Here is a 70,540-nt window from a genome sequence, read left to right as displayed (position 1 = left end):
CACAGTAGGCCAAGGGCAGCTCACTCTTAGGTGGCCCCAAGAATAACGGGGACAGTTTACATTTACTGAGATTGTAACAGCCCAAGGGGTTCACCTTGCCTGCTGCCTGGACAGAGCCGATTCTTCAAGACAGGGGAATTGCAATAGAGAAACAGTAATTCACGCAGAGCTGGCTGTGCGGGAGACCAGAGTTTTATTATTACTCAAATCAGTCTCCCCAAGCATTGGGGAGCAGAGTTTTGAAGGGTAACTTGGTGGGTGGGGGGAAGACAGTGTGCCAGGAGTGCTGATTGGTCAGAGATGAAATCACAGGGAGTGGAAGCTGTCTTCTTGTGCTGAGTCAGTTCCTGGGTGGGGGCCACAAGATCAGATGAGCCAGTTTATTGATCTGGGTGGTGCCAGCTGATCCGTCAAGTGCAGGGCCTGTGAAACATCTCAAGCACTGATCTTAGAGCAGGTTAGAGAGGGTCAGAATCTTGTATCCTCCAGCTGCATGGCTCCTAAACCATAATTCCTTATCTTGTGGCTAATGTTAGTCCTGCCAAAGCAATCTAGTCCCCAGGCAAGAAGGAGATCTGCTTTGGGAAAGGTCTGTTACCATCTTTGTTTAAACAATAAACTATAAACTAAATTTCTCCCAAAGATAGTTCAATCTATGCTTAGGAATGAACAAGAACAGCTTGGAGGTTAGAAGCAAAATGGAGTCAGTTAAGTTAGATCTCTTTCACTGTCTCAGTCATAATTTTGCAAAGGCGGTTTCAAGATCTCTCAGTAAATGACAGACCTGAGACTTAAACTCAGGTCTCTACCATGCAGCCCTTCTGACATAATTGCTGACTTTGAGGAGCCCCAAAGGTAGAGCTCATATTTTGGTGAAAAAATGGCACATGGTACTGCAGAGTCAGCCCTGGGCACATACAAGGAGCACCAAATGGGGGTGAAGGAGTGGTGTGCAGTTCAGAGGAAAGAGGGCTTCCTCCCAAATGACCAGGGCTGCCTTTGCAGAGGTGGTGGCATCTGAGCTCATCACTCCAAAGGTTCAGGATGGCTTCTTTCCTTGCCTAGGGGATGGGCAGTGACAGTGAATAATAATGATGGTGGTGGTGAAGTTAGTAAAGCACTTTTACTCAGATCTCTTTGATTTTACAGAACCTTGTGGGCTGAATGTTATCTCCACTTTAGGCAAGATAAAATCAAGGCACAGAGAAGTTAGTCACCCAGCAGGAAAGCCTGGGCTTCAGGGTTCAAGTCCCTCCCTTCCAAGTCCCCGCTCTCTGCTCTCTGCTTTAACTAGGCCGAGGGAGAAGCTTCCTATTCCAAAGCATCTCTTCACCAGTGCTTCACAACATGTGGACTATTTCGTTGTTTTAAAGAGCTGATTTCTGGGTCCCATCTCAGACCTACTGCGTCTCTGGGAGATGGGGCCCTGAAATCTGCATTTTAACAACTGTCCCCGTGATTCTTGTAGTCACCTAAGAGTGAGCTGCCCTCGGCCTACTGGGATCCTGAAGGACGCCGTGAGCAGCGGAGGCCCAGGAATCAGCACCGCCTTTCTTAGCTCTGGCCATGGGACCACCTCAGTTTTCTGCCTGTGAAGTGGGCAGAGTCGAGACTCCGAGGGTGCCGCGCCCCGGCTGCCGCCCCGCCAGCACAGGCGAGCGCCACACCTGCGTCTCTCCCAGGCTCCCTCCCTTCTCCGTCCCGCCCGCCCGGGTGGAAGGAAACAGCTGGGGGCTCTTCTTTTCCAGGCTGCGGTCGCCTCCTCTTCCGTTGCGGACGGGCCGAGGTTGGGGGCTCGGGGCCGCTTTCCGCACGCGCCGACCCCCGCCGGGGACCGCAGGGGACCCGAGTGCGCAGCGCTTCCCGCCCGCCGGGCAGCCTACCCCACCCCGCCTGCCCCACCGGCAGCCCATAAATATTCCCGAGGCCCGGAGGGGGCAGAAAACGCCTTTCCAGCGCGTCTTCTGGCCCCGGCCCACCTTTCCACGCGCGGAACCCTGCGAGGAGAGGCCTGGACACCCGTCAGTACCGCGCCCCCAAACCCTCGCCCTGCGCAGCCTGAGGGCGCAAGCGTGGGCCTTGTGGGGCGGGCATGGGCAGGGCAGGCAGACACAGACCCAGGGTGGGAGCTGGGGGAGGGTGCCCCACTCAATCTGGGGCTCAGGGAAGGCGTCCTGGAGGCATTTCAGCTAAGCTCTGAAAGATGAATAGATATGATGGACAGAGGGAACAGAATATGCAAAGACCAACAGGGGGCAGTTGGAGAAATTCCAAATACTGTGTGTTGTTGAAACACTGAATTCAAGGTGTAGTGGCTCAAGATGGGGCTGGAGAGAGTGGGGAGAGCCAGTCCAGAGCAGGTCCTTGGAAAACCATGCTGGAGGATGGGCGACTCTGAGGGATGGTAAGCAGGACCCTGACTGGCCAGTAATTTGCTTTCCGGGAAGGCCACTCTGGCTGGTGTGGGAGGGGGACTGCGGGAGTGGCAGGGAATGGGTGAGGAGGCTGTAGGCAGAAGTCACAGTGCCTGCACCCAGGTGACACGAGAGGGAATGTCTCCCTCTTGCCAACTCTCCTCCTTCCTCATTAGTCCAGCTTGGACCCTCTTCCAAGGCCTCTGTCAGTGCCCCACTCACCACCTCCAGGAAGTCTTCCCTGCTCCCTCAGGGTCTCAGAACGCCAAAGCCTGTATCTGGTTATTTGCTCCCTTGTCTTTGGAATTAATTTGTGTGTGTCAGCCTTCAAGGGAGCCGAGCATGGTGATCAAGGCCACCCGAGAGCCCCAGTTCTACTGCAGACATGTGACCTGGGAAAGTCTTTCATTCACTCTGAGCCTCACTTTCTTCCTCTGTAAAATGGGGAGAATGATCCCTCCATTGAAGGATTCTATATGCCTGGCATATGATGTATGCTCAGTGAGTGAGCTTTTTCTCCATTAGAGTTGGTCAGCCTGGAAACCAGACAAGGGCCCTTTGAGTGTCTCCTGAAACTTCTCTAGGGCTTTTAGATAGAAGTAACAGGGGATAGCAGCAATTTTAAGGCCAAGGATTGGAATACCGGAGTCCCTGTGTAACTTCAGGCAAGTCAGGGCCCCACTCTGGATAACAAATGGGCAGGCAGGAGGACCCCTACAGTCCCCACTGCTGCTCTTTTAGGCATTCCCTTTCTGGCGGAGTTCCTTGGGTTTCCTTGGGAGGCAGAGGCACCTGGAAGACCAACCCAGAGCTGAAGATCTAAGATGACATATTGGCAGGGTCCTGGCTTGGAGCAGCTGCAGCAGGTATCCAGGCATGGGAGCAGGCATCTTGGGCACAACAGGATCAGATGCAGGTGAGCAAAGCTGTGGGATTTGGGTAGGTCCCAGATGAAGGAGCCATGAGTGGTGTCAGCACACCCTTCTCTTTGCCCAGATGAAAGTCCAGTGAGCCACCCATGGTTATGCGGCAAGCTCATGGCAAGGCATTTTGGCTGACAGGAAGAGCAGGAACAAAGTGGTCAAGACTCCCATGTTCAACACAGGTGACCTAAGTCTGTAATGAGGTAAAGCACGGGAAAACATCTAGTCCAATGGCGCATAGTAGATGCTTAATAAATGCAAATGTATTGAACACCAGACCTTATGCTGAGAAGCAATGGGTCACACACAGTCTCTTCCCTTGAGCTCAGAGCCTGGGGAGGGCAAGAGATGGGTACAGAAACATTCCTGGCCTATGCAGGGATAAAGGACAGTGCAGGAACTATGGGGACCCAGAGGAAGATGGGATTGAACTTTTACCAAGAGCAGGCTCTGTGCTCAGTAGTGAACTAGGGGAGAAAGGTATATTAAGGAAGGCTTCATGGAGGAGGTGACTTTGCACTGGTACTTTTTGTTTTGTTTTGTTTGAGATGGAGTCTTGCTCTGTTGCCCAGGCTGGAGTGCAGTGGCACCATATCAGCTCACTGCAGTCTCCACCTCCCAGTTTAAGCGATTCTTCTGCCTCAACCTCGGAGTAGCTGGGACTACAGGCGTGTGCCACCACGCCTGGCTAATTTTTGTTGTTTTAGCAGAGACAGGGTTTCACCATGTTGACCAGGCTGGTCTCGAACTCCTGGCCTCAAGTGATCCACCCGCCTCGGCCTCCCAAAGTGCTGGAATTACAGGTGTGAGCCACCACGCCCGGCCTGCACTGGTTTTTAAGCCAAGAAGGCAGAGAAAGTTATTTCAAGCAGAGGCAAGAATATATATCGGGGGCCAGGCGCGGTGGCTCACGCCTGTTACCCCAGCACTTTGGGAGGCCGAGGTGGGTGGCTCACGAGGTTAGGAGTTCGAGACCAGCCTGACCAACGTGGTGAAACCTTGTCTCTACTAAAAATACAAAAATTAGCCGGGAATGGTGGGGTGTGCCTGTAATCCTAGCTACTCGGGAGGCTGAGGCAGAATTGCTTGAACCTGGGAGGTGGAGGTTGCAGTGAGCTGAGATCACATCTTTGCACTTCAGCCTGGGCGACAGAGCAAGACTCCATTTCAAAAAAAAAAAAAAAAAAAAAAAAAAATATATATATATATATATATATAGCTCCGTGCAAAAGTAATTGCGGTTTTTGCCGTTGAATGTAAAGGCAAAAATCGCAATTTTGCACCAACCTAATACAAAGCCACAAGACTGGGGAAAGTATGGAATGTTTAAGGAGCTGGTGAGTATTTTGCTGTATACGAAATGGGGCATCAGAGGTCAGCAGAGGCCCGGATGGGAAGAGCCTTGAATGCCAGCTAAGGAGCAAGTATGGACTCCAAGGGCAGTGAGGAACCATGAAAGGTTTCTGAGCAAGAGAATGATGTGGTCAGAATCCATTACAGAAGGAAGCATCTTGCATTCATCGAGCCATCTGGAGAGACCTGGGGGTGGCGGGGAGGGAACTGGGCCTGTGGGCCCAGGTAGGAACTCTTAGCTGTGCTTCAGTCCACTGGGATTTATTTAGGTCAGAGCCGGGCTCCTGGGACTGGTGGCCTCTTCCCACATGGACAGTAGGTGGCGCTGCAGCTCTGTGTATGCAGCCTCCAGGGCGCCACTACCTGCCCTCACCTAAGTGGGTCAGACCCCTTGTCCCGCTTGGCCCTGGGGCCCATCTCCAGAGATGAGGCTTAGAGGGGTAGGGTGGGGATGGGCTTTGCTCCTCCTCCTCCAGAAGCAGGGAAGGCCACTTGCTTTACAGAGCCACAGGATGTGTGAGTAGAGAGGGCCTCCAGGGATTTTCTGGCCCATGTCCTATTTCACATGTAGGTAAACTGAGGCCCCCAAGGGGGAGGGGCTTGCCTGAGTCACTGAATGGGTTAGTAGCTCAGGGGTGGTTCCAGTGCCTGATGTGGGAGGTCATCCCATCCCTTCCCCCTCCTAAACCCTCCCGTTTGCCTCCTCTTGCCCTCCCCATTAACCCCTCTCCTCTCGGTTCCCGCCATCTACCCGGCCTGGACCACTGTCCCAGCCTCCTCACAGAGGGCTGTGTTGTCTCTTCCATGCCTGCCTGTACCTTTTCCCACCCCATCCATCCCCCACCCAGCCCAGGGATTTTCCCTCACACACAGATCCAACCATCACCCCCCGGTTAAACCCTTCCCTGCCCCCATCATCCCTAAATGCTGCTTAACTGATGCGGATCTGCTCTGGGCTCCCAGGCCCCTGCTCACCCTGGCCCTCATGACTTGTCCGTGCCGATCCTACTGTCTCACTCTTACTCACCTTCCATGACTCAGTGGGGTCCTCCAAGGTATGGGGGCTTAGGTGCCCCTTCTGGGCTGCCACAGCTGTGACCACACTATGTGACTGAGGGTCCCTGCGCCCATCTTCTTTGCTGAATCACCCAGAGCGCCTCCAGGGTGGGGACTCTGGCACCTGATTCACATTGCTCCCCGTGGCATGGGGCTTGGCCCCCATGGGAGCTTTGTGCTGTCCTTTTGGATGAATGACTGAATGACAGGTGCACTCTGAGAGGATCCTTACCAGATCATGGTACACCGCAATGGGCCAGGCACTGTGCTGGTACTTCCATGCACAGCCTCGCAATCCTAACAACAGCTTGGTGGGGTCACACTGGAATTACTAACTCTGTTTTGCAGAAGAGAGTGAAGCACAGAAAGGAGAGGTGATTTGCCTAAAGTCACACAGCAAGTGAGTGAATAGAAACCAGGCTCACCAGGCTGCCTGGCATAGCAAGGCCTCAGACAGCTAAAGGGATGGGCTCAGCATGGTGAGACTGCTCCCAGGAGCTACAGGGCAGCAGGGGCCAAATCTCCCAGAGTCTGAGCAAAGCTAATGTGGAGCTATCATGAGGCCACTCAGGTGCCTGGGCCCTCAAGAAGTCAGGTTCCCTCCCTGTTTTAGAGCATGGGAAGTCTCCAGTTGTTCCAAGTCAGGCAGGGACCTGGGCACACTTGAGTACCAGAAGCACTTCTGTGGCTGCTGTGAGGTAGAGACCAGCAGCTGGAGGCCAGCCAAGAGGCCGACCCAGTGATCCAGGGAGAGGCAAGGCCCAGTGGGGCAAGCAGCACATGGTCTGGGATCAGGCCCGGCCAAAATATTAATACCGAGGCCTTTCAAGGGGCCCTGTCGTCAGTAGGCTGGGTGTCTGGAAGCAAGAAGTAAGCAGTGATGGGCTGCCCATGAAGATAGGTGGGGCAGAATGTGGTAATGAGCTGGGTGCAGTGGCTCATGCCTGTAATCCCAGCACTTTGGGAGGCTGAGGTGGGCGGATGACTTAAGCCCAGGAGTTGGAGACCAGCCTGGCCAACATGGCAAAACCCCATCTCTACTAAAAATACAAAATTTACCTGGGAGCAGTGGCATGCACCTGTAGTCCCAGTTACTGAGGTGAGAGGATTGCTTGAGCCTGGCGGGTCGAGGCTGCAGTGAGCCGAGACTGCACCACTACACTCCACCTTGGGTGACAGAGTAAGACTCTGCCTCAGAAAAAAACAAAACAAAACAAAAAAACCATGGTAACAAACTGCAAATATTTGTTGCAGAAAAACCCAGGAGCATGGAAGGGCAAAAGCAGAGGCCAGCAGAGTGGGCTCAGGCTTCTAGGTCACTGTACCGATGATGGGAGTGTCCTCAACTTGCTGCATGACCTTGATCTTATCCCTGTTCCTCTCTAGGCACCAATAAAGGAAATTTTAGCCTGAAGTCCCCCAAGGGGCCTCTGTATCTGGGTGCCCAGTCTTGATGCTACATAGAAGTCAAAGGTAGAAGGGCCTTTGGTGTCTCAGGCTCAGAGAGGGTTGGGCCTGCCCACATCCCACAATGAACACAGGCCCAGAACCAAGAACTCCTGAAAAGTCTGACTTGGTTACGGCACAAAGCACACTCCCTCCTGTTCTTCCAAGGCAAGTGTTCAGATCCTTTAGGGAGCCCTTTGGTGGTCATTTGGTGCAGCCTCTTTGGCTGGGCAGCTGCAGCTTCTTTTTTTTTTTGGAACAGAGTCTCGCTGTGTCTCCCAGACTGGAGTGCAGTGGTGCAATCTCGGCTCACTGCAATCTCCGCCTCCCAGGTTCAAGCAGTTCCCTGCCTCAGCCTCCCAAGCAGCTGGGATTACAGGCACCTGCCACCACGCCTGGCTAATTTTTGTATTTTCACCATCTTGGCCAGGCTGGTCTTCAACTCCTAACCTCGTGATCCACCAGCCGCAGCCTCCCAAAGTGCTGGGATCACAGGCTTGAGCCACTGCACCTGGCCCATCTTTTTTTTCTTTTGAGACAGAGTCTTGCTCTATCACCAGAGTGGAGTGCAGTGGCACTATCTTGGCTCACTGCAACTTTTGCCTCCTGGGTTCAAGTGATTCTCCTGCCTCAGCCTCCTGGGTGGCTGGGATTACAGGCACCCACCATCACACCCAACTAATTTTTGAATTTTTAGTAGAGACTGGGTTCACCATGTTCACCAGGCTGGTCTTAAACTCCTGACCTCAAGTGATCCACCCACCTCGGCCTCCCAAAGTGCTGGGATTATAGGCGTGAGCCACCATGCCCGGCCTACAGCTTCATCTTTATTCCCAGGAGGAAGCACTCAGGTTGCCTTCCGGGTGAGCGTGCTAAAGAACTTCCTTTAGTCTACCCTGTGCCCTAGCTGCAGCCATCCTTCTTGGGGGTGTGTTTGGGGCAGGACAGTGTGGGGAGTTGCTGGGGAGTGTCTGCTTGGTGGTGATGCCCAGTGCAGTCTGATGCCCACCTTGCCATCACCACCCCTGCCAGCATTACACCACTTGGTGAGGTCAGCCTCTTGCTGGGAGGCTACCTCTTACGGGTCCCTTGGGGTTGTGATCAGGGCTTCTCCTTGACTCAGCCAAGGGGTCCAGCCACTTCTGGAGGGTAAACCTTTCCCCTGGGTCATCAGTCTCAGAGCAGGGTGACTCTTCCAAGCACCACCCAGTTCTGAACAGCAGGGCCTCTGGCACTGGTCCTTAGCTGTGGGCTGCAGTGAGAGTCCCTGCTGGTTTCCTGGTGGGAAAAGTCAGATTGGCCCCTGGGATGGTGCCGCCAACTCATGCCAGGGGACATGAAGGGTAAAGCATCATCCCAGCTCGAGTGGGGAAGTCAGGCAAGTATTAGCATGCCCCAGAGCCTCTCCTGCTGCCTCCGGTCCTGCCTCATCCCTGAAACTCCCACTCCCTGCCCAGGGAGGTGTGGGGAGGGTGCTGCTCACGAGAGGAGATACACTTTTACTGAGCCCCTGCCTGGTGTAAAGGCCTCCTCCACCAGAGTCCTCATAGCCGCTCCGTGAGGTGTTACCATCCCCATCAACCAGCTGAGATCCTGAATTGCCAAGCCACTAAAAGTGGAATCAGCACTTGAATGTCTTTCAGAATCCAGTTTCTCACCTTTTCCTAAGCTGTCCTTATCCATGCATAGGGAAGCAATATTCACTCATTGTTTTTTTCTTAAAGTGACTCTAACTGGTAGGAATAACTAACACATAGGAGTGACTCAATCAATACTTCTTGTGAGCAAATGAACTAGTTCTTAGGACTGGGAGCTGCTGAGATGACCTGCCCTTCTTGGCATTCAGCACCGGCCCTGTTAGAAACCACACTGTGTGGAGAGAGCTGGTGATGCGAGGAGAGGCTCCGCTCGGGTACCTGTGGGCAGAGCATGCTTGTTCCCACCACCTTTGAGATGTAGGCGAAGCAAATCTGAGGAGCAGGAAGACAACTGGGGATTAGGGTGGGGCCTGAATTAGTTAGTGGAGGGTGTCCCTTCTTCGAGTTCCTGTCATCTCTCTGTACTCCCTGCCCTGCTGGGATGTAGCCCTGGAGCCCCTCTTCTCCTACAGACTCAGCCTCCTCCAGGAAGCTTCCTTGCACTGGAGCCTGGATTGGGCCCTGCTCTGGGCTCCCCAGCCCTTGTGAATTGTTGTGACACAAGTTCCACGTTGTCATCGACTAGTTATGTGGTTGTTTCCCCATCAGACCAGGAGTTCCTGAAGGCAGGGGGTTGTTTGATTCCTCTCTGAGTCTGCAGCTCCCATGACAGGGCCGGAAGGAAAGGTTGTTGAATGAATGAATGAATGAATGAATGAATGAGTAAAACAAGCAGTGCAAATATTCCTAGCCTGCAAGCCTTGGGCTTCAGTTCTGCCACCAGCTGGCAAAACCCCATTCGACTCTGGTTTCACATGCCCGGTCTGTACTCTGTGGCCATGGGACCCTTCAGCTGCCCCTGAGAAACAGGTAACGAGGGAGGGGCTAAGTGCCACTGGCAGATGCTCAGCTTGAAGCTGCCTCCCTGTGCTTGTCCCCTCAGCCTGAGCCCCGCCTACTGAGGGTGGAGGAAGGGCCCGTCAAATTGCATTCCCTTCATGCTGCGTCGCATTGCCTCATCTCAGAAACGCTCCATCTTAGCTCTCATCTCTCTGCCCCAAGCAAGCTAGCTTGGCCAGCAGACCTGCTGACATCAGCCAGGACTTGCTGGGGGCCAGGGTTGGGGGCCAGGCCCTGCAATCCGCCCACAGGATCAAAAAGCCTCTACAATGCTCTGCAGGTTTCCAAGCCTGTGCCACACCCAGCCCAGCCTCCCCACACCCCAGAGGGCTGGCCTCCCCATCATTATTCTGTTACTGAGGAAAGTGAGACCCATGGAGGGAGGGGCTGGAATGGCCCCGAGCGACCGGTGCCCCAGCTGGGAATCTGGACTCAAGTCTTAAACTCCAAACTGGTTTATTTTAATCCCTAGTGCTATCTCGAGATATGAATTTGAGCAAGTGGGTGATTTCCTCTGGGCCTCAGTTTCTTTATCTGTTTCAGGGGGATAGCTGTTGCCCAGTACTCCTGAAGGTGCCTGGAGAGGTGGAAGTGCTGCTAGGCACTATGGAAAAGGCACCAGCTGGGAGCCGGGCCCTGGCTCCGCTTCTGTCTGGCCTCAGCTCTCTGTCTGTAGAGTGAGGGGCCTGGCTGTCCCTTGTTCCTCCCCACTTCCTCTTCACTCTTGCTCCATCACCCTCACAGTGAAAGTGGTAGCAAGAGGAGCATTCCATGCACTGGTTATTTTTCAGGCCTGGGTTGCGCTATGGGCATCAAGAGAGGGCCCAGTCTCCACTCTTAGGGAACCCATGGATGTACAGGGGAGGACACATCTATTTTTCAGTTCATCCATCCACCATCAGTCATCTATCCATCCATCCATCTATCCATCCCCACATCCCTCCATCCCCCCATCCCCCCATTCTTCCATCCATCCCCCACCATCCATTCATTCGTCCATCCACACACCTATCCAGCCAGCTAAACATTTACCCAGCATGGTCTCCGTCCCAGGCCTAGGCTATGTGGGACTGCCAAGCAGACTCCCACGGGGTCCTCCCTTCAAAGACTCACAATCCACCTCCAAGCTGCCCTCACATCTCAGTCCTCAACCTGGGCACTTCTTCCCAGGTCCAGATCTTATATCTCACAGACGCCCTGACTTTGCCCTCTGGGTGTCCCATAGGTTTCTCCAACTAGAACACTTGATCTGTCCCCCACCCCACCCCCTACTTGCTTCTCTCTCAGGTTTCCCCAGGTCAGTAAATGACCCCATGATCCATCCAGGGCTTAAAATCTACACATCTTCCTAGATTCCTCTCTCCTCTCACTCACCCTTGACGCCCAAACAAGCAAGCAGTAAAAATCTGAGGATACTGCCTCCAAATAAGCTGCTGTTGCCAATTCTCCCATCTCCACCATCGTCACAGTTGTGGAAGCACAGTCACACTGGACCGTGACAGTCTCCTCTCACCCCTCCTCCGCAGTGGCAGCGAGATCTTTCCAAACGCAGACCCAATCCTGTCTCTCTCTGCTTAAAACTTTCAGGCTCCCATTGCCTCGAGGCTCAGGCTGTGTTCCATGGGGCAGTGTCCAGCTGTGCCCACCTCTCCGGCCTCGTCTTGTGACCTCCTGGGCTTTACACTCAGCCTTCTTTCAGCTCCTCAGACTCCTGCTTCAGAGCCTTTGCCTGTGCCTGGAAGAATATGTCCTTCTGCCCCTCCGTCCGCTCCTCACGGCGGGCACCGCTGGCCAGTGTCTTTCCTCCCATCAGCTCTCAGTTTGAACAGCACTTTCCTGGGGTTATTCTCACCTGAACCTGAGTCCAGTAGGTTCTCCTATGTCCCTTCTGACTGCCTTCCTTCCTCCCTTAAGACCATCCTTGGCCGGGCGCAGTTGCTCACGCCTGTAATCCCAGCACTTTGGGAGGCCGAGGCAGGCGGATCATGAGGTCAGGAGTTCGAGACCAGCCTGGCCAACATGGTGAAACCCCATCTCTACTAAAAATACAAAAATTAGCCGGGCATGGTGGTGGGCACCTGTGATCTCAGCTACTCGGTGGTGGTGGGCGCCTGCGATCTCAGCTATTCGGGAGGCTGAGGCAGGAGAATCGCTTGAACCTGGGAGGCGGAGGTTGCAGTGAGCCGAGATCGCACCACTGTACTCCAGCCTGGGCGACAGAGCAAGACCCTGACTCGAAAAGAAGAAAAAAGATCATCCTAACATCTCCATTTCCTGCCTGTTTTCTTTCTGTCCACATTTGTTAAGTGCGTACCATCTACCTGGCATGAAAATACAGTGATGAACAAAAATAAGCAGGGTCCTGGCCCTCAGGGAGCCTGGATCCCATTGAGGGAGGCTTATGTTGGCAGAGAAATGCCCAGGAAATAGAGACAAATTAGGACAAGTATTTGCCACTTCTCACATGGCGTTGATCACAGATTGGCTTCCCTGAGAGGCAGCCCCTGGCTGGCTGATGAGGGGTGTCCCTGGAATCATCCCTACTAAAAGGAGGGGAGGAAGCAGGAGGCTGTGATAGTCATATGAAGGCCTCAGCTGGCTCCCGGGGGAGCTCTGGACCTGAGACAAGACTCAGAGTTGCCCCAGTTTGAGGTGAGGGGCTGGGTCTCCCCTCCCTGCAAGCTGGTCAGTCATCAGCGGAGGCTGCCCCTAGAAGAGGGAGTGATCTTGGCCAAGGCAGCTTTCTTCAGCAGAGCTGATCTTGCTGAAGTGCTGACAGCTGGGGGCTGTCTTCCTGCACTCCCAGGACTTCATTTCTGAAGAGGGACCTGGAAGGCCTAGAATCGCACATGGGAGGCATGTGTCATCACCCATGCATGGCCTGTGGGGAAACTGAGGCTCACAGGAGTTACAGGCTTTCCTGTCGTCATACGGCTCACCCATCAGCCTTATAATTATCTCTCTGCTTCCAAACTTCTCCTCCTTTGGCACCTGCTTTCCTCCTGGGGAGCCATGGAGGCAGCTGAGCACTGGAGAGGCTGAGGGGTACTCCAGAGAATTCAATAATCCAGCACCATGGGGGTGGATTGGAGGAGCAGCAAGGGCTGGTTCCTCTGCCAGGTCTGGTACTTGGCCTCACCTGGTACATGGAGGAGCACTGCAAATGCTGCCTCTGCAAATGCCCCATACCATTGTGTATAGAGTGTGGGGGCTCTTGGGCCTCCCCGAATCAGAACTGTCCTCACGATTCGGCCTCTGGTGGCATCCCTGGCCCCTGTGCCCTTCAGGGGCACAGCCTGGGTACTGGCTGAGAGCCGGCAGGTGATGTAAGTGGTATGATTGAGGGGGAAGACAAGTGAGCAGAGCTGGGCCTGCCTTTCCCAGGACTGTGGGTTAGACAGGCTAAACAACAAAACAAAACAAAACTCTCAGCTCCCCAGCCCTCTGTTACTGTTTGCCAAGCGCTTCCCCAGGTGCTTTACTTACACTGCAGGTCATTCTCACAACTCTGTGAGGAGGGATAACTTTTTTTTTTTTTTTTTTTTGAGATGGAATCTCACTCTATTGCCCAGGCTAGAGTGTGCAGTGGCGTGATCTTGGCTCACTGCAACCTCCACCTCCCAGGTTCAAGCAATTCTCGTGCCTCAACCTCCCAAGTAGCTGGGATCACAGGCACCCGCCACCACGCCCAGCTAATTTTTGTACTTTTAATAGAGATGGGGCTTTGACATGTTGGCCAGGCTGGTCTCGAACTCCTGACCTCAGGTGATCCACCCACGTTGGCTTCCCAAGGTGCTGGGATTACAGGTGTGAGCCATCACACCTGGCAGGAGGGACAGTTTCTTAGCCCATTTTAAAGATGAGGACATGGAGGCTTGAAAAGCTCTAGTGACTTGCACAGTGATATCCAGCTGATAAGTGGTGATGGGAGGAACCCAGGAGGGAGAGAATTCAAGGTGGAGAATGGGAGTGAGGTCGGGGGAGAGTCCCTGACTGGAGATGTGAGCTGCCACCACTTTTCCAGGGCCCTGGCAGCCCTCAGGGAGGGTGGAGAGGATGCCTTTCAGCCCTGTTTCAGCCAGGCCATCTCTGGTGTTCACTTGGGGGTGTTTTGGAGATGGAGCAGGTTACAGCTGCTTCTGCCACAGCACCCTGGGTGAATCTTCCCTGACCTGCTCCGCCTGGATTTTGCTGAGCCCTGGGTGTTGAGGGAGGAGAGGGGAAGGAGGAGCAGAGCCACCCTCCACCTCCCAGCCACTGGGTTACAAATAATTGCACCATTAGCTACAGAACAAGGAAGGTTTCATCTTGGGTAGCGAAGCTGGGATGCTCACTTCACAGTGCACTGGGCAACTTGCATTCTACCCTGTCTGGCAACATGTGGGGAGTCTCCTTATAGGCGACAGGTGACAGGCGACATGCAGAAGGCAATGGTTTCTGACCAAGAAGCCTCTTCTTCCAGAGGTTGGGGTGTGTCAGGAGCCACTTGAGTATTCTCCTGGTTTAGTGTTTCTGGGGCTGAATTCAGATGCTATTTTGTCTTGTGTGCACCTAGTGGGTGCCAAGCCCCGCATAGGGGTGTTGTAAGTCCCTGAGCCAATCCAATTTGCACAGCGGCCCAGTGGGAGAGAGATTATCACTCCCATAGCTCTGATGGGGAGATTGAAGCCAGAGAAGTGAAAGGACTCACTCAGATTCACCAACTCCCAGCCCAGGATTCCTTCACTGTTTCCCAGCTATTTCCACAAATGATAGGACCCGTATCCTATGATCTCTGAACTGGGGAGTAAATAACAGTGGGGAGAAGCCTTTGGTTTCACTTTTATGCTTATTAGGGAGAAATTTTGGTTGGACCAACCAACCCTCACTTTCCCCATCCATTAAATGGGGATTAATTTTATATTTATATTTATTTTTTATTTGTTCATTTTTAAAAGGGTCTCGCTCTGTCACCCAGGCTGGAGTGCAGTGACATGATCATGGCTCACTGCAGCCTCAAACTCCTGGGCTCAAGTGATCCTCTTGCCTCAGCCTCCTGAGCTGGGACTACAGGCATGCAGCGTTGTGCCTAATTTTTTTTTTTTTTTTTTTTTTTAGACAGAGTCTTGCCCAGGCTGGAGTGCAGTGGCACGATCTTGGCTCATTGCAACCTCCGCCTCCTAAGTTCAAGCGATTCTCCTGCCTCAGCTTCCCGAGTAGCTGGGACTATAGGCACATGCCACCATGCCCGGCTAATTTTTTGTATTTTTAGTAGAGACAGAGTTTCACTGTGTTAGCCAGGATGGTCTCCATCTCCTGACCTCGTGATCCGCCCGCCTCAGCCTCCCAAAGTGCTGGGATTACAGGCATGAGCCACTGCACCCAGCCCCGTGCCTAATTTTTAAAAAGTTTTTGTAGAGATGGGGGTCTCACTGTGTTGCCCATTAACCTCCCCGGAGACTGGCCTGGGTGCTAAAGTCATTAAATGGGTGTTTGTTAATACTAGGAGCAGTGCTAATCGATGCTGTCTTTCATGATGCTGCATGGCTCAGATGGCAGGGGTTAACACAGGCCCAGGATCTGGAGCACAAAAGCCCTGCAAAAGTTGGCTGGTATTTCAGGAGGGGTAAAGGAATGGGCAGGCAGACCAGTAAATCCTCAGCCTCCCTAATCGTTTTAGGGCCTATGGCCCTTACCTGTTCCTGATGAGACCCCGGGCAGTGCCTGGGCCCCCTGTAGGTATGTGGTATGCACGCTTGCATTCATGCATGAGTGTCCTCTTCTGCCCCCAGAGCAGGGCCCCCTAGAGCCCCCAAGCCATGTCTCCCCTTCAGATTGGGCCTCAACCAGTGGGTTCATGGTGCCTGACTGCTTAATGAGCTTGGCATCAGGGTACAAATAATTGCACCATAAGTTATGCAAATCTAATCATAACAACACTGTGCTGGGCAACTTGCATTCTCTCAGCTCTCAGGAGCCCTAATCCTGGGACAGAACTTCCGTGGGAACCACACCGTCCCACACCCTCCTACTTCTCTGAAATTATAATGACAATGTGTACCTTGGCCTCAGCAATCACAGTTGCACAGAGGGCTCTCTGCTCCCATCCCACCCGCGTCTCACAATAGGAATGAGCAAACATTTATGGAGTGCTTACTGTATGCCAGGCATAGTTCAGATCACCTTATGCATATTAATGTATTCAGCCCTTCCAGTAGCATTATAAGATGGTCATTAATGGATTCTGTGTTTCATAGATGAGGAAACTGAGTCTTATAACTTGCCTAAGGTCATGTAGCTACTAAAGGGAGAAGCCAGAAAATTTTGCAAGAAGGGAAATTGAGGCGCAGAAAGGCGAAAAAAGACTTGTCCAAAATTTTAGAGTATTTGGGGGTTCACCCAAGTCTCCTTGGACCTCTTCAGCCATCCTCTAGGTCCGTGAGGGTCCGACCGTCACCCTGACATGTGGCTGTGTGTGTGTTGGGAGGTGGGGTGTGGGCTACAGCCTCCTTCTGGGAAAGTCAGGGGATGTAGCCAAGGCAAAGAGCTATTTTAAGGCCTCGCCTGCCCGCCCTGCTCCCCACACAACCCCTCTGCTGAGCCAGGCTGCAGTGGCCCAGGGCCTGGGCCAAGCGTGGAGAGGTTTGTTCCGTGAGCAGAGGGAAGTCTTGGCTCCAGGACACTTCACACCCAATGAATTACTTCAACGCTAGATTAGGCTTGCAGGCTTGGAGCAAAGTGATAATAGGGCCCAATTAAATTAATTTATATGGACTCTATGCTCCAGCCCCTCCCTTGGCCATGGGAGGGCCGGCCTGACCCACCCACCCTGGCCCCCAGGCCCAGGCTTAGCCCTTGGGGAGGTTAATGTGGAGGCTGCGCCCTACTGGTGGGAAAGCCAGTCCCCAGCAGCAAAGGGAAAGGCCAAGGCTGTTGTTTTGTTTTCAGTCTGATGTGCAGGTTGGGAGAAAATTACCTTAATTAAATAAAGACTTGAGGTAGCTGATTCCTGGTTCGAGGTGAGGTCTGGCAGGCCTGGCTAAGAACAAGTTTCCCAAGGTTCCAGGGAGGAAACTTGAGAAGATCATTTGGGGTGGCCTTGGCTCGTAGCCAGACCTCAGTGCCTCACTTTCCCCAGTGAGGGGACCCATGGCTTTCTGTTGAGTGGGCAGGTGCAGGGGAGAGCTGGGCACCTGGGCCACAGGTGACTCTGCTGCAGCTGGCCGTGAGGACATCCTCGAACCCTTCCCAGGCTCAGGATAAAGCCCACCTGCTTAATGAGGCTCACAAAGCCTCACTCACCTGGCTCTCCTGCTTCATCTCCTGGTTATCTTCCTTCCGCCTGACTCCCACCCTACATTCTAGAGAGACTCAATCCACCTGCAGCTCCCCAGCTGGGCACCGCCTTTGCCCATGCTGTTCCCCTGCCCGGGACCTCCTCTTCCTCACTTTCCCTAGACAGCACTCGATCCTCTCCCCACCTCTGCACTTAACACTCAGAATGTGGTGGTCTGTCTTGCCAGGAAATGACTAGGAGGGCAGAGGCAGATACCATCAGCACCAGGCCCCAGGGCCAGGCCAGGCCTGGCATGAAGGCGGCATCAGGGGAGGTGAGATAATTTGAGTGTTGCCGGCAGCTCTCCTGCTGTGACTCTGCCCCAGTCCCTAGCCCGGGCTGGGTCATCACTCACCTGCACAGGCCGCACTAGATGAAGAACCAGGTGCCTTGCTCGTGACTCAGCTGCTGGCCTGGGACAAGTTATTTCCTTTCTCTCAACCTCAGTTGCCCATTCTGCAAAAGGCAAGACATGGTGTCAGGGACCCAGGGCCCCTCCTGCATCTGATGCTCAGGGATTCTACAGTTTCTGGTGTGGAAGTCTTGCCCTACCGAGCAGAGGCCAGTGTGGATACTGACTTCTGAGGGCCCTGAAGATGAGGAAGACAAAGGAGGGCATCAGGGGTGGTCGCAGGCTGAGCACGGCAGCGGGGCTGGGCCCCAACCCACAACCATCCATCAGTCTCACTGTGCTGCCCACTTCTGCTGCTGCCCGGACACTCCACTTTGGGATCCTGGCTGCCATCTGTAGGACTGGCAGCTTCTGCCAGGCTCACATGGCTCTGGGCCCAGAGAGGCCCCCCAGGGGTTGGAGGTAAGGAGTTAACCTCTCTCCTCCACCTCATCCACCCCTGTTTTTTGATTCTTGATCCAGGACTTGAACTTCATCCTATGGAATATGGGAGCTTGTGCTAAGCAGGAAATGGCCTGATCAGATGGGGGCAGGCTATAAGCCTGTCCGGAGATGCCCCCAAGTGAGGCCCCTCGGGCAGACCCTTTACACCCAGGTCAGGCCCACCGCTTCCCTCAGCATGGATGGACCACTTTGTCTCACTCAGACTTTCCAACAAGTCATTGACTCTGTAGAGCAGTGGGGCCAGCCATGGAAAAACCTGCCTTCGCCACCTCTCCCCCTCCCTGAAGGATGCAGGGCTGTTTGGTGGTTGTAAATTTATGGTGGAAGCTAACGGCCGGCGCCTGCTACAGGCAGCCTTTGAACCTCAGCCTTCCACTCAGCACCCACCGAGGCCTTTCCTCCAGCCAGTGCAAGGAGGAGGCCCTTGGCTTGGAAAATAAAAGGCCTCTGTGGGGAGGCAGGAGCCTGAGTAACTCCTGCTGACCCCCAGCTCACCCCTCCAGGGCCCCAGAGGCAGGTCTTGCAAGCTCCACTACGGGGATGGCTGACCCGAGGTGGGACTTAGCGCCAGCTCAGGCCCTTAAGCCCCCACAGGCCTCCTCTTCATCTGATTGGCCTTTTTCTTTCTTTGGTAAGGACATTTAATAGGATGGGGATTTAGAGCTTGGGTTCCTGTCCTCCCAACTCTGCCTTCTCCAGGCCTCAGTTTCCTCTTTTGTAACAATAGAGGATTAGATATAGTCATCTTTCAGTTTTATTAGGGGTCTAACATTACAGTGCACTCCATGTTCCTTTCTGGGTTCCTCTTGTGTGCCAAGGCCATGTCAGGAGAGATGCCAGTGGTCAGCTGGGGGGTGTGTATGGGGTAGGGATGCGGGTGGTGGTGGAGACGGTGGGAGCAGGGAGGGGGCCTGAAGCAGCCCCTGTAGGCAGGAGGCAGGGAAGTCTTCCCCAAGTGGGTGAGAGTTGAGTTGAGGACTGGAATTTTTGATGCATTCGTGTATTGATTAGACAGAGTACCTGCTATGTGTCAGAAAACATAATAGGCACAGATGGGGGGGGGTGTGTGGGTGTGTGTGTGTGTAGCATAACTTGGAGTGGAGCCTGGTCACCTTCTCTGGCTCCACTTCAAAGTTATGCTCCCACATTGGTCACCACCACTCTCTAGGAATCTAGTCAATATGGAGTAGATTGAGAAAATCACCTCCCTGGATTTGGGTACAATATCTCTATTGATGTGGCCAAATAGATCAGTAGTTGTTTAGCAGCCTGTCTTTCACTCGGTTGCAGCAGGGAGACCCACCCACTTTGGCTAGGGGTGTGGGTGTGTGTGTGTGAAACAGTAGTGAAGAAAGTCATAACCCTAAGAATAGAAGTTTTTCTCTCCTGGATGTGGAGGGAGGACACTCCAGGCAAAAGGAGCTCATAGGCAAAGGCAGTGACTCATGAATGGATATCACGGGTTTGGAAAAGGACAAGAAGTTCCATGTGGCTGAAGCAGGAAAGAAGTGCACACTCTGATGTAAATGGCTTTGGAACCAGAGAGATACAAGATTGAGCCCCAGTTCTGGTATTATTAGCTGTGGGACTTTGAGTGAATTATTTGACTTGTCTGAGCCTCAGAATTTGTAGAAAATGGAGTATAAGTTTTACTTCTCAGGGCAGTGAAAATTAAATGAAAAAGGTTTGATAAAGCACCCAGCTTGGTATCTGGCAGAGATCAACACAGATGTAACAAGTGGGGGTACCACAAATAAGTGGAACTTTTATTTTTTTTGAGATGGAGTATTGCTCTGTCACCCAGACTGGAGTACAGTGGCATGATCTCAATTCACTGCAATCTCCACCTCCCGGGTTCAAGCAATTCTTCTGGCTCAGCCTCTCGAGTAGCTGGGACTACAGGTGCATGCCACCACGCCTGGCTAAGTTTTTGTATTTTAGTAGAGACAGAGTTTCACCGTGTTGCCCAGGCTGGTCTCAAACTCCTGAGATCAGGCAATCTGCCCGCCTTGGCCTCCCAAAGTGCTGGAATTACAGGCGTGAGGCACCGACTATAAGTGGAACTTTCTACCAGCCCAAATCTTCTTACTGGGAAGCAACTGCCAGGTGGAAGGAAGCTCCCTGCCACAGGAAGCACGTGAGCTGGATGAGGGTTTATCAACCAGGGAGACTATGCGGGGAGAGCTTGAACCAGCCGTCTCTGAGGTCTTCTAGAGAGGTTTGGAACTAGCATCCCTGTCCCCTGAGATTACCCCTCTCCTGGGCTGACCTGACCCAGCAACCTCAACATTCCCCACATGTTCTGGTTCCAGAACTCCCACCTCCCTGGTTACCTCCTCTAGCTCCACTCAAAGTTATGCTTCCACACTGGTCACCACCACTCTCTAGGAATCTAGTCAGTTTGGAGCAGATTGAGAAAATCACCTCCCTGGATTTGGGTACAATATCTCTATTGAGGTGGCCAAAGAGGTCAGTAGTTATCTGGCAGCCTGTCTCACTCGGCTGCAGCAGGGAGACCCGTCCACTTTGGCTAGATGCTCTCAGACATTTTAAGATTTGTAGAAGAAACACAGAACATTCCAGGGAAGCAATAAATCCTTGTGGGATGAATGAATGAAGTGTCTGATTTTTGGTTCATGCCGGCCCTGAGGAGGGAAATCTGGAGAATTAAAGGGCACAGAGCAATCTTCAAGGCTGGGGATGGTGTTACAGTTTTTCCTTGGGAGCTCAAAATACTTCCTGTCTTTCCATTCATCATTCCCCTCACCCTGCTGGTTGCCTTCTGCCTTCACAACACCACTCTTTTGGGGAAGGAACAGCAGGCTGATAGACTCCTGAAATCTCAGGTTGTCAGCACTGGGAGGGCCTCTACAGAGGGTCCAGTTCAACCTCCTCTGCAGAGAGATGGTGAAAGTGAGGCTGGAGTAGAGGGAGGCTGGAGTAGAGGGAGGCTGGCAAGGTGCCTCTACCCAGGGAGCCCCTATTGAAAGGTGGTGCAGGCAGATGGGGAGGACCACGTTACATGGTGTGAGTGCCGGTGGCCTCTACTTGTGGGGACAGCTGGCTCACCCTGTTTATAAGATCTCTAGGTTAGCCCCATCCAGCACCACCACCCAACAGCCCTGCAGAAACTCAACACTCTGGGCTCAGTGACCCTGGCAGAGTTCTCCTCCCCCAGGGTCCGCTGGAGAACCCTGGCAGGAGACTGTGGGAAAGCCCTCCATCCTAGGGTGCGATTTCAAGGCTGGCACAGGGACGGGCCTCCAGTTCAGGCTCCTCTTCTGGCTTTGCCCCTGCTCTCTGTGTGACTCTGGGCTTCAGTTTCCCCATTTGTGAAATGATGGCGCCCAGCTGGATTCTGAAGCCTCTGAGCTCTCATGCTGCTGTGTATCTGAATGTCTTAGCAGGGAGGAGTCTGCATTCGCCTTCAGCATTTCCTGCCTTGGCACACGCCAAGCCCCCTATCTAATTCTGGGGTCCCAGGCCTGCCCTCCGGGGAAAAATTGCTGTGATTTAAGGTTTCAGATTTCCTGAGCCATTAGTGTCATGATACTTTACACCTGGGCCCTGATGGCTTTTTCATTAGAAACGAATCTCCCCCAATCCCTGGTTTTATGTCCGTCTCTGGGAGCCTGTGGAGGTGCCCTGCTCCGCCTGATGCTTTGCGTAGCCCTGGTTTCTGCTCTTCTGTTTCCTCCCTTGAGTCCCCATCTCCCCTTGTTTTAGGAAGAGAAGGGTCTGGGATTCTTTATGGACTTCTTCTTTGTGTTAGGTCCTGAGGCCCCAAATTGCACACCACGGATGCTCAGCACCACACATTTTAATGTCTCTGTGTAGGATAGAAGAAAGGGATGGTCCCAAACCAGTTCTATTACTGGCACCCACCTTTAGCCCAAGCATGAAAGGAGGCAGAGACTGGAAGGAGAGGTCTGGTGTGCAAAGACTGTCCCCTTCCTGGCAAGTCCTGGATTTGTGGGGCAGAGGGACAGGTGTCTGATTTGCACTTGAAACACCATCTGGAGGCTGGAAGCTGGAGAAGAGGGGGCTGCAGGGGCAAACCCTCTCTGCCAGAGTTTGGCAGGCAAAAGCCAAGTTTCTTGTGGATCAAAGTAGACACTCTGGAATGGAGTGGGGCTCAAACCATGCAGCAAGGACCAATCCGAGGAGTCTGCTGCTTGCCAGGATCAGGGAATCCCAACAGAAAGCGTCTGTGTGGGGCTGAAGGGAAGACTGAAGACATCAGGTGGGCTTGAGGGCGGGGTTGGGGAAGTCTCAGCAGGAAGAGGAGGCGTGCCCAGGCCGATGAATTGTGGGTTGGAGGTTCTTAGCAAAAACGGGTCACTGAAGAGCCCACAGGACACAGGACACCCCAAAGAGAGAAGGCTGGCGTTTGCACATTGCCATCCTGAGAGGACTCCCCTATCCTGGATTCAGCAGTTCTAGGTAAGACCCTACTGGTGTTCCACACTGCCCTCCACTCCCCATTCTAGGCCTGACTGTGGGCAGAGGGCAGCCTAGAGGAGTGGAAGGAGGGAAGAGAGGAACCAACTAAGCCCCTCCCCACCCAGCAGTGGAATCAGGGAATGGGCCTGAGCTGGGGGAGGAGGAACTTTGAATTGGGCATGAGATTAAGCTCCTGGGATCAGACTGGGTGCACCTGTTACCAGCTGAAGATGAGCCTGTTCCTTAATACTGAACGCAGAGCAGGGAGATGCGGGTCCACCCTAGGTACTTTCTCTTTTTTTTTTTTTTTTTTTTTTGAGATGGAGTCTCACTCTGTCTCAGGCTGGAGTGCAGTGGCGCAATCTTGGCTCACTGCAACCTCCACCTCCTGGGTTCAAGCGATTCTCCTGCCTCAGCCTTCTGAGTAGCTGGGATTACAAGTGTGCGCCACCATGCCCAGCCAATTTTTGTATTTTTAGTAGAGGTGGGGTTTCACCATGTTGACCAAGCTGGTCTTGAACTCCTGACCTTGTGATCTGCCTACCTCGGCCTCTCGAAGTGCAGGGATTACAGGAGTGAGCCACCGTGCCTGGTCCCTAGGTCCTTTTCAAGGGGTGGGGAGGGAGATCCAAAAGGGCAGGTTTGAAAGATGGTAGTGAGGCCGGGCATGGTGGCTCACGCCTGTAATCCCAGTACGTTGGGAGGCCGAGGAGGGTGGATCACCTGAGGTCAGGAGTTCAAGACCAGCCTGGCCAACATGGTGAAACCCCATCTCCACTAAAAATACAAAAATTAGTCAGGCGTGGTGGCACGCGCCTATAGTCCCACCTATTCAGGAGGCTGAGGGAGGAGAATTGCTTGAACCCTGGAGGCAGAGGCTGCAGTGAGCTGAGATAGCGCCATTGCATTCCAACCTGGGGAACAAAGCGAGACTCCATCTCAAAAAAAAAAAAAAAGAAAGATGGTAGTGAAAAAGTTTTTTACTTGCATGCCACTGATTCGGCCTGTTCCATACACCAGTCACACACACACTATTTCGTTGCATCTCACAGCCACTGCTTTTATCATTTCCAAGTTACAGATGAAAAAAATGAAGGTTGAGAGAAATTCAATGACTTGCCCAGGGTTCCTTGACTCAGCATCGGAATCTATTCCAACGTCTGAGCAGAAATCCTTCTAGCCTAATGCTTCTTCTCAACCCCCGGAGGTTCTAATTCAGGAGCTCGGGAATGGAACCAAGGAATCTGCATTTTCACAAGTGTCTGGGAGACTCTGGCACAGGTAGGTGGTCCAGGGAGCATGTCCTGGGAAGCACCACCCTCACCTTGATGCCTTTACGGTGAGAATAACATTGTAGGTGACAGGGTCAGCTCCAGAGTGCCCAGGCCATGGGGGCATTGTACCGCCAGGGAAATCTCTGGACGTCAGCACACAGGGCCCTGGGGTCCCTTCCTTCAGTTCTGTGAGCTCCTAGGCTACTCACCTCTCCTTCGCCGCTCAGGCTCAGCCACCTCATCTGAAAACGGCAATGATAGTGGGCATGTATGCCGGGCGTGGTGGCTCACTCCTGTAATCCCAGCACTATGGGAGGCCGAGGCGGGCGGATCACCTGAGGTCAGGAGTTCGAGACCAGCCTGACCAATATGATGAAACCCAGTCTCTACTAAAAATACAAAAATTAACCAGGTGTGATGGCATGCACCTTTAATCCCAGCTATTCGGGAGGCTGAGACAGGAGAATTGCTTGAACCTGGGAGGTGGAGGTTACGGTGAGCCGAGATCGTGCCATTGCGCTCCAGCCTGGAAAACAAGAACAAAACTCCGTCACAAAAAAAAAAAAAAAAAAAAAAGAGATAGTGGGCTTGCAGCACTTGTGGAGCACAAATACACTTGGGCTTTGTGGATGTCCAGCCTGGAGGACACTCCTCTTGTCCCACGTTCTCTGTGCCTTCCAGGCCCCATTCATGTCTCATGAATGCATGCATAGCATGTGCCAAGAATGATCATTGTGGGGGCTCTACAACCAGACTTCACAAGTTTGAATTCCAGCTCTGCTACTCCTTAATTGACTTTGGGCAAGTTACTCTGGGCAAGTTACTTCTCTCTGTGCCTCAGCGTCCTCATCCGTAACATGGGATAATGCTGGCACCTATGTCACAGATAGTAGTGAAGATGAATTGGATTTGTTTCTGTAACTCAATTGTGTGTAATGTGCAATACATGGGGGGCTCACCCTCCGAAATGGCAGCTATTCCTATCGTTATCACGGACATTAGTAGTAGTAGTATTACCTGTGAGACTGAAGCACGCCAGCTCCTCAGGGAAGGGGGACTTGGAGGAAATGATCGGTCTACCTGGGCCAGATCAAAACTCAGGGGTTGCCAGGTATGGCTAGAGAACAACAGAGTAGATGTTTCCGTTGGAAGTTCCTTGACAATCAAGGAACAAGAAAGAATGAAGGGTCAGGAGTGGTGGCTCATGCCTGTAATCCCAGCAAGTTGAGAAGCCGAGGTGGGCGGATCACCTGAGGTCAGGAGTTCGAGACCAGCCTGACCAACATGGAGAAACCTCGTGTCTACTAAAAATACAAAATTAGCTGGGTATGGTAGCGCATGCCTGTAATCCCAACTACTCGGGAAGCTGAGGCAGGAGAATTGCTTGAACCTGGGAGGCAGAGGTTGCGGTTAGCGGAGATTGCACCATTGCACTCCAGCCTGGACAATAAGAGCGAAACTCCATCTAAAAAAGAAAAAAAAAAAAGAATGTAGCTGGGTTTGGCAAAGTCCCAGAGAGAACTGGGATATGGCGACAACAGGATGTGCCCATCTGTTGGGTCCATGGTTGGTACCATCTTACCTGGAGGGCAAAGCAGGGAGAAAATCATAGCACCTGTTGGGGACCTCTCTCGCTCAGTCCCCACAAGAGCCACATGCAGTAGAAATAGCTGCTCTGTATTTCAGCGCGCAGATGAGGTGATTGGGACTCACTTGCTTCAGGTCACAGGGCTGGTGGCAGAAGCAGGATTCAAGCTGGGGCTGACTCTAAACCTGTGCCTATAACCATGGCCCTCCTGGGAAGGGAAGCAGAGGGAGGCTGCAGTTCTCCAGCGGCCCCCGCCACACCTCTGTGAGACCCATGTGGGTGGGCAGCACGGCCAGCGCCCGGGCCCTGGCTGGATTGATATATTATTTCCTTGGAAAGCCAGAAGCTGCTGAGAATCACTGCAGGTAGAATCCCTCTCTGGGTCCTCTGATGGCCCCATCCATGGTGAGAGCCATTCCCTGCCTCTCTCCAGCTGCAAGGCAGCAGGGTAGGCAGAGGGAGTTATCTCGGCGGCCCAGTCCCATGGGTCTGGCAGTTTGTCCTTTGGTTTTGAGGCCCAGTGCTCTCCAGCGAGCTCAGGGTTCCCTGGGTCAGGGGATCCCGGGAGGTCTCAGGACCTGGAAACCATCTAGAGCAACTTTACGGGGCTGCTGGGTTCACAGGGCCCATAAAACACATTGAGTTGGAAGCCCTCAGAGTTTCCATGTCTCCCAGGGACAAAATGAGAGAAGCAGGAGCTGGGCACAGTGCTTTGTGGGGCAGCTCCCACGCTCAGGCCTGCCATGGGGTGGGGGTCGAGACTGGGGGCCTGAAAGCCAGCCAGGGAACAGGCACTTGCCAGGCGTCCTGCCAGTCCTCATAGCCCCTGAGTTGGGTGCAGAGGATCATTCCTTTCTAACTAACATTTTTTGGTTTGTTATGATTTTGTAAAATCACGCTGTGTTCTTATTCTACAGGACACGAACCAAGACTCAGAGAGGTGAAGAGACTGGAAGAACAAGGTAGCCCTGGGGACGAGAAAGAGGAGAAGAAAGAAATGACCCAGGACGGGCTGTTCTGGGGACCACCCCCATCCCCACTACAGGAGGAGGCTTTTGTACCTAAGAAATTGTATCCGTGACTGAGGATACAATTTATATCCCACCTGCACCCTTTATGTGAAAGGAATAAAGTGAACATGTTTTTAGGCTGCAACATGGGGGGAGATAGGAATGATTTTTGCATCAAAACAGCCTTGATTGCAGACAGGGCAGGGGAAGGCACCAAGGGGATCCACCTTCCACGCAGCCAAGCCATGAGCCGGTGGCAGGCTGGCCTTGGCCCATGGGGCCAGCGGGCAGTGGGAGCTGGTGTCTGGTGTGGAGGTCAGAGGCTGGCCCCCCTGGCCCAGCAGAGGGGTACCTGTCAGCTGGCTAGATCGCTGGCCTGCAAGCATGTCCCTTCTCCTAATGCAAGTCAGCTCTGGGCCAGGTGGCTTTGTGGGAAGAAGCTCAGACCAGAGACACCAGCTCCTCAGGAGGGAATCCCGGCTGCAACAGTCCTGACCAATAGCCCTCCAGGAAGTGATTTTCCCACCCCTGCCTTGATGGGGCGCGTGCTCCCTCCTCCCAGAGTAACCTCATGTGGGGCCCATCTGCCTGGGAGAGGATGCTTCCAGACACTGGTTCAAACGTCTGGCTTCCTGTGCCTCCTTTATGTTGATCCTCACTTTGCCCTCTGGGAGCCCGCTCATTCACTTGTTCATGTTTTCCTTCAGCAAATACTGTGAGTCCAGTGTGGGTGGAGCCTGTGTCTGCCACTCCCTCTGCCCAGGCAGCCCCTCTGTGACAGGAGCATTCTGTGTCCTCTGGAGGCTACCTCCACTCTTGGTCCATTCTTTCTCTGCTCCCACCTTCCTACCGCCTGGCTGCCCTCTGAACAGTCGGCAAGGACTTGCAGGAGGCCGTGGGCAGAGAGCAGGGCCTGAGCGCCCGGCTGGGTGTGAAGGCCTGGGTTACAGGCCCAGCTGTGCCCCTGCTTCCTGCACCCCTCTGTGGTCTTGTCTGTAAAATGGGGATTCAAAGCAGATGGTCTTGAGGCTCATCGCTCTTTACCCCTTAAGGCTCTGTGCAAAGGCCACCTCTGGCCCTCTGACCCCAGCTCAGATTCTTCCAGTTTCTGCTCTGAGAACGGCTACCTCATCTTAGCATTGACTATGTAGGAGGCAAACCTGCCCTGGCAGATCCCTGAAGGTTTATCCTGTACCCCAGCCCCAACACTGGGCTGGGCACAGAGGAAGGCTTGGGTAACATGGGCCTGAACCGAGAGGTGGGTGGCAACAGGCAGGACAAGAACATCCACTTCCGGGGTGGGTGGTGGGGCTTAAACTCCAGCCACAGCTCATGATCTCTGTGATCTTGAGCAAGTTTTTAACCTCCCTGGGCCTCAGTTTCCCCACCTGGGTAAAATGGGGATAATACTCCAAGAGGGAATTAAATTGTATTTTATTTATTTATTTTTGAGACAGGGTCTCACTCTGTGGCCCAGCCTGGAGTGCAATGGCACGTTCGTAGCTCACTGCAGCCTCCACCTCCTGGGCTCAAGCCGATCCTCCCATCTCAGCCTCCTGAGTAGCTGGGACTACAGGCACAAGCCACCATGCCCAGCTAATTTTTTGATTTTTTGTGGAGACAGGATCTTGCTGTGTTGCCCAAGCTAGTCTCAAACTCTTGGCCTCAAGTGATTCTCCCAACTCAGCCTCCCAAAGTGCTGGGATGACAAGTGTAAGCCACTGAGTCCTGTTGGTGGTTACATTATATAAATATGTTTCATGTATTGTGGATGCTCAGTAAGTGGCTATTGTGTTATTTCATTTTGCCCATATAAGGCCAAGGGGTTCTACATCTTATAGAGGTATCTGTGCATTCTATGGGAGTATGCCCACAGATTGCAATTGTATTCAACTCACCTCTGTGCCCAGCCTTTACACTGGGCTCCTAACCGTGCACACCAGGCTTCAAGGACTCCAAAGGATGGTGTTCCACAGTGGGCAGGCATATGCAAACCTGTCCCCAGTGTCCGAGGAAACCAAGAGGCTGAAGCTGGCAAATTCAGTTTCTTAGAGAGAAAAATGTAATAGGGTCTGACAAACAGAAGCCATTGTTGTGTCTTGGGTGGCAGTGAGACAAGATGGTGGATACCTGCACCATTATCCCCCGAAGACCCAGGGCTTACATACCATAGGGAAAGGGCATCTGTGATTCAGAAGGGATGCGTAGAACAATCGAAGTACCACAAGGTTGTTTTGGCCTAAGGGCAGGATTTACAGTAATTGTGCACTCTTACACAAGGAACAGTAGAGAAACTGGAAATCTTAGAGACCTTCCCAGAACAGGGGTTAATCAGAAGTCAACATGGTGTATCAGCATCCAAGATGGAGTTGCTTTAGCCTGCACAGGTGGGGAGCCAAGCAGCTGTGTGGCCAGCATCTGGCTGGTGGAGGCAGACAGGCCTTGGAACACCCTGTTGTTGGAGACTTGGTGGCTAGCATGGGCAGGCTTAGCGGGGCCAGGCTGCCTGCCAAGGTAGGGCAGGCTTGATTGCCTCCCCCGACCCTCCAGGCCTGGCCCAATTAAAGGTTCTGCCCCACTAGACTTGGAGCCCCAGGGCTGAGGAACTTGTGGGAGAGAGGAGGCCCCAGCTTGGGACAGGCTCTGCACCCAGAGGCCCCTCCCCTTCCCAGCCAGTTTAGTTCATTTTCCAGCCCTTTCCTGAGCACCTACTATGTGGCAGGCCTGCCTGGAGGTTTTGCCCGTCATCTCACTGACCACTGACTTGCAAGATAAGGATCATTGTGCCTCTTTTTTTAAAAAAAATTATTTTATTTTATTTTATTGAGAGAGCCTCATCTGTTGCCCAGGCTGGAGTGCAGTAGTGCGATCTCGGCTCACTGCAACCTCTGCGTCCTGGGTTCAAGCAATTTTCCAGTCTCAGCCTCCCGAGTAGCTGGGATTACAGGCACCTACCGTCATGCCTGGCTAATTTTTGTATTTTTGTAGAGAAGGGGTTTCACCATGTTGGCCAGGCTTGTCTTGAGCTCCTGACCCCAGGTGATCCGCCCCCATCGGCCTCCCAAAGCGCTGGGATTACAGGTGTGAGCCACCGCAGCCAGCCCATTGTTCCTATTTTAGAGATGAGGCTCAGAGAGCGGAAGTGACTTGCCCAATGTCACACAATTGGCAGGCAGCAGGGCCAATATTTGAACCTAAGTGTGTGTGATTCCAGAGCCCAAGTGGGCTCCTGCCACACATCGTGAGTGATGGGTTACCACACAGGACATCCTTTCTTTCCTCCTCCCTTTCTGCCTTCCTGCTCTCTGTAAACACGTAATAAAAATTTGAACTGTCTGGGGAGTTGCTGGACACATAGGCCCCTTCCCTGGAGGAGCCCATCTTCCAGTGGGGAAAACAGACAGGGGCTGAGAATTATTCCGTGAGACACAAAAAGCAAGAGAATTGTGAGGAGGGCTGGGCTAAGGGAGAGCACATGTTTAGAGAATCTTCCATTCAACAAACTTTTATTAAACCCTTAGATTAATTTATTTCTTGCTCACCTTATTCCAAAACGGAGGTAGCATACAGACATATATAGAACACAACCAGTTTTTAAAAGGAGAAGGGACAATCAGGGCAAAAAATAAAAGAATAAAATAAAATAACTAGGGGCTGGGCATGGTGGCTCACGCCTGTAATCCCAGCACTTTGGGAGGTCGAGGTGGGTGGATCACTGGAGGCCAGGAGTTCAAGACCAGACTAGACAACATGGTGAAACCCCATATATACTAAAAATACAAAAAAATTAGCCGGGTGTGGTGGTGTGCACCTGTAATCTCAGCTACCTGGGAGGCTGAGGCACAAGAATCATTTGAACCCAGGAGGTGGAGGTGGCAGTAAGCTGAGATCATGCCACTGCATTCCAGCCTGAGTAATAGAATGAACTCTGTCTCAAAAAAGTAAAAATAAATAAATAAAATAAATAAGAAGGATGCAAGAGGTAAGGTTAGCTCACAAAACACCTGCTGAGAGGTTCTCTAAATGTGAGCCTTGGACACAGCTCTGAGCTTTCCAGAACCTCGCAAGGCTAGAAGCACAGCACTGGTTTCTATCTGGTTCCCAGCATTGCATCTTGCTTTCCAAGAGACTCTCAGGCAGAACCCCAATTCATCTGTCAGATACAAGGGAAAGTGCCCTGGGTGAAGGGAAGGGAGGGATGCCTGGAGTCCCATCTGTTCACCTTCCCTTGACCATCTTGGCTGCTCCCAGCCTCTCTGAGGATCCTGAGGGCTCAGTTTAAAATCACCAAGCTATGCTCTTCTCTGTCCATCAGATAAAAAGCGAAGGAAGCTAGGGGAAACCCAGATGTTGCTGACGCTGAGCCTGATTCTGCATGGGTTTGAGTTCCTACTTCACGCCAGGATCCTGCTGGGCACTGGGGACCCAGATGAGTCAGACATGTCCTTGCCAGGCCTGATAGTTAATACTGTAGAGAACCCTAACTAATACACCGGGATCCTCCCTCTTTGGTGGGAGAGACAGGAACATTGGCTGGCTGAGTTGATCTTGCATTTGCCCCTGTATCTGGCTCCATGTGTCTGTTTATCTAATTGCAAAATGGGGAGGGGACGTTGGGTTCCACTGTGGGAGGAGGGGGAAGACTTTGACTGGAGTCCTGGCTAGATTAATAGGGCCAAGTCAGAAATTTCCAACACTTATTGAGCACTTACTATGTGCTAGGCAGGATTGGATCCAGTTTTGGGAGGGCCTGAAACTTGTAATTCTGGGCATCCTCTTTAAGAAGAAAAATATGTGCCAGGCACAGCGGCTCACGACCATAATCCCAGCACTTTGGGAGGCTGAGGTGAGAGGATTGCTTGAACTCAGGAGTTCAAGACAAGCCTGGGCAACATAGTGGGACCCCATCTCTAAAAACAAAAATTAAAACATTAGCCAAGCAGGGTGGCATGCGCCTGTAGTCCCAGCTGCTCAGGAAGCTGAGGCAGGAGGATTGCTTGAGTTTGAGGCTGCAGTGAACTAGGTTCATACCACTGAACTCCAGCCTTGGGCGGGGGGGGGGGGGGAGAAAGAAAAAGAAAAGAAAAGAGAAATCAAATTAAAAATGACAAAATTGGCCGGGCATGGTGGCTCACGCCTGTAATCCCAGCACTTTGGGAGGCCAAGGCAGGCAGATCACGAGGTCAGGAGATCGAGACCATCCTGGCTAACATGGTGAAACCCGATCTCTACTAAAAACACAAAAAATTAGCCTGGCGTGGTGGCGGGCACCTGTAGTCCCAGCTACTCAGGAGGCTGACGCAGGAGAATGGAGTGAACCTGGGAGGCGGAGGTTGCAGTGAGCCGAGATCGCACCACTGCACTCCAGCCTAGGCAACAGAGCGAGACTACGTCTCAAAAAAAAAAAAAAAAAGACAAAATCAAGTACAAAAGTGAATATTTATTTAGGATGAGGAAAACCACAATCAATTACAAATAATTAATTACAAATTTTTAAATGCCAAAAATACCACAAACATCACCAAATTCTGAAAAATACTTTTTAAGTGCCAAAAATATCTCTATAATGCTTTTTTCTTATAAATTTGAAATATACTCTTCGCTTCCTGATATTATAACTTATGCAATATTTTCTTTCTTTCTTTTTTTTTTTTTTTTTTTTGAGATGGAGTCTCACACTCTCTCCCAGGCTGGAGTGCAGTGGTGCATATCACCTCACTGCAACCTCCGCCTCCCAGGTTCAAGCAATTCTCCTTGCCTCAGCCTCCCAAGTAGCTGGGATTACAGGTGCCTGCCACCATGCCTGGCAGATTTTTTTTTTCTTTTTGTATTTTTAGTAGAGATGGTGTTTCACTATGTTGGCCAGGCTGGCCTTGAGCTCCTGACCTCATGATTCGCCCACCTTGGGCTCCCAAAGTGCTGGGATTACAGGTGTCAGCCACTGCACCTGGCCAACTTATGCAATATTTTCTATAGAAAGAATAGAAAGACAGTTCAGTCTTTTTTTCATGTGATTGATTGAAACTAGTGTATTATGATTGACAATTGAGATGCATAAAATATGCAACTTCAGACACAAATACACTTGCTATTTGTTCTACTGCTGTAGGGTTGTGCCCTACAAATGTAGAGCTCTGGCAAATTCTATTTCACATGATTCCCATCAAGAAGAAAACATGGATGTATTTATTTACTTTTTATTTATTTTGTCTGTTTTTTTTTTTTTTGAGATGGAGTCTTACTCTGTCACCCAGGTTGGAGTGCAGTGGCACAATCTCAGCTCACTGCAACCTCTGCCTCCCGGGTTTGAGTGATTCTCCTGCCTCAGCCTCCTGAGTAGCTGGCATTACAGGCACCTGCCACCACGCCCGGCTAATTTTTTTTTTTTTGTATTTTTAGTAGAGACAGGGTTTCACCATGTTGGCCAGGCTGGTTTCGAACTCCTGACCTCAAGTGATCTGCCCACCTCGACCTCCCAAAATGCTAGTATTACAGGTATAAGCCACCGCGTCAGCCTATTGTGTTTTTTGTTGTTGTTGTTGTTTTGTTGTTTTTTTTTTTGAGACATGATCTCATTCTGTCACCCAGGCTGGAGTGCAGTGGTGGGATCTCAGCTCCCTACAGCCTCTATCTCCCAGGGTCAAGTGATCCTCCCACCTCTCAGCCTTGGAGTAGCTGGGATTATAGATGCACGCCACCATGCCCAGCTGATTTTTGAATTTTTAGTAGAGATGGGGTTTCGCCATGTTGCCCTGGCTGGTTTCAAACTCGTGGGCTCAAGCAATGTGTCCTCCTTAGCCTCCTAAAGTTCTGGGATTACAGGTGTGAGCCACTGCACCCGGCCCAGAAAAGATGTATTTATAATTTCTAATTATATAGACTGCACTATCTATTACATTCCTGATGCAAGGTCATTACTGGGTTTGTTTGTTTTTTGAGAGGGGAGTCTCACTCTGTCACCCAGGCTGGAATGCAGTGGTGCAATCATGGGTCACTGCAGCCTCCACTTCCTGAGCTCAAGTGATCCTCCTACCTCTGCCTCCTGAGTAGCTGGAACTATAAGGCATGCACTACCATGCCCAAATAACTTTTTTTTTTTTTGCATTTTTTTGTAGAGATGGGGGTTTCATCATGTCGTCCAGGCTGGTCCTGAACTCCTGGACTCAAATGGTCTGCCTACCTCAGCCTCCCAAAGTGCTGAGATTACAGGCATGAGCCACCGCACTAGGCTGATAATTTCTGTTTTGATGAGGCCCAAATTCTTTGTCTACAATTTGGTACATCTGATGCCTGAATGAATATTCCACAGACTGGCTTCAATCTCTATACATTTCAAACCTTGTTTCTCCTCCACTGTCCACAGACTTCCAGCCCCGGTCACAGCTATGACGCCAAATGAGTCGGCACGGTGGGCAGGCAGTACGGGTATTCATTCTGAAAGCCGTTCCTATACCAGAACGTCTAGTAATAACTCTACCCGTAAGTGACCGCGAACCATATAAATATGCACCACTAATCCCAAATTACTGTAAATGTATCCTCAGCTCAGCTTCCCTTCAGCTAAATCCCCCAGATGCCTCAGCCACTCAACACCCCTTGACAGGAAAGGAAGGAGGGGAAGTAAAAGTGAAAAGAAACAGCGGTATCAACCCTTTGCGGCTAGAATACCTTGCTTTGTGCAAAGTTTTACAGAAACATGCAACCATGGGAACGCATTGCTAGGATATCTATCTTCCAGCAAAGGGACAGCTGTAAGCAAGGGGCACTGAAGTATAGACTTTATTAGCTTCTGGGTATGTCTGCCTTGGTGCCTGGCCCTGTTCTAATCAGTGGATGAGCATTGTCTCAGGGAATCTCCGTAACTACTCTGTGATGTGGGATTTTTTTTTTTTTTTTTTTTAAACAATGCAGAAACGGAGGTCCAAAGAGGTAGAGAGAAGCCAAAAGTCATGTGATTGATAGGGACAGGTTTGAAGTCAGAACCACGTGACTCCCAAGGCTACACTGGTAACTTTGTTTCCCAGAAACTGATGGAACTGTTGCCAAGAGATGGATGCAAGAATGGGTGGATGGATGGATGAATGCCTGCCTCGTCCTCTAGTTTACTGGGTACTCAGCTGCTAGCTGTTTTCAGACAGGGAACTCCCCAAAGGCAAGACAGAGTCTGATTCTTCCCTTGCACAGGGCAGGACAGAGAAGAGGAACTCAGAAAAGGGTCAGGCTCGGGGGCTGAGAGATGAGGTGCCCCAGGACCTGCCCACAGGGCCCAGCAATAGTGTAGGGAAAGAAGACCTACACCAGGCAGAGGTGACAAGTCACAGAGCAATGTCTACTGGGTACCACTGCAGGGTTCCGCTTAGAGGCAGCATGCAGAAAAAGCCCAAGTCCTTCTCCCCCAGGCCATAATGCAGCATAAGGCAAGAGGCTGGACAGGCCAACCTCTCAGGGCCCCGAGCCCTGCAACTCATCCTTGTCTACTCCTCTGCCTCAAGGCATTCCCAAGCTTCCCTTTGGAGTTTTCCAAGGTGTCAAGGGAATGAGATGCCCACCCGGGTGGTCCATTCCAAGGTTCAACAGCCGTAACGGACAATGCCTGGGAGCTGCAAACCGAGCTCAGTTCCGCTTGAGGCATTTTATGGGCCCAGCCTGGGTAAACACGGGCTCCATTAATGCACCCAGGGTTTCACCTCTGCTGCTGTCAGTCTCGCCTCCCAGAGCCACAGGCGCTCGAGCGTGAGGCAGAGGCAGCTCAGAGAAGACAAGTGAGGGTGAGAGGCCCGCATGGCAGGGACCCTCAGACACTTCCCAGACTCCGCAGACCCCGTCACAGATTTGGGACTGAGGCTTGGGGACTGGAGGGAGCAGGGAGCCCCTGAGGCAGAGGCAGAACTGGAGCATCAGGATATAACACCACCCCCCCAGGTCCCATGCCTCTCCTGTAGATGGAGACTGTGCTTTCTAAGCCAGCAGGTGAGACGTGGTCTGGCCATAGCTGGCTTCTTATGGGAGCAACTGGACAGAAACCGAAATCAGAACCGTCCTGAAAACTCCAGGGCTCTGCTCACTGTGCTCATTTATCACTGATTCTCCCGCACACTCCACGCACCTTTCCTGGTGCCAGCTCCTCTGCAGGCCCTGGGCCGGGGCTGGGGAGCCCAAGATGAGTCAGACCTGGCCTTTGTCCAGGATGAAGTCACAGTCTGGTGGGGAGACAGGTGTGGACACAGGCAATGACAATGACAAAGCGATGTGCTCAGAGCTGGGACAAAGAGGAGCCCCAGGGAGGGGCCCCTAACATAGACCGAGGTCAGGAGGGTGGGGCTGTGCCCTGGGGGAGGCAAAGGCCTGACCTGCATTCTGAAGATGAGTTCATCAGGGTGCCCAGCTATGGAAGGCACCTAAAGCAGGGAAAACAGCACCTGCAGAGTGACAGTCCTCTAGAGGGAACGGTATGGCTGGGAAGAGGGCCTGGCACACAGCGAGCACTCAGCAAACATCTTTTGAATGAATGCATGCGTGAGAAGTTTGGTGTAGTTAGAGTGTGAGACTGGAAAACACTGGAAGGGGCTGGAAATGGAGAGTCTTAATAATCATACTAAGGAGTTCAGTGAGTCCTAGGCCAGAGGGGAGCAGGGGAAGGGGAGGGACATGGCCCGATTTGCCTTTGACGAAGACATCTCAGGAGGCGGGAGTTGAACACACATCAGGAGTAGAGTTGTCAGGTCAAACATAGGACCCTCAGTCAAATGTGAATTTCAGATAAACAGTGAATAATTTTTTTGGCATTAGTGTACTTTTATTGCTAAGCCTGGCGACTATAATTTGGAGCGGGAGTGGGAGGTATGGGGAGATGGGCACATGAGAGGAAGGCCAGGGCAGCCATCCAGGGGGAGGCGGTGCTGGCCTGCACGGGGCAAGGGCATGGGACGACAGGAGGGGGCAGCAGACAGCATTGGTATTTGTTTGCTTTTTTTTTTCATGAAAACTTGTTTTTGAAATATAACATGCATACAGGAAAGTGCACCAATCATAAAAATATTCCTCAATAAATTATCAAAAGTGAACACATCCGGGTAACTACCAGGTGAGTCCACAAACAGGACGATGTTCTTGTGCCCTTCCTGCCCTGGGTTGGGACTCCTCAGTTCCACCTGTGCTGTTCATGCCTGGCCTCTTTTGTTCAGTGTTGTATCTGTGAGAGTCCTCCATGGGGCTGCGTGTAGTGGCAGTGGCTGGCCACTCTCATTGCTGTATTGCATTCTGTTGTGTGAAGGGATCATAATCGATTTTCCCTTTCTACTGTTGGTGGGCATTTGGGTAGTGTCTGGGTTGGGGCTTTAGGAACAGTGCTGCTATGAACATGCCAGAACCTGTCTATGGGGGTGCATTTGTACACAAGTGTGCGGGATACAATCAGTGATGTGCCGGAGCCGGCTTGCAAGAGTCCATGACATGTGACGGGGCACGGTGGCTCAAGCCTGTAATCCCAGCACTTTGGGAGGCCAAGGCAGGCAGATCACTTTGAGGTCAGGAGTTCGAGACCAGCCTGGCCAACATGGTGAAACCCTGTCTCTACTAAAAATACAAAAATTCGCTGGGTGTGGTGGCAGGCGCTTATAATCCCAGCTACTCTGGAGGCGGAGGCAGAAGAATCGACTGAACCTGGGAGGCGGAGGTTGTAGTGAGCCGAAATTGCACCACTGCACTCCAGCCTGGGTGATAGAGGGAGACCCCGTCTCAAAAAAAGAGTCCATTACATGCATCTCTTCCCAACTCTGCGTTCTGGGACATCACGTTGGTAGTTTCAAATAGGCCACAGTGGGATTATTGACACATAGAAATTGGCAAATGCTACAAATCAGGACTTTTCCTTTCTTTCTTCCTTTTTTTTTTTTTTTTTATGAATTCTCACTCTGTTGCCCAGGCTGGAGTGCAATGGTGCTATCTTGGCTCACTGCAACCTCCACCTTGCATGTTTAAATGATCCTTCAGGAGAATGGCATAAACCCGGGAGGCGGAGCTTGCAGTGAGCTGAGATCACGCCACTGCACTCCAGCCTGGGCAACAGAGCAAGACTCTGTCTCAAAAAAAAAAAAAAAGATGATTCTCCTGCCTCAGCCTCCTGAGTAGCTGGGACTACAGGCGCCCACCACCATGACTGGCTAATTTTTGTATTTTTAGTGGAGACAGGGTTTCACCATGTTGGCCAGGCTGGTCTCGAACTCCTGGCCTCAGGTGATCCACCTGCCTCGGCCTCCCAAAGTGCTGGGATTACAGGCGTAAGCCACCTCGCCTGGCTTTTTTTTTTTTTTTTTTTTTTGAGAGCTGGTTGTTAAACATTTACCAGCACACCACTGGATAAGTCCCTAAGAGTAGATTGCTGGTTCATAGCAGATGTTCAGCTTTAAGTGTGACACAGTGTTCCAAAGTATTTGTACTCAGTTATACTCCCCCAGCAATGTGTGAGCTCCAGGTGCTTCACATCGTCACCGTGGAGAGGTTTTCTTGAGGTGTAGACAAGTTCACTGTGGGGAGGGAGGGGAAGGCGGGTCATTCAGGGGATGCCCACCATCTGGCTGGGCTTCTGGAAGTGCCATTTCTGAGAGAACCCAGGGAGAGCAGGTTTGAGGATGGATGGGCATGGGGAGTCTTCAGGGCCTGGGGACATCCGGGGTTATCAGCTGTGTGTGTGCGTCGCACATCTGTTCACCGGCTGCCCCTTCATCCCTGCCCCAGGCTTCACCCCTGTGCCTCCCCTGGCCCCATCCTCTCTATAGCCTCCCCCTCCTGCCTCCTCTACCCCTTTGTCTAGGGTTGTGAGGGCACCTGCAGTGAACCTGGCTTTGATGGTCCCTTCCACCCCAGGCACTGCCATGATTCAGTGTGGGACCTGAGACAGGTCATGCTCCGCTCTGGACCCAGTGAACTTCTGTACACTGGGATCCTGGGCAGAGGTTGTAGGGGGCAGACCTCCAGGTCCTCGTCTCCAGGGGCTGCAGGCTCCTGTTCTCCTCCACATCATGGTTTGTGAAGCTCTTCACCCCTTCCAGAGTGAACTGCTCACTGAGCCCCAAGCATTTGTGGCCTTGCCACCTGCTTTTTGTCTAAGATTTGTTGAGGGCTTTGCAGTGAGAAACACCTTACTTCCTCTGCTCCTCCCGTAGCCCTGTTCTCTCTGCACCTGGGGCCGAGGTCCAGGCATTTGCTGGGGCCAAATGGCCTTGGGAGTGGCTGAGCCAGGATGCAAACCTGGATCTGGGATGACAGTGTCCAGGCTGGCAGAGCCATAGGCAATGCTAGGGCATGCTGACTTGGCTTCCCTGTGGCCAGCTGAGGTCCTGGCACAGAGAAGATGTCGCTGGAGGTCTGTGGAATCAAAGAACACCCTGCTCCTGCCCCGCTCCTTTGTGCAGGGCTGGACAGACAGGAGGCCTTGGAGGGAGCCTGTGGATGGGCTGACTGTGTGGTCGGGGAGGCGGGGGCACAGCTCTGACCAGCTGGGTCGTGGGGGGTGGTGCATAGACGACTCTGAGACCATGGCCCATTTCACCGGAGCAGTTCTCTGCGAAGCCAGGAAGTGGTTTTTATTTTCAGAAGGAAATGAGCAGGGCTTGCTCGTGGGGAGCTCTAGACAGCTCTGGGAAAGGGCTCCAAGGGAAACAGGCCCCGGAGGGGAGGCCAGCGCCAGCCCCTCCCTGTGAGGCGGGAAGGTGTTGACCAGCAGGGCTGACAAACGAGCTGACCGTGTCCCTTCCCTGACATTGTTGAGAGATGCCTCCCTCCAGAGGGGGTTTCTCTGGCGCTGAGACTCCAGGAGGTGCACGTGGGCCAAGCAGGAAGGGGAAAGGGGCCTAGACTCCTTTCACCACCTCAGGGACCCCACAAATCAGGACTGGCAATGGGAGGACTAGGTCTGCTCTCCGGCCCAGGAGGTGGAGCAGGAGGTACCAGAGGAGGAGGAGAACTGGCTGGGGCTGTTTGGAGATCGGAGTATCCCTTCAATTCTGCTATTCATCCATCCTTCCTTCCACCTTCCACCCTGTTCCACACCAACCCCAACTGAAGTCCCCATGTTGGGAGTGCAGACAGAGATGGAGATGGAGCAGGCTCAGGCTCTGACTCCAAGGGGCTCCAGACCTGGTGTGTGCATAGGGGGTTGGGTGGGAGGCTGACTAGTAGGGAGCTAATGACACAGGGTGCCCTGAGGCTGGTGACCAGCCCTGCCTGAGGGGCAGCAACAGCTTCAGAAGAGGATAAGGTGTGAGTTAGCTCTTGATAGGTGCAGGAGGCCATCAGGGGAGCAGGTGGGGAAGTGACCCTTCGGGGCACTGTGGGTGGAACCCTGCTGGGTTCTCAGGCCCCAGAGAACTCTAAGGAGAAGGTGAGGGGCAGGAGGGGGTTGCAGGCCTGGGCTGGCAGGAGAGCAAATCCCTGTGTTCTGGTTCTGCCTTAGTCCCTGATGGTTCTCCGTGTTGGCCCCGCCAGGAGCAGCCTCCGCCCTACCCCAGGAGGTGGAGAGGAGCTCTGAAGACAGCCCTGGGCAAGGGCTTAGGCCCGAGGCAGGCACGGCTCCCCTCTTGCCTTGCTCTGGGATCTGAGCGGTGCTGCTTTCTGCTGCCTCGACCTCATGGGACTCACAGCCTGGTGGGAGACGGTCATAGCCTCACAGATGGCCACCATGGAGATGGCTCTGCAGGGAGGGGTGGAAGACAGCAAATTTGTCAGAGGAGGGAGGGCATGCCAAGCAGAGGAAAGAGCTCGTGGAGGCTGAAGCAAGAAGGAGCAGGTTCAAGGCCAGTGTGGCTGGAGCGCAGGAGCCCGGAGAGAGGATGGGAGGTGAGGCAGCCATTCTGTGTAGGGTCAGAAACCCTTGAAAAAGAGAAGCAGAGATGACCGAGTGTGCAGTTTTCTGTGCCAGGGCCTGGGCTGTGCAGCAGGGTGATGGGCAAGCATGCCCTGGCCTTGCTCTAAGCCTGGAGAAAAGATTTTTTTTTTTTTGAGACAGTTTCATTCTTGTTGCCCAGGCTGGAGTGCAATGGCCCAATCTCAGCTCACTGCAACCTCCGCCTCCTGGGTTCAAGTGATTCTCCAGCCTCAGCCTCCCTAGTAGCTGGGATTACAGTCATGTGCTACCACGCCTGGTTAATTTTGTATTTTTAGTAGAGACGGGGTCTCCCCATGTAGGCCAGGCTGGTCTTGTACTCCTGACCTCAGGTGATCTGCTCGCCTCAGCCTCACAAAGTGCTGGGATTATAGGAATGAGCCACTGCGCCTGGCTGAAGAAAAGAAATTTTAAATAATTCACCATGGCTCCAGGATGACAGCGAGACCAGTAAGGAGACTTTTGAAATCCAGATGAGCGGTGGGGGGACTTGGTGCTGAAAGTTGTTCCCAGATGTCCAGCTTGATGCCCAGGGGACCGTGGGTATGAGATGGGAGACTTTGGGAGGCAACTATAGAGAGGGGTGCCAGAATTGATGAGCTGGTCTTGGAAGCTAGATGAGCCTGTGAGATGTCAGGTGGCCCCTGTGGCTCTGGAAAGAGAGGCTTGAGATATACAGGGAGGTAGAGATAAAGATTGCCCAGGAGAAACGGCCAGAGAGTGTAGAAGGGCTCGGTGCAGAGCCTGAGTAACTCCTGAAAATTTGCCTCCTTATTACCTCTTTGCTCCTGCGCAGGCCAGGGCCCCTGCGCCTCCCTGGGCTCTGGGCCTCCAGTCTCACCCATTCCAAGCCATCCTTGCCAGCAGCCAGGAGGGCCCTGCTGCAATGTCAACTAATTGCACCTCTCCAGCAGCACCCCTGTGCCTAAGCCTGGCTCTATCTAGCATCTTCTATAATCCAGTGCCCTTCTCCCAGCCCTTCCACCCTGTGTTGCCTCCTAGTGAAGGGTTAGATGTGTCATTCTGCAGCCCTTCTGGTGGCTTCAGCCTTTGGGGCTTCGTGTGTGTTTTCCTACTGTGAGGCAGGAACCCCCACTCCCTTGTCCATCTGATGAATCCTACTCATCTTTCAAGATTCAGCTCAGTGCCACCTCCTCTGAGAAGCCTTCCTTGGTTAGCCCATTTCCCCACAGAGTTAGGTCCCCTTCCCTGGATACCCCAGCCTCCTATATGCTCAGATCACAGTGTTTCAGAGGGTGTCAACTTCTGCCATCCCCAACAGCCTGGGAACCACCTGAGGGCAGCTCACAGGCCAGGCAGGCACAGGGCAGGAGCTCAGGAGGGGAGCTGAATTGTAAGGCAAATTAAGTCTCTGTCCAGCAGGAACCTGGCCAAGGAGATGTGCCGGAGGGGTTTCCTGTCCCAGGGAGTGTGGTGGGCGTACAGTGCTAGGCACCCGCTAGGCTCCACAGAGAGAATGAGGAAGTGGGAAGATTGGAGGTAGGAGACACTAGCGTGGCTGGGGCCCAGCAGATCCCTAGGGAAGACGGATGCCCTTCCCATTTGCCATGCGTGTGCAGGTGAGGATTGGACAAGCTGAGAGAAGCTTCCTAGGCAGGGGGCAGCATGAGGAAAGGCAAGATGGCAGCACCACATGGAGAGCCAGTGTCGGGGCAGAGAATGGCAGGAAGTGACACTGGGGAGGGGGCTTTTGAAAGGCCCCTTAGAAACAGCTGTTCCCCTCGAGCCTCACCTCGGCCGGGCCCTGAACTTGGTGGTGTCTTAGTCCATTCAGGCTGATACCCCAGATCCCCATAGACTGGGTGACTTAGATGAGCTAGCACTTCTGGAGGCTCGAAGTCTGAGCTCCAGGTGCCGGCAGGTCGGTGTTTGGTGAGGGCCTGCCTCCTGGTTTGCAGATGGCTGTGTTCTCCTTGTATCCTCACATGGTGGAGAGCAGAGCGAGATGAAGCAAGCTCCCTGGAGTCTCTTCTTATAAGGGCACTAACCCATCACAAGGGCTCTGTCCTGCTGACCTAATTACCTCCGAGTGGCCCCATAATAACATTGCACTGTGGGTTAAGGTTTCAACATAGGAATTTGGAGGACACACATGCAGTCCATCACGGTGGGGACCTGCGGGACTCATCTAAAGCCCACAGCCTCTGTGAGATAGGTACTGGTGTCCTCTCCACTGGACGGATACAAACCAAGGCATGGAGAGGCCTGACCACCGGCTCAGGTCAAAGGTGGGAGCAGGGGTGTCTGACTCCAAGGCCCATGCTCATGACTGCCACATCCTACTGTCTCCACTCCACCCTGCTGTCTCGGCCCCGCCCTGCTGTCTCCGCCCCGCCCTGCTGTCTCGGCTCCGCCCTGCTGTCTCCGCCCCGCCCTGCTGTCTCGGCCCCGCCCTGCTGTCTCCGCCCCGCCCTGCTGTCTCTGCCCCACTTTACAGCGGGGGATACTGAGGTCCAGGCGTGCAGTGACTTACCTGGGGGTGCCCAGCAGGTCCAAGGAAGACAAGTACAGCCAAGCTGAGCTCAACCACCCGGTCGGGCCTCGTTTAACTGCACCCTCGACCACAGGGCCCCTCCTCATTGCCGCTGGAGGAACTTCAGAGGCGGCATAGCTGGTAGAGGTGGGCGGGGCATGTGGCCTGGCACCTCTGCAAAGACAGACCCCAGCCCCAGCGGCCACTTTCAAGGAGGCTGAGGGCAGGGGTGGGGGCTGTGGAATTCACGGAATGGAATGTGAATTGTCTCCAGAGCTCCAGGCTGGGAGGGCCACAGGGTGAAGGGTTGGGAGAACAATGGGGGCCTAGGGAACTGGGGCTCCTGAGACAGACAGGGCCGGGCAGGGAGGGACAGGGCTGGGCTCAGCTGAGCAAGGCCCTGGAGTGCAGGTGGCTGAGATGAAACCACAGACCAGACAGGGAGCAGCCTCCTTTCCCCCAGATCCCAAGGGTGCCAAGCACACTCAGCACCTGCCCCCAGGAGGAGACCGATCCTGACACCCTCCTTGTGCAGGAGGCTGAGAGGGCCATGCATGCTCTCACCGCCACGAGCTCGCTGGGCCGCAGCAGCCTGTGGGATGGGCCTAGTGGTGATCATAATACCATTGCATGGATTGGGAAGCTGAGGCTCAGAGAGGCATGAATTACCCACAGCCCCTCAGAATGTCAGCGACACGTGCCCTTGATTCAGCGGGTTTATTTGAGACAGGGTTCCTCTCCCTCTCTCACGCAGGCTGGAGTGCAGTGGTGGGTGCCATCACAGCTCACTGCTGCCTCGATCTTCCAGGCTCAAGCAGTCCTCCCGCTTCAGCTTCCCAAGTAGCTGAGATCATAGGCGCACACAGCACCATGCCCGGCTAACTTTTTAAATTTTTTGCAGAGATGGGGTCCTACCATGTTGTCCAGGCTGGCCTCGAACTCCTGGGCTCAAGTGATTCTTCTTCCTTGGCTTCCCAAAGTGCTGGGATTCCAGGTGTGAGCCACCGCACCCAGCCCGGTGTTTTGTCAGCACCCTGTGGAGCTTTCCCACTGGGACCCACAGACCCTGGGGGAGGCCAATCAACTCAGGGCAAAGACGCCATCAGCTTCACAAGGGTGGGATTGGCTCCCTGGAGCAGTGTCTGAGTGCCAGGCAGCCAGGCAGGGGTTCCCACAAGCTTCCACTCCCTCTCCATCCCTCCCTCCCCTTCCCCCTTCTCCTCCCCTCCCTCCTGAGACTAAAAATTCATTGGCTTGAGAAGCGCTGGCAACTCTGCAGAGCCGTGGCCTCCATGGTAGGCCACGTGGTATGGTAAGTTCATTGTCACCTCTCACCTTCCTTTTGGGGGCAGCACCCCTGAAAGAAAAAGGGTGAGGGCTTTGGGGTCAAGTCCACTCTGCAGCTTCCTGCATTATGCCCTTGGGGACCCCAGTTCACCTCTCCTGCCTCCTTTGACAGCTGCTGTGAGGATTTCATGAGCCACCTGCAGTTATAGGAAAACCCCAGGCCCTGGAAGCAGTCCCCTCTCCCCATCCCCATTTCCTCCCGCCAGGCCCTTCTCTCCAGCCCCTCTGCATCCAGGGTAGTCAGCAGAGTCAGCGGCAGGGGCCAGGCTGAGGTCAGGGCTGAGCTGAGGCAGAGGAGGGTCTGCCCTGCCCGGGCACAGGAGTCCAGTCTCTGCCTTCAGAGTGGGTGACCCCCTGGGGGTATCTGCCAGGGTCCTGCTTAGTGTCCCTAGCAGGGGACAGTGGGGCCTCTGACACAGAGAGTGCTGCTCATCCCTGGCCCAGACCCTGTTTTAGGGTAGAGCTGACCAGCTGCTCCCTGGGAATTATGCTACACTGGGTGCTGAACACGCACGCTTACAGCCCCTGCCTCCATCTCACAGTCTATGACACTGTCTGAGGCTGTCTCCTGCTGCTATCATGGACACCATAGACTGGCTCATTTATAAAGAACAGCAATTTCTTTCTCACAGTTCATGAAAGCCCTGTCCACACCCCAAGGCTGCACCAGGCCCCACATTCTGAGGCCGCTGAACACCGGACCCCTCCCTGCACCTGCCCCGGCATGGGGGACCCTGGAGCCCAGCCAGGCTCCTATCCACATGGTGGGCACCCCTTTTCTGGGCCATCCTGATGCTTCTCTCAAGGCTCTGGAGTCCTCCCCGACCCCAGCACACTCCCCAGGCCTGCCGCCCTGGTCTCTCTGCCTTCTTCCTCGGCCCTGTGCTGTGCCTCCCACACTATGAGCAGAGCTTCTTCCTCAAGCACCTGCGTCCTGTGCAGCAGCCTCCCCAGCACAGGCCTCACAGGCATTTACCGCCCTCACTGTCCCCCACACGCCCCATCCAGCCTCCACTCCCACTGCTGTGTCCCCACCTCGTCTTGGTCTTTGAGCCATACCATGGGCCACCCTGGCGCCCAAATGGGCTGGGTCTCCTCAGGCGTTCAGCGTGTTTTTCTCTCTGCCTGGAACTTTCCTCCCAAAAGCGAACATTTCCTAGGTGCCTAGATTCACCCTGAGGAGCCCTGTTTGTTTGGGGGCGATGTCTGCATCCCCTTGGAATGAGTGAGGCAGATTCGGAGGTGGGGAGCCCGGGGAAGGAAGTGGGTAGTCCAGGTGAGGGATGGGAGAAGCAGGCTGCAGGGAGACAGGGGGGTGGGGAGTGCCTGAGACACTCCCCTTCCCTGGGCCAACCCTTCCCTGGGCCTGTGTCAGCCACAGGGCCCTGCAGATGGTACCCCCCAGCCCCTGTCAGGATCACAGGGAGTCAGAAAGAAGTCCCCTAATGTAGATAGATGGGAATCCTAGCATCCAGAGAGGGCCAGGGACCTCCACAGTCACAAGGAGGCAGGGACAGGGTCTTCCCAGTCCAGCCCAGTAAAACCTCCTCTGGTGCACTGGTGCCCCTACCCCCACCCCAGGGTCCCACCTAGGGGAGGTGTGGGCATAAGTAGCTGAGACCAGCCCCCCTGCCCAGCCTTTCCCAGAAACATCCCACAGAGTCCCAGGGCAGGCAGGCTCAAGGGCACCTGGCTTCCCCAGCACCCTCGCCCACCATGGCCCCTGTACTTTCCCATCTGTGATTTCTGGCAGCAGGAAGGAGCCGGCCGGGTTAGTATTTTCCTGGTTTGCCTGACTGCTATGATGGTTCCTAAAATCACACAGTGGGGCCGCTGCCATCCTGTTTGGGAGCCAGGGGCCTCCTTATCTGAGCAGACCACAGCTCCGCTACAGCCTAGAGCCCGGCCAGGACAGCCACACAGGTGCCCTGAGGTCATGTATCAACAGCAGTGGTAGAAAGCTTAGGCAGGGGACCACTGAGGACACTCACACACATTGTCTCGCTGGACACTTCAGCCAGTGGGTCAACTGGGCAGAAACGGAGGCTCTGAAAGGGTAAGGGGCTTGCTGCCCAAGACCACTCCACAGGTCCCAAGTTTCCAGGCCCTTGTACTGTTTCTTCAACCCCCACCCCAGACAGTGAGCAGGGAGGTTCCAATGCCTTGGCCCCATTGTGGGAGACCTGGCTGTTCCTGCTCCCTGTCTCCCCTTCTTCCACGACGTGGCCAGAACCTGGCTGGGAGCAGGAGGCGGGGGTCCTCGGCGGCCCCTGGCATGGCAAGCTGTGTGAGTTCCCCTCTGAGCTCTGGACTCATGGCTACTCTGAGGACCCCTGCCCAGCAATGGCCGAATTCTCACTCCCCCCACCCAGGCCCTCATCTCTCCACAGGGCATGAGGCCACCAAGTCTCTCCCTGCTGGGAGTGGGAGACCTAAGGTAGTGGTCAGAGTCTCTCTCTGCCCACAGGACCAGTGGGCACCCCAGGAGTCTGTTCTAAGGAACCCCACTGTTCCCTGTTCTAAGGACAACAGAAGGCAGCAGGTTGTTCTGGGCCAGCCGAGTGGCCCAGGTGGCAAGCTGCAGGAAGGAATGGCTGCAGGATGAGCAGGACCCTGCAGCCTGGCTGGCAGTCCCCAAAGTCCTCTGTCGAACGTTGGCTTCGCAACTCAGGCAGTCTCCTCAGCTCCCCAGCCTCAGTGTCCTCGTCTGGAAGGGGAGGAAGTGGTAGCACCTACTCCATGCAGTTGTCATGAGGATCCCGTGTTAGGGCCTATGAAGCACTTAGCAAGTGTCTGACACCTAGCAGATGCTTGACAAGATGCAGCTGAATATTATTCTGAATATTTTTTAACAAGTGGTGGGCAGAGCCAGCTTCACTAGGAGCAGCCCTGGAGCTGAGGGCTGGACCTGATTTAGAGGCAGGCGAGTCCCTCTCCACCGAGCGCCCACCCACAGTGTCAGCCCATCATCAACTCTGCCCTGAACATCTCAAGGGGGGTGTTACTGCTATCCCCACCTGCAGAGGTGCCCTGTGAGGCTGCACACATTCGAGGGTAGATCTGGGTCTCTATGGGGTCCCGACACTCATATGCCACACTCCACCTGGCCACTCATGTTTAACCCTGCCCTCTCCTTGCGAGGGGGTGTCTCTGAATATGTGGGCTACCCCAGGAGCTGCTGGTGCCCTGCCCTCACTCTGCTGTGGGGACCTGACCTGGCTTCTCATGCCCAGCTCTTCCTGGCTCAGCGCAGCTGCAGAGCTGTCACCTCAGCCTTTGATGACGTCTTTACTTCTTGCACCCTGTTGTTCAAGCATCCGATCTGGCCCCTGTCTTCTCCCTCAGCCTTTGAACTTGACCAGGGTTGTGGCTGGGTCACCCACTGTCTGGGCTTCCCCACAGGTGTGAAGCTTCAGGCAATTCCTTCCCCAGCCACTGCCCCCTGTTTCACCCCCTCACATGCAGACACCTGCTGAGTGGTCTTCAATGACAATACATTCCCTCGGTCAGCAAATATTTGCCGCCTGTGGTTCAGCCCACCTGCAGGCCACCCAGGATAGGAGCAGAGGGGAGAGTGGCCATGAGCCAACAGCGGCAGGCTGCAAAGGACACCATTATCATCTCTGCCTGCATCACCAGAAATGTTGGGGCCAGGACCCTACATTTCTCCAAAGCAGGACATGGAAGGAATGTTCTACTTTGGAGAACTGCCTGCTCTGGGCTCCATAGACAAACTGGAGCTTGTCCAGAGGAGGCAAAGTTGGATAGATCTTCCAATGCTTCCTGACATCTGGTTGTTGAGACTATTACATATGGACGATAGAATTTGAGATGATTTTAGGTGATTCATGAAAAACTTACAACATCATATAGAATAGTGTCGTAAACCCCATGTCTGAATCATCTGACTTCAACAATCATGGTAAAACATCCAGTTGCCTCCACCTCCAGCGTGAAGTGTTCACTCATCTCAACATTTTGGTCACAGCATTGACTTCTCCTGGGACCCTTGAGCTGGTTGAAAGCAGGAGTGACGCTGGTCTATGTGGGTCCTCAGCCCACGACAGGGCCTAGTCCATTTTAGGTGGCATCAAGGTAGTTGGATTGAATCACCAAACAAAGGTGGGAAGGACCCAGCGGCCCAGCATCTTCTGAGCACCCGCTCTGGTTAGGGAGCTCTCCCACCTGTCATCCCCCTGTGAAGGAGGGACTATAAGCCCCATTTTACAGATGGGGAATTGGAGGCAGAGAGAGGTTGAGTGTCTCGCCCAAGTTACACAGCATTATGTGGAACAGGCGGGTTGGGAACCTACATCTGTCTGGTCCTAAATGGCTCTGTAATTTTTGTCAATCCACACCAGAAAGAAAGATTTTGCCATTTTTTTAACAAAAGGAAGTTGATTTGGGGAGCAGTTTGGGGTGCCCCAATCCTGCTCCTGTCCCTATTGCCTGAGGGGCCTGGCCTTAGTCAGCTGGGCGAGTGAGATGGGGGACATGGTCTTCCACACCCCCAAAAGGGCATCCCCTCCTCTGCCATCACTCCCAGTGTCCTTAGAGTGGAGAGGACACACTGTCCTCAGCCCTAGACCTGCTGATCACTTGCCTAATCCTGCTGCCTCTCCATCCTCCATCAGTGCTCAAGGGGGCACAGGGCATTGGGTGGCTAACCCCTTAGGGACTTGGAGACCTAGTAGGCTGACCCACCCACTTTTCAGGCAGAAAGACTGAGGCCTGGAGAGGGGAAGAGGCTTTTGAAGCAATTCTAGGGTAGTCTTTTTCATGCATACGCTGTGCCTTTGTTGAAAGGGATCCTACGTTCGTGTCCCAGCCCTTGCCTGACTTGCTGGTTATGAGGGTCAGTATTACCATAATAACCCTATGAGGTAAACATTGGTATTAGCGTCATCATACAGATGGGGCAGCTGGGACAGAGAGGTGAAGGTGACCTTGCCCACGGTCACACACAGGTGGCTGGGATTTGAACCCAGAACTCAGCCCCAGAGTGCCCATGCTTAGGTAATTGCTGGGCTTCCAAGGGGACCGGGTAATGTTGCCCTTGGCCTGAGGTCCCCCTGCTCTCCTGCAGTGCACCCCTCACCTAGTGCATCACCCACTCACCTGCCCTGCAAAGGAGGCTTGGATGGCCTATTTGCCCCCGCACTCCAGCAGGAAGCAGGGAAACAAGAGGGCCCTGGAGGAGCTGCCGTCTCCTCTGGCTCTGCTGAGAGCACCCCAACCTACCCAGGGCCAGGTGGGCCTCCCCAGTTCATCCTGCTTGCAAAGCCAACAGACCGTGGCGTCTGCAGACCATGACCTCCTCCCGGCAGACAGCAGCTCTGGCAGCTCCATCGTCATTGCCAACTCCAATGCCTCAATGCATATGGTGGGGCCCAGCCACAGAGCCCAGCCCCCTGCCTCCCTGAGCCCACCCATGCGAGCCAGAAAGGGGCTGCGGGTGGTGAAGGAGGCCTGGAGTGGAGGCGCAGGCTGACAGGCAGGCTCAGCTGGGCTGTGGTGTGGCTGTGTGACCTTGGACAAGTGACTTGAGCTCTCTGAGCCTCCCTTGCCTCACCCATTTTTTTGTAGTGGCTGTTTCGGGGAGCTACAGTGTGGAAACAGGATTTGTAAGGGGCAAACCACTGTGCAGATGGGAGGGGCTCCTGCTATGCTTCTGTTCTCTCCCATGACCCATTTGTCCCGCCCTTTCCAAGTGACCCCTGCGGTCACGTCACATTGACGAGGAATGCTCTCGTGTGCTTCAAGGACCATTGCCCCGGCTCGAGGGCCAGCTCTGCATACACTCACACCAGACCGTCCCAGGCAGGCGGGGGCTGCGGGGTCTCCCATCTATCCCCTGCCTATGCAGAAGAGGCAAGAAGGCCTGGACAGGAAGCCACCTGGGTGTGGGAGCAGCGAGCACAGGAGAGGGTGTGGGCTGCAGTGGAGGCAGCCAGGCCTCCTGTGGAGCTGTGAGGAAGGCACAGCTTTGGAGTCAAACAGCCTTTCATTCAGGTTTTGGCCTGAAGATCTGGGGTGCACGGGGCCATGCCGCTGTGCTGGTTGACGCTGCACCACTCTGGGGGCCACCTGGCCCGAGACTGTCAACAGGAATTTGTGTATTTTTTAAGACAACGTTGTGCTTGCAGGAAGGGGCGGCTCTGGCGGATGTGCGAAGGTGCCAGCTCCCCTTCTGTCATTTATCTCTTCCTGCCTCTCCTGCACTTGCTCAGGGACTGCTCTAGGGAAAGGACTGGGTCTGATGGTCTCTACCTAGAACCCAGGACAGGGCCTGCCAGGCATTCGCTGAGTGCTTGAGTGACCCCTTGTGTGTGCCCAGCACCTGAGGACCCTGTTCAGGGCCTGCACCCGAAGGAGCCCCTCAAGCCCCAGACAGATGCAGGGACATGAAATGCCCAAGTGGGTCAAGAAGGACATCCCCACAGGCCCAAGCCCACATTGTGTGTGACGTCCCCTCTGCCCACTCAGAGACCCCCTGCCAGAGCTGTCTGCAGGCCTTCAGGGTATACCTGGCACACAGCACCAACTGAGGGGTTGGGGACTGCAGTCAAGCCTGGGTCTGACCTTTGTTCAGACTCACACCTCTCCCCAGAGCCTCCCAAGCCTCCCAGTCACTCCCTTGGGTCTTGGGTTCAGGAAATTGGAAGAGATTTCAGGTATGGAAAGGGTCACTGTGATGCTGACATGTGACATGACAATGTGGTGAAAGGTAGCATCCGTGGGCTCTGAAGTCAGGCAGAGCCAGTCCGAAGTTCAGCTTTGCCACTTGCCAGCTGTGTGATCTTGAAAAATTTCCTCTCCGAGCCTCAGTTTCACAGCATTAAGAAAGAAAACTGCTCCCAATCCTTGCTGGGCTGTCATTATTTCCCTCTCACATTCACTTAGCAATTTCTGCCTCGCTTGAGCTTCTCATGAGGCCTGCATTTTACCCCTGGGAAACTGAGGCTTGATGAGGCCGTAGTCCTGGCTTTGCCATGTGACCTTAGGAAAGTCACCTCCCTTCTCTGGGCCAATGAAGAGGTCAGAGGAGATGTTCCCCCGGGTCTCATCTGCCCTCTGGAGTCTGTGTTTAGGTTTTATGGTCTGGCCTCTGGGATCTTGACTGTTCCCACTCAGTTGGGGGGTGTAAGCCTGGGCCTGTGTGTGGGTTGTGTGTGTTGGGGAGGAGGGAGGCAGCTGTTTTTGGTCGTCAGCTGGCCAGGCCAGCCCCTGGGGGTGCATCCTTGGAGCCCTATCTCTACATGAACTTTCTCTCATCCCCAAGTTGCACACAAGGCACTTTTTGGGATCGATTTACCTCCCCTGTGGCCCCCCTGGCCCATTTTACACTTGTCAGGAAGAAATCGGAGGAGCTATAGCTGCCCTCCCTTGCCTCACCCACCCCGGGGACACTCCAGGATTAGACAGGAGTGGAGGTGACAGCACAGAGAAGAATAAATCTTGAAAGACAACTTTCCACATTTTCTCCATTTAGTACAAAGCAATGCATTCCAAAACCCAGTTCAGCCAAGGGGAGTGTGGAGACTGGAGGCAGGAGAGGAGGGCAGAAGTCTAGAGTTTGATAAATAGAACCTGCTCCCCGTGAGTAGGGATGCTCAGCCTGGGCCCACCAACAAGGCAACTGTGTCCTGGATTCATTGCCCGCTGACTGGCCAGAGTCTGACATTCTGGCCGCCCTCCGCTGGCTATTCTAGCCGCCATCATCAGGTCATGCAGGGCGTGAGGCCAGGAGGGAGCAGGGAGGCCTGGGGCTTTGCAAGATGTGAGCCTCTGTGGGTGGAGGGTTTCAGCAGAGATAAGAGGACACTGGGCGAGGAAGTTATATGAGGACCCCAGCCCGGTTCCAAGTCAGACAGGCGAGGGTTTGCCTGTTGGCCCCCTCTTCCACTAACTGGTTGCCTTTAGCAGTTGTCTGTTACCCGAGTCTCTGTTTTCTCATCTGTAACCTAAGGATGATTACACCTTCTACCAAGATTGTTAGGGGGACCAAAAGTGGCAGTGTGTGTTCCATTCCCAGCCGGAGGCATAACAGTGGGAACAAAAGGAGTATCGTGGTAGTGGGATTTGCTGTGTCGCTGTCTCACTATGGCCGCTGTAACAAATTCCCACAAACTCAAGGACTTAACACAAATGTATTACCTTACAATTCCATAGGACAGAAGTCCAAAATGTACTTTATTGGGCTAGCATCACAGTGTCAGAACTGCGCTCCTTTACAGAGGCTCTGGGGAGATTCCGTTCTCTTGCCTTTCCCAGCTTCTAGAGACTGCCCACACTCCTTGGCTCGTGGCCCCCTTCCCTCCTCAAAGTCAGCGATGGCTGATTGAGTCTTCCCTGCATCCCATCACTCAGACATGGACTCTTCTGCTGCCTCCTCTTTCACTTTCAAGGACCTTGTGCTTACAGTGGCTCACCAGGTAACCCAGCATTATCTCCTGATTTTAAGGTCAGCAGACTAGCACCCGATTTCTATCTGTGATCTTAATTCCCCTTTGCCATTTAACATAACATAACCACAGGCTCCAGGGATCAGGCTGTGGACATCTTTGGGGTGGGGAGCATATTCTGCCTACCACTCCATTCCAGTAACTCATTTCTCCACCCAGGACAGGAAGACTTTGCTATCCCTGTTCATCAGGAACTGGTGATTGCTGTGGACTGGTAGCGCCGTGTGCTGCTTTCCTTTCTCCTCTCTTTTCAGTAGCAACTGTTATTGCAGTTACCCAGTTCTCTCTGCCATTATGGAGTCATGGTCTGCTGGAGGGATAATCTTTCAGCCACAGATTGCAAGACCTCAAGAATACAGCTAACGCTGAAGGAAAATAATATAAGTCACCCAGAGATTCTGAACTCAGTATTATGAGTCTCTGATTTGTCTTCTATTTGAGAGAGGGGAGGAAGTGGGAAGGTATTATTTTGTGTGCAAGTAAAGGCATGCATAAATGTCAGCCCGTCAAAGGGGTGGACTGTGTGGGCAGTTATTATCTTGTCCTCAACATCCTTTCCCCTTTTATTCTGGTGGCAGGACTCTGCTTTTGCTCTAGGGTAATTATTCCTCTCATCCACTCTTCCCTACGCGTTGGCTCCTATATTTCAGATAGTGTTGTCCCCACCCCCAACTCCAGAGCTCTAGAGCTGGCTATGAGACATAGGCCCCACCAATCAGAGCTTCACATATTCCTGGCCACAGGGACTTGTTCACAGATGGACTCACGACCCGTTAGAAGCAATGGGTTACATATTTGAATACTTGCTGGGTCTACTGAGAAAGGAGGACTCTTAAAAAAATTTTTTTTGGCTGGACCTGAACCTGGAAGTTAATTTCATAGTTATCTTTTCACCACTTGGAGCCTAAAAATGAAGCCAACATGGGAACCAGGAGAACCGAGAGATGGAGCGAGCAGGTCCTGGGGACAGAATTTGAGCCCCTGGATAAAGCCATGCCTGAAACTCTCGTGCCCTTGGACTTTCCAGTTGGATGACTTAATATTTTTCTTTTCCTTCTTTCTTTTTTTGACTAAGCCAATTTTTGTCACTTTATGTGGCAATGAGATTGTTGATTATAAATAATATCCTTTAGCACTCTGTCATTTATTTTTTGTTTATTTTATTTTTTGAGACAGAGTCTTGCTCTGTCACCCAGGCTGGAGTGCAGTGGCACGATCTCGGCTCACTGAAACCTCCGCCTCCCGGGTTCAAGCAATTCTCCTGCCTCAGACTCCCAAGTAGCTAGGATTATAGGTGTGTGCCACCATGCCCAGCTTCTTTTTTGTGTATTTTTAGTAAAGATGGGGTTTCATCATGTTGGCCAGGCAGGTTTCAAACTCTTGACCTCAAGTGATCTGCCTGCCTCAGCCTCCCAAAGTGCTAGGATTACAGGCGTGAGCCACTGTGCCCGGTGCACTCTGTTGTTTATAAAGAGCATTTATATTCATACCTCATTTAATCACCACCTTAAGCTCACAAAGTAAGAATTATTAGCCCTATTTTTTTTTTTTTTTTTTTTTGAGACAGGGTCTCACTCTGTTGCCCAGGCTGGAGTGCAGTGGTGCGATCTTGCCTCATTGCAACCTCTACCTCCCAGGTTCAGGCGATTCTCCCGCCTCCAAGCAATTCTCCTGCCTCAACCTCCCAAGTAGCTGGGAGTGCAGGTGTGCGCCACCACGCCTGGCTAATTTTTGTATTTTTAGTAAAGATGGGGTTTCACCATGTTGGCCAGGCTAGTCTCGAACTCCTGTCCTCAAGTGATCCACCAGCCTTGGCCTCCCAAAGTGCTGGGATTACAGGCACGAGCCACCAAGCCTGGCCTATTAGCCCTATTCTATAGTTAAGATAACTGATTCAGAGAGAGGAAATGTGATTTGTTCACAGTTGTGGCACAGTAGGTAAGGGCTAGGGCCAGGTTTTCTAAGGCGATAACTAGTGTTTTTTCTCCTTTCTTGTGTCACCTTCGCGGAAGGTGAGAGATCAGAAGTTCTGGTAAGAAGTGGAGTTTGAGCTGAACCTTGAGGAATGGGTAGGAGTCCATTAGAAGAAGACAAGAAGGGCATTTTAGGGAAAGAAACAATGTGAGCCAAAGCTTTGGGGAGGGAAAGGGCAGGCGTGATGGAGAGAGGTGGGCAGTCTAGGGCCCATTGAGCCAGGCAATGTGAGGACAAGCACACAGGTGGACAGGCAGCACCACCTCACCGCTGAATGGAGGGATTTCTACTTAAAAGTCCCCAGGGGCTGGGCACGGTGGCTCACATCTGTAACCCCCAGCACTTTGGGAGGCTGAGGTGGGAGGATCCCTTGAGGCCAGGAATTTGAGACCAGCCTGGGCAACATAGTGAGACCTTGTCTCTACGAAAAATAAAAACATTAGCTGGGCATGGTGGCTCGTGGCCATGGTCCCAGCTACTGGGGAGGCTGAGGTGGATTACTTGAGCCCAGGAAGTTGAGTGAGCTGTGATCACACCCCTGCACTCCGGCCTGGGTGCCAGAACAAGACCCCATCCCCTGACCCCCACCCAAAAAAAGACTCCCCAGGGATGTATATGGGACAGAGATGTCTAAGGAGGATAATGGTGGGCGCAAAGGGGCAGGGAACCAGGGCTGGATATTCAGGTCCCAGCATCTGGGAACACTGGCTTTGGAAGAGGCTGCAGGGTCTGTCCTGAGTCCCACAGATCACACACTGTGGAGTGGTGCCCACTTCACTGTTTCCAGAGATGACTCTTGTTTCAGGTCTGGAGAAGGGGCCCACTGCCATATTTTCTTGATGTCAGACAGTCCTGGGCTTCCATTTTGTCCCTTCTGCCTCCAAGATGTGTGACATTGGATGACTCACATCACCTTTCTGAACTTCAGTGCCCCATCTGTAATTACATCATAAGCTCATAAAGTAAGAATTATTAGCCCTATTTTTTTTTTTGAGACACGGTCTCACTCTGTTGCCCAGGCTGGAGTGCAGTGGCGCGATCTCGGTTCACTGCAACCTCTACCTCCCAGGTTCAAGTGATTCTCCCACCTCCAAGCGATTCTCCTGCCTCAACCTCCCAAGTAGCTGGGAGTACAGGTGTGTGCCACCACAGCCGGCTAATTTTTGTATTTTTAGTAAAGATGGGGTGCCCCATCTGTGGTGAGGATCATCTGCAATGAAAGTAAAGCATGGTGCTTGACACTAGGTGGGTGCTCTGCGAACTGTAGCTATCACCATCACCTTCACCTTCATCATCATCATCATCATAGTGGTCTAGACCCCCTCCTTCCATTCTTTCTCCCACTACAGCCAACACACAAGAAGCCTGATTCTTCTTACGGGCGCCTTTGGGCCTGGAGTTCTGTTTCTGTGCAGCTTGGAGCCTGGAGTCTGATTCCGTGCCCTGCGGAAGGAGACATTCAGTCCTTTGACTCAGGGCCACTGTAACTCTTACCACGACTGCAGGTCAGCACTTGTCCTTTCGTGCTTGTCCCCCTTCTCTGCTTGCTTCTCATGGGGCAGGCCTGTGTCTGTCTTGGTCAGCGTCTTGCTCAGTGCCTGGTGTGTAGAAGAGGCTTCCTCAATGTTTGCTGGAAGAAAGGCTAAATGAGTGACCTGTGATTGAACTCCTGGAGTGAGCAGCAGAAGGCCTGGTGCTGTGGCAAGGCCTCCAGCCTCTGGGTTCCCTGGGAGGCCTCCACTGACCTCCTGTGAAGAGATGGTGGAGCAGGAGGAACTGGTCGTGGCAGCTCTTCGAGATAGGTAAGATTTATCCTTATTTTAGAGTTGAAGAACTGACGTTTACAGGGGTCTGCCCATGATCAGCCTTCCAATCACTGGTGGCTGGGACTTGACCCAAGATCTGTGCCCAGGGCCTGTCTCTCAAAGCCCATCCACTGCTAATTTCAGTGCCCACAAATCTGCATGTTTATTTTCATCTGAATGTTTTATTTATTTCACCCATGATTTCTGTTTACAATAGAGGCTTTTGTTCTTCAAGAACATATTGGATAAACCTAGAAAAAGGGGCGATCATTCTTGAAGTGTTTTCCAAAGCCTATGATGATGAAGAGCTAGACTGGGGTGCCAGCTCCTACTATTGTTCTCCAAGACCCTAATGAAAGTCATTACACGAGCAAGCTGTTAACCTATAAGCAAATGTGTCAACCTACGAACAATCAGGCAATTCCCTGATCCCCATTGGCTATTAGCCAAGTGCTGGATATTATCCAGCTGAGTGGGTTGCACAACACGCTCCCTGGAGGGGTATTGTTGGATGGGAGGGATTTTCTAGCTCGTGACTTGGATGAACCTGGAGTTATTTCCCTATTGAGCAGCCCCAGCCTGAGAGGCACCAGCAGCCTCTGCTGAGGGGTGGCTGGGACAGAGTGGGGGTGTGGGCTGGCCCAGTCTGTCCATGCCTGGCCTGGTGGTGTGGCCCTCAGAAGTCTCACTAGGATGTAGGTCTACACAGTGGCCCAGGAGAGCTCTCTGGAAACCCAGCAGCCATGCTGGGGAGGGGGCCTGGTTTCCAGGGAAGCAGGGCACCCTGAGCTCAGCAGGGAGAGAGGGCCAGAGCCGGAGGAGAGGCCAGAGCAGCAGGGGAGGAGACCTTGGCCCTTGGAACTGAAGGGCCCAGGGTGGGGGAGGAGGACGCCATGTGGGAAGAGGGCAGGAAGGGGGATTTGGCACAGGCCTCTGCTGCCTGGTCTCAATTTACTTGTGAGGAGCCTCCTAATAGCTGGGTGAGAGCTGTGCACGCTTTCCTGAGAGCCTGCTAAGTGTTTATGGAATGATTTGTGAGGAGAAGTTTCTTTGGAAGCAGCTTGGGGAAGGTATGTTATTAAGAGCTCTTTCTCCAAGTTCCCCTTGGCCCGCTTCCCCCCCGGCCCCTGGGGTCTGGGCAGCCCTGGTCACAGCAGCTGTTTGCTATTTTGTAGGCCTTGGGGCTGGGGAGCACACTGGGGCTGGGGGAAGATGGGGAAGCGGAGTGACTTCCTCCTCCCTGAGGCGGTGTAGGGCAGCCGAGGAGTGCTGGAACCAGGGTCGGGAGTCTTCCTCTGAGCGGGAGCATGGGGTTCGCCACAGGGGCCCCAGAGGAGAGAGGTCAGTGGGCCAGAGGCAGCTGAGAGGTTACAGGCGATGGGGACAAAAGTGTAGCCACTAGCCATCTAGCAATGTGGAAGTCACTGGGGGTAATATGGATATGCTAAAAGGATGAGATGGGCCCATGGTGTGTTTGTCCACCAGACTGGGAGCTCCCTGGGGTCAGGGAATGTCTGCTCATCTTGATGTCCTCCAGTGTCACTGGATACTTGGGGCTGTCCCAGGGCAGGGGCTTGGCTTGGTGAGTGGCGGGCCCCAGAAGGGCCTCTGAGCAGCTACTGACTCACCCGCCTTCCCCCAGCCAAGCATCCCGCCCAGAGCGGGGTCATCCTAGCCAGACCAGGACACAGTGAGGACACTGTCCCAGCCCTGGAAGTTCAGTGAACTCTGAATCAATCTATGAATCGTCCCGCCAGCAGAAATTTGCCCAACCTGGTTGCCGCAGAACAGCCTGTGTACCATCAGGTGAGAGCAGCTGGCTACATAGGTCTGCTAGGAAGGAGCCAGTGACTGGCCAATTCTGATCCTCTGAGACCCCTACCAGGACATGTGGACCCACCATGAATGTTTGTCCCAACTTACTGGCACAACAGCCTCGGGACATTAGGGTTTTTTAATCTCTGATTTTATAGCTTAGAAAACCAAAGCCCAGAGATTAAATCTGCTCTGCTGAGGTCACACCGTGAGTACCTGCCCAGGTAAGGATCAAACTCAGGTGCTCAAGACCAAAGCTGGTAGTCTTACCTGTAAGGTACGTGGCCGAACACACCCCACTCTGTCATCTCACTTGGCCCATTGCATTGTCATTGTCTATGATGTCTATCTATACGTCTGACTCCCCACTTACCTGACAGCTCCCTGAGAATAGGAGTCAGGTTGGCTTCATCCTTGGTCCTTAAGTCCCTGTACTGTACAGGGCCTGGCACAGAAGAGATGGGTGGATGATGGATAGATGGGTGGATGGATGGGTGATGGGTAGATGGATCGATGAATGGATGGATGGAGGATGGATGGATGGATGGGTGGATGGATGGATGATGGATGGATGGGTGGATAGATGGATGTTGGATGGATGGATGGATAGAGGATGGATGGATGGATGGATGGATGGATGATGGTTGGATACAGGATGGATGGATGGGTGGATGGTGGATGGATGGGTGATGGATGGATGGATGGATGGATGGTGGAAGGATGGATGGATGGTGGAAGGATGGATAGATGGATAGATGGATGGTTGGATGGGTGATGGGTGGCTAAACTCTAGGTCAGAATTTGGAAGACAGAATTCCAAGTAGAAGCATCTTCATAAGCAAATTAGCAAAGCTCACAGCATGGTGGGGGTTTTAGAGAGTGGTCTTCCTGTAGTGAAGAGGTGTGTGCCTTTGTAGCAGTGATCTCAACAGGTGTCAAGTACCGCACCAAGGGACTGTTCTGGCAATTTGGGGGAGTGGGTTTTAATGTTATGATGATTGAGGGTCTCCACTGGCATTTTGCAAGTGGGGACATTTAAAAATCTTGTGGGACATTTTGGTGAATGAAAGACCTGTGTCTTTAGCTTAACTCTGTTTTATGTATAAGCATAAATTATTTTTAGCATGATTCTAATACACCCTGAGTTTTCCAAGAATACAACCACCTTGCAAATTGAAGGAAGATAGTCCTTTGTTCAGAACATTATAGAGACTGGTTCACCATTTCACAAAAATTACATCACTAATGGCAATGCTTCCCATGATGTTTGAAGACTAAAGTGGCACACCTGGCCCCGTGTGCACACACGGCAGTTGCAACCATGGTGGGCCTCCATACAGACCCTTTTATTAAGTCTTCTAGGGTAGTCAGCCCTGAGCACGAAAACAGAGAAATATATATTTTTACTATAAGTTCCTTTCCATGTATTTCATTTCAGTTTTATTCAGTGTTGCGCTGGAGTCAAGTCCCATGAGAGCAGACTGTGTTCATTTCTCTCCACTCCGCATTCTGTGTCAGCGTGTTCGTTTGAAATCAGTCATGATGGAAGTATTTACACAACAGAAGTTGGCAAATGATATAAATTAAGTTTTTAAAAAAAATCCTTCAGAGATTGTTAAATGTTTGCCAGCTCACCACTGGGCTTTTTTCATTGTGTGTGGAGGCAAGCTATATTATCTATGAAGATCATTTCAGTACAGTAAAGGGGGTGTTGGGGCCCACAGGGTGGAAAATCACGGATGGAGGGAAATGAGCCTGCGGATGGTTATGGAGGTGAGCACCTCCTGCCCATGGCAGGTGAGAAGTGGGCTTCTAAGGACGCCAGGGAGCTTTGAATCCTGGAGAGGAGACCTGTGCCGGGGGGGTCAACCATGGAAGATCGTGCTCTGCCCCCTCCACCACAAGGAAGAGGAGCTGGAGATAATCCCTACTCTCTTTCTCTGAAGAATTTAGCAGTGAGCAATTCTGCATGGCAGATGCTGGGGAGACTGGGTTGTGCTGGGCTATGTTGTTCTTTGTGGTTCTGACAGATAAAACTGCTCAGAAAAGGAGAGACCAGGTGGCTTTGACACTGACCAGCCCTTGACTTGTCGTCCTGGGTGTTTTGACCCTCCATCAAGTCCCCCTTCGTGTCAGTCCCAACCCTCTCCACCCTGTTGGACTCCTGCCCACTGCCCAGGGGTTCGGCATCTATCTAATATCAACAGCTCCCAGTTTTTGAGCTCTGACTTGTGCCACGTGCTTCTCTGAATTACTTCCTTCTGTCTACCCCCCACCTCCAGTGGAAGGTCATCTTAGTTTCCCCACTTTTTTTCAGATAAGAAGACGAGCTCAGAGAGAGGATAAGACTTGCCCAAGGTCACCTAGCCAGCAAGTGGTGGAGCTGGCACCAAAAGCCAGGCTGTCTGCCTCCCCACGGGGCTTTTAACTCCACACTTCCACTTTCACAGGGAAGATGGTATCTGCTTAGCCCATTCCTCTGATGAGGTACAATGTGTAGGTCAGACCTGGAAGAGACCAGAGGAGTGACCTAATCCTATGATTCTAACCAGTTCATAAATCCATCCCACCCCCAACACACACCAGCCACATCATGAAAGAAACTGGTCCCCCTGCGAGAGAAGCAGAGTCCCTCCTTTTCTAAGGAGAGAGATTTTTGCTGGTCTGTTTATCGTGTAGGTAGGGCAAGCTGAATAATGGTGATTTCAGTGGGGTTATTGGGCGCCAATGTTATTGCTATGGCTTTAAAACACAAACAGAAAAAGAATCTATTAGTCACCGAGGAGTGTCATAAGCCTGTTGAGTAATCCGCCTGCCGGCCATGGTACCTGTGATTCGCAGGGATGATGCATGAAATACCACAGCCAAATTTTCGGACACTTGTGGGTGGGTGTGGGGCCTATGGGGCACAGGGGTCATGGGCCTTGTTCTGGAAACCCTGCTTCCTACTGATGGACTGAGGAGCCCTGCTCTAGTTCAACTTCTCATTCCACAGATAGGGAAACCGAGGCCTAGAAAAGAGAAATGATTTGCCCAAGGTCACCCGGCATCTTCAGGACAGGGTCAGGGCTGGAAGCCAGTTTCTGCTGGCTATCTACAATCTGGGAGGACAGAGAGTGCTCAAGAGTGTGGCTGAGGCCCTGTGGTATATTCTCCATCCCTCTCTGACCTGCTTTCCTCCTCCTTCTGACATTCCCTGGCTGACTCCAGACCCTCTTCTCCTCCTCTCTGCAGATAAGGCTGCCAGGGTTTCCAGAGAGGCTTGGGACAGGGTGTGGCTTCCAGAATGTCCAGAAGTAGGGCCGGGCTGGAGAGAGCCAAGATTTGTGTCTCTTCTCCCCTACCCTACGCCTGTCCATTCACAGCTGTGTGGGTGGATCCAGACACTCTTTGGAATTTGTCGAGTGGGCAAAGATGCCAAAGCTTTCCCCAAAATCCAATCAGAAAGGGCCTGCTTGGAAGAAACAAAGACTGGGAGAGATGTGGCCAGAGCTTTGACTTCAAAGCACTCTTAAGCTCTTAGCCACTGGTGTGAGCCAGTCAGTCATTTCCCAGGACTGGGCCTCAGCTTTCCTGTTCTGTAAAATGGTATAGGGATGTTCATCCATTCAGCAAGACTTTGCTGAGTGCCCAGTCATGAAACACTTCAGTGCTTACCGTGTTCCAGGTACTAAGCTAAGTCGCTTTCCATGCATTCTCTCATTTAAATCCCGCAACAATCTTAAAGCTAGGTTTTGTATTTCCTATTCAAATGGTAGGAGAACTGAGGCTCAGAGAGTTAAAACAACATATCCAGGGATCCCATAACAGATCCAGAGTCCATACCCAGGGGCTGATGGGCCATACTCTGAAGATATTTTCAGCTGGAGCAGGAATCTGAGGTCCAACCATGGAGAGATGGAGGCAACCTTAGAGGAGAATGCTCATCCTGGGCACAGAACTGAGTCCTGGAGCCCAGCCCCTCTGAGTCTGAGAGAAGGGCACCTGGTCACGTCCATCATGACATCACTGGTCACCTGGCTGCCAGGGGGTCGCATCAGCAGAGCTGGAAGGCACAGGGCTTTCCCAGTCCCAGACCCTCTGGCCCGCTGTCTAAGCAGCCAGTGTGGATGCTGTGAGGGAAGCTGGCTCCTTAGGCTCAAAAGTGTCTTCTTCTCTGGCCTGCCCCAGTACCTGAAATGTCACCATTAGAGGCCGGGCACAGTTGCTCATGCCTGTAACCCCAGCACTTTGGGATGCTGAGGCGGGATGATTGTTTGAGCCCAGGAGTTGGAACCAGCCTTGGCAACAAAGTGAGACCCTGTCTCTACAAAAAATTTCAAAACTTAGCCAAGTGTGGTGGTGTGCACCTGTGGTCCCAACTATACAGCTACACAGGAGGCTGAGGTGAGAGGCTCACTGGAGCCCTGGTGGTCAAAGCTGCAATGAGACATGATTGTGTCATGATTGCGTCTCCTGTCACTCTCTCTCTTTCTCTCTCTCTCTCTATATATATAAAGAGATATATCTCTTTATATAAATATATATTTACATAAATATATTTTTTTACATATATATAATAGATTTTAAAAATATATATATATATCTTTTGTAGAGACAGTGTCTTTGTTGCCAAAGTGTCTGCTTCCCCCGCCTCTTTCTCTCTCTCTCTCTATATATATATATACAAAAATATATATTCTCTATATATAATCTATAAATATATATACACAAAAAATATATTTATAGATATATAGCTATATATAGAGAGAATATATATATCTTTATATCTATATATCTATATATTTAAATATATATATTTATGTAAATATATATAGAGAGATATCTTTTTATATCTCTCTCTATACTATATATATCTATATATATAGATATCTCTCTATATCTATAGATATCTCTCTATATCTATATATATAGATATCTCTCTATATCTATATATAGATATCTCTCTATATCTCTCTATATCTATATATAGATATCTCTCTATATCTATATATATCTATATATATATAGATATCTCTCTATACATATCTCTACAAAGAGATATATAGATATCTCTGTCTCTCTAGAGAGAGAGAGAGACATCTATACATATCTCTCTCTCTCTATATATATATAGATAGATATATAACCATTAGGGCCAGATAGATAGATAGGTAGATACAGATCTATCTATCTATCTATCTATCTATCTATCTATCTATCTATCTATCTATCTATCACCATTAGGGCTGCTTCTCCAGGTCAGACTTTGTCCCCAGTAAGTCCCCTAGAAGAATGGCCATTAGGGCTAGATTATCTATCATCCTCAGAAACTAGTGCCTTTACAGCATCATTATATGGTTGGATCAAGTCATATCCAGGAGGCAGATGATCTGGAACAGATAAGCAGTTTCTCTAGACCTGGGTGAAGTCCTATCAGATAAGCTCAGCCCTATCTTGCAGGAAAACACACCACTTCCCCCGGGGAATAGAAGTGGCCAAGAGATTCTGTGGCCACAACTGCTTTGGACCCCAATAAGTCTGGTGACTCAGGTCCAAGAGTCAGAGACGGGGGCTCTGGGAGGCCCAGCTGTGTGGATTCTACACAGACAGGAGGCATTCAGGGAAGACAGAGTCCCATTGAGTGGCCAGATGCTGTCCCGAGTGGGTGTGGCCAGGACACAGATCAGAAACCAATGTGTCTCAACCCAGAAGGGACAGGCAGAGGGGAGTTAGAAGCAGGATATAGTGGCAGGATGTCTCAGTTATCATCCAAAGGATTTTAAATGTATAGAGGTGACTGAGTGTCTGGAGTGAATTTGTCTCCAGTGCAGGGGGTGAGGTCATTTCCAACAGTGAGGTCTCAGGTTTGGGGGATGTCATCTGAGGCAATGTCATCTCCTGGGGTAAGCTTCTAAGCCAGGACAGTGTCATCTGAGATGAGGGCCTGGAGCATCCTTTCCAAGGGAGCCCACAGGGGTTGATGTAGGCTTCAGCTTCTGCCATGTTTGGTTGAAACAATGGCTCACTGTAAGGGTTTGTCCTTCCGGATTGTAAATCTATGGAAAGCACCCAAGCCAGTATCATAAGACTGTAGTCTCCAGAGTGGTGGGCAGCTGCACTTCACAGGTTTGTGTTTTTGTTTTTAGTGGAAGTTTAGGTTCAAATGGGTCCCATATCCCATGAGCAGCTGCCTGGCCAGCAGAACAGTCTCTGGTTAATGGGTCCTACGAGAGTATGCACCCTCCATCCAGCCTCCTGCCCTTATGGGATGGGGACAAGCTGGAAAATGTATAAAAATAAGCCAAGACCTGGGGCAAGAAAGAGACTCATTTTCGAGATTTATTTGCTGGATTGGAATTTTAAAAGGAGTTGTTTGAGGAGACTATTATGTCGCTTAACTAAACCGGTTATCTGAGACCTATCAGGGACGTGAAAGCTCTAATGAATGCCTTTCCCAAAAGCCCAGCATGGTATATCTTGAGAAGTGGAAATGGGTGTCTTGCTTACTACCAGTGGTGTCTGGAACTCCGAAGGGAATAAGCAGTGTTCTAGCAAGACCTTGTATTGTGGCCTAAGTATATGGAGAGATGCAGGTAATTTTGATTTATATTTTGGGTCTCTGTAAGGCAAGAGATTCCTGTCATATCTTATCTTGAAGGGGACCATTTTTAGGTAATGGCCCAAAGGTTTATAATGAATGTGAAGATGGAACCATTTGTTGGCCAGGACAGCCAGTGCTAGGACAACTGCCTAAAGTTTGGCCAAGTGTGTTTTATCTTGGGTCCTGTCCTTCATCAGGGACATCCTGGCTAAGGGATGGAAAGCAAAAGCTCTCCACTAAGCTGCATCACATGTGATGGCTAACGTTGCCGTTCCCACAGTCCATGAACTCCCATTCCTGTTCACTCAGTTAACACCAAAGGGCTTCCCAGGTAGCTAAGGGGCCTGGGGAGGGGTGACCTCATCCAGCACCCTGGCATCTGGCAAGGGACCGAGAGAATGAGAAGGCCACCCCCTCCTGCAGGTGGAATATCCCAGAGGGCCCAGGGTTGGCTCCATCCTGTCTTAGGGAGGCCTTGGTAGCCAAGCTGAGCTTGTGGGGTGATGTTCCCATGACTCAAAGTACAATGGGCAACTGGGTAGGGAGGGTCACAGGCTCAGGGTCTGTGAGAGCCTCTACTTCCAAGGCAGCCCAGTGGGGAGCAGAGAGCTGGGCTGCCAAAGTTGCTGCCTCATCTTTGTTCCAGGAACTGATTTCTCGGCAACCCCTGGGAAGGCAGGGCAGACTGGGCTCTGTGGGACAGGGTGGGCACATGTTGAAGTGTCTCTGACCCATTTGCACCAGCAGCACAGTGATCTCTGCACAAAGGCAGGACACTTTAATGTTACCCCAAATGCACGGGAGGGTGAGGTTGCACATCCATTGCCACATCACCAGGAAACATGTGGAGTGTTAGAGGACTGAGCCCCCACACACTGCAGGCCCTGAAAACAGTAGAAAACTCTTCTCCCTGTGCCTGCTCCCCTGACTGCACGGCCCTCGGAGTGGACATCAGCTCCTTCCTCCTCTCTGCTCTCTATCCTTCCTCCCTCTACCCCCAGGTCCTCTCTGTGTCTTTTAATTTTTTTTTATTTTTTTATTTTTAAATAGTTACAGATTCATAGAAGTTTGCTTATAAGTTCAACTCAATTCCAATCAAAATCTCACAAAGATTTTTTTCTATAGATTAGATTATTCTAAAATTTATACAGAAAGGTAAAGAAACTAGGCTAAAACTATCTAGAAAAAGAACAATAAAGTGGGAGGAATCACCTGTTTGATTGAAAGACTTTGGTCATCAAAACTGTGTGTTATTGAAGGAACCATAGAGAGAGATCAATGGAACCACAGAGAGAGGCTGCAAATAAACTCGCAAGGTATGGCTATTTGATTCTTTTAAGACAACTCTTTATTCTGAAACAATGATAGATTCACGGGAAGTTGTGAAGGTCGTATAGAAAAGTCCTGTGTACCCGTCATCCAATTTCCACCAACAGCGACATCTTAAATTATTATAGCGCAATATCGAAACCAGGATATTGACCTTGGTATAATGTGCGTGTATAGTTCTGTCATTTTATCATAAATGCATCCTTAGCAGATTCATGCAACCCCCACCACGATCAAGATACAGAACCACTCCATCACCACAAATGTCTCTCCCAAGCTACCCCTTAAAGTCACAGGCACCCTGCCCACACACTGGCCCTGTCTTGCCTCTCCTCCCCATCACGGCTCCCCTGCATCTGGAGGCCTGGCTGCCCCTCGTGGTTCCACACCTGCTGCCAGATTTCCGCTGTCCGGCCTGACCATCCTCAACCCCTACCCACCACTGATCTACTCTGTGTCTCTGTAATTTTATCATTCAGAATGTTTGATAGAACTCTACAATATGCAACCTTTTGAGACTGGCTTTTTCCCACTCAGCATAATGCCCTTGAGATCCGTCCAAGTGGCTGCATGTATCAATAGTTCATTCATTTTTATTACTGAGTAGTATTCCATGGACCTTTCTGTATTTTAACCAGCTTCCTTTTCTCAGATCTTTCCTTCTTTTCCTTGTCTCAGAGCCAGTTATTCCCATCTGTTTCCCCCTCATTGGAGCTGTGAGTGCCAATGAACCCAGGGGAGGGGATTCCTGTCCTCCAGGCCCTGCAGTAGCTGGCAGGGATGCGTTAACCGCATCTCTCTCATTCAGCCTCAGAGTGAAACATACACACGCCACACAGGCCGTCCTGGGGCTGCTGTTGCCTCCTTTCTGTGCCTCAACTTCTGTGTTGAGGTTTTACTGAATTTCTGTTCTTCTCTTTACCAAAGACTCTTCCGATGGTGCCCATCTGCCATCCTGGCCTGGCACGGCCTGGGGGCTCAGTGGTGAGGGGTGTGAGTCTTACTGGAGAGCCTGGGCCACCTGAGTTGGCCTGGCCTCGTCTTGCTGGGTGTGAGGCAAGGAGGCACAGATAGGGCCATTTGCAGGGCAGCCTGTGATCGAGGGAAAGGCCTGTGCAGGGATTCTGGGCCGGTGTACCAACGAGTGGTGGATTTCAGGGGCATCTTACTGTTTTGCCAGGGCTGTCTGTGCCAGAATCTTCTGGCAGGGGTGGGCTGGGAGGTCTCCCCAGCTCGGGCTGATGCAGGGGGATTGTGAGCAATCCTCCTCTCTGGGCCTCAACTGTACAGTAAGGGTTTGGACACATGACCTCAGGCCTCCTCATCATTGACATTCTCAGGGTGCCCAGGGACCTCCCTGCACCAACAAAAACCTTCCCTCATTGCTCATTGCCCTCAGAATGAAGTTCAAGCACTTCAGCATGGTATTCAAGGCCCTCCATGAACTGGTCCCTGTTGAGTTTGCAATCTCATGTCACTGCGCACCACCCTCCTTAGGCTCCACCAACGTGGAACCAGCTCCTGGGGCACCCTTCCCTTGCTGATCTGCTGCCCTCAACTCCTTATGCAGATATGACATCCTCCTGGAAGGCCTCCCTGTCCTCATATTCCAGCAGTTACTTTGTGCTGCCCACTCCTGTTCTTGTCTGCCTTGTCTGTCCCTCCTCCTCTCCCCCTTCTCCGGATTTCTTCTTCCTCTTCCTCCTCTCCTCCTACTCATTTCTTCTCCCTCTCTTCCTCCCTCCTCCTCCCTCTCCTCCTCCTCTCCTTCCTTCTTTCTTCCTCCTCCTCTGCTCTTCCTCCTCCTTCTCTCCTCCTCCTCTCCTCCTACTCTTCATTTCTTCTTCTTCTCCTCCTCTTCCTGCTCCTCCTCCTCCTCTTCCAGGTCCGTGGGCTGTTCTGCCAGGGGCAGGTGAACTCACTCTGATGTGGTTTGGCCAAGCCCCAAGCTTTCCTTTAAACACAATGAAAATCAAATATCACACATTGCCCTGTCATTGTTAGAAAAGTCCACAGGATGGAAAAGCTGCCTTTATACCCTCCAAGCCAGATTTTCCTATTCTTCGGAGCCCAAGCTCTCAAGGGAACTTAGAATTCTAGGATCATGGAATCACAGGATAATGGAACTTTAGACTGATGTCATCCTAGAATCCTACAATTATTGAATCATAGAGAGCCACAATAATGATATCTTAGTGTTATGTAAAAACCAGAGGTTCCATTTGCAGCATGGAATCTCTGCATATGGAATCCTAGAATCGCCAGCATGTTGGTGCTGAAAATGCCAGATTGCACCCTAGGTCCCCCACCCCGCCCCATGTTATCTGTGAAAACCCCGTCCAGGATCACACTCGAGTGAGAGCCAAGCTCCTGCTCCTACATCAGAGCCTAACTTCCCCCTTGGTGGGAGGGAGGCTGTAGGGGTGGACAGACCCGAGCCTGGTCCCAACTCTGCCGGTCCCTCCGTGTGCGATCCTGGACAACCACCCACCTCTCTGACCTCCAGTTCCATCGCAGCAAGGGCATCATAATTTTAGGAGATCAAGAAACTGTTAGCTTGTATCTTGCCAGTGTTCTAAGCTTTCTCCTGATAGGAGGCCTGCAGGGTCTTGAACAGGGCTGGGCTCTCTGAAAAGCTCTGGTGACCTGACAGGACTCGGAGGTGCAGGAAAAGCAGGTGTCTGGGACAAAGCTGGGGCTGAGGATTCTGATTCTCAGGCCCACCAAGGAAGGACACAAATGAGACTTCCAGATAAGCCTTTCTTGGGCATCTGTCTCCACCCTGAAAACCCTCCCAGGCAATGGGGTGTTCATGTCACTGCCTGAGCCTCAGTTTCCTCACCTGTAAAGTACAGAGAGCAACATTCTTGGTTCAGTGTCCAGCCCCATCAGCCCCTGGGCATGTCACGTCTTTTTCTCTGAGGCTCAGTTGACTCATCTAAGGCTTAGTCTCCAGGCCTATAGGTTCCTGAGAGCAGGGCTAAAATGTATTCACCTTTTCATCTACAGCACAGAATGGGCTAGAGGCACACAATGCATGTTAAAAACAAAGAATGTTGGCTGTGCTTGGTGGCTCACACCTGTAATCCCTGCACTTTGGGAGGCTGAAGCAGGAGGATCACTTGAGCTTAAGAGTTTGAGACCAGCCTAAGCAGCAAAGTGAGACCCCATGTGTCCCCACACCAAAAACCAACGACCAAAAAACCCCAAATCGACTGTGTGTTGGAAGGGACTGGAGCAGTCACCTAGTCCATCTGTCACGTGAGCCTTCTCACAGCTCACAGATCAAGTTTTTGGTTTCGGTTTTTTGTTTGTTTGTTTGGTTTGTCTGTTTGTTTTTAGAGACAGGGTCTTGCTCTGTCACCTAGTAGAGTGCAGTGGAGGGATCATAGTTCACTGCAGCCTTGGTCTCCTGGGCTCAAGCAATCCTCTTGCCTCAGCCTCCAGAGTAGCTAGGACTACAGGCACACATCACGACACCTGGTTAAATTTTTTCTTTTAGAAATAGGGTCTCATGGTTTTGCCCAGGCTGGTCTCAAACTCCTGACCTCAAGCAATCCTCCCTCCTCAGTCTCCAAAAGTGCATGAGCCACCGTGCTCACCTGGGTGAGCTACTAATGCTGCCATTTCAGCCGCCTCCCCTACAGGTTGGATGTCTTCTTCCAGGCCACTAGTAAGGAATCGATCAACAGATATCTAGACCCCAGCTCTTCTGTCCCCCAAACCTGTTCTTTTTTGTTCCACTCCACAGGGTGGCATTTGGCTTTCGCAGTCTCTGACTTATTTAGCACCGAGGGAGAGGGGGCTGAGGCTGTGGAAGCTGGGGGATCTCCTTCGGGACATCAAAGACAGCCAGAGCTCTCAGTGCCCGTGTGGGAGGTCTAGAGGAGCCTGCCCTGTCAGCATGTTGGCAAAGTCAAGACCCCTCCTGAGGGGCAGGGATGCCGGGGGCAGTGAGGGGTTGGAGGCTGGGCTGGGATCAAGTTGCCCTGAATGGAAACAAACTCCAACCCCAAACCAAACCCAAATAGGGATTCCAGGAGGAACTGGGTGTCTTAAGCAGCCCCAGGCTAGGCTGGGAGAGGGAGGGGTCAGACAGTGAACTCGGGGCTCCAGGATCCCCAGGGGCATGTGGTTCCCAGGCAAGTGCTGAACGGCTCTCTCCAGGAGACCCAGGCCGATGGAATTTCTGTCCTGTGAGCCAGCACCAGCCATGGGGGGAGAGCAGCTCTGGGCCTGTGTTTACATGTGTCAGACAAACATCCACAGAGGGTTGCTGTCTCCCAGGGGCCCCGGCGGGGAAGAGGTCAGGCCAGCACCACTGCTTCCACATTAGCAACAGGAATGGTGTGGACACATTGAACCCATGGTAGCAGGGCCCCAGCACCTCCTAGGGCACTTGTTTCAGCAAAAATGACGCTCAGCTGGGCACTCTAGGCCGGCGTCTGTGCTCACAGTTGGATGTGTTTCTGGCTTCCAAGGGAAATAGCAGTTGAAGGTGAGCCAGGCTGTGTGACATTCATGAGGGTGTCAAGAAGCACCTTAGGGTTGATCTTTGCCAAAGGGGCAGGTCCTTCATGCCTGTGGGGCCTGTGGGACCCTGGTGTAGGAGGAAAGCATGGAGTTCAGGC

General features: G+C 52.4%; 2 long non-coding RNA genes across 4 annotated transcripts; both read right to left on the bottom strand.

The window, feature by feature from the left end:
- Positions 1-10,867: 10,867 nt before the first annotated feature.
- Positions 10,868-24,002, bottom strand: LOC129048721 (uncharacterized). Its single transcript, XR_008511299.2, has 3 exons — positions 23,827-24,002; positions 17,400-17,500; positions 10,868-11,464 (listed from the first exon to the last, which is right to left on the bottom strand). It is a non-coding gene; the product is annotated as an uncharacterized LOC129048721 (long non-coding RNA).
- Positions 24,003-38,759: 14,757 nt separating this feature from the next.
- On the bottom strand, positions 38,760-42,936 carry LOC134759418 (uncharacterized). Of its 3 annotated transcripts, none has more exons than XR_010135513.1 (2): positions 42,592-42,936; positions 38,760-40,491 (listed from the first exon to the last, which is right to left on the bottom strand). It is a non-coding gene; the product is annotated as an uncharacterized LOC134759418 (long non-coding RNA). The 3 variants fall into 3 exon arrangements; XR_010135514.1 differs by lacking the exon at positions 38,760-40,491 and adding an exon at positions 40,493-40,762; XR_010135512.1 differs by lacking the exon at positions 38,760-40,491 and adding an exon at positions 40,493-40,749.
- Between the last annotated feature and the right edge of the window lie 27,604 nt (positions 42,937-70,540).

The sequence above is a fragment of the Pongo abelii genome, chromosome 9, assembly GCF_028885655.2.
Source record: "Pongo abelii isolate AG06213 chromosome 9, NHGRI_mPonAbe1-v2.0_pri, whole genome shotgun sequence".
Lineage (NCBI taxonomy): Eukaryota > Metazoa > Chordata > Mammalia > Primates > Hominidae > Pongo > Pongo abelii.
The sequence above is the reverse complement of the archived record's forward strand: the minus strand, read 5'-3'. Positions and strand labels throughout refer to the sequence as shown.